A 50,621-nucleotide genomic window follows, 5' to 3' on the forward strand; every position below is an offset into this window, starting at 1 on the left:
ATTCTAGATATCAGGACAGCGATTAATCACCTCGCAAGGGAATAACTTTTTTCTGTAACAAGTCGGACGAGAAGGATTTACTTCAGACAGCCGACAAGGCCCAAATCCCTGTGATTCGCATGAGAAAGAAATGGAGATATCGGGGACGTAGGTCAGGGTGCCTTGTAAGGATCCGACAGCGAGTGGGTAATCTTCCTCTACCATCAGTCATATTAGCCTATGTACAATCATTGGATAACAAAATAGAAGAACTACGATCACGAATATCCTACCAACGGGACATTAAACTGTAATATCTTATGTTTCACCGAGTCGTGGCTGAAAGAAAACATGAATAACAAACAGCTGGCGGGTTTTACGCTGCATCGGCAAATAGAACAGCCACCTCCGGTAAGACAAGGGGTGGCGGTCTGTGTATATTTGTAAACAATAGCTGGTGCACAAAATCTAATAGTAAGGAAGTCCAAGGTTTTGCTTGCCTGAGGTAGAGTATCTCATGATAAGCTGTAGAACACACTATTCACCAGGAGAGTTTTCATCTATATTCTTCATAGCTGTCTATTTATCACCACAAACCGATGCTGGCACTAAGTGAGCTGTATACGTATTCAATGAGCTGTACACAGTCATAAGCAAACAGGAAAACGCTCATCCAGAGGCGGCGCTCCTAGTGGCTGGGGACTTTAATACAGGGAACCTTAAATCAATTTAACCTCATTTCTACCAGCATATTAAATGTGCAACCAGAGGGAAAAAACTCTAGACTAGCTTTACTCCACACACGGAGTCGCATACAAAGCTCTCCCTCGTCCTCCATTTGGCAAATCTGACCATAATTATATCCTCCTGATTCCTGCTTACAAGCTAAAACTAAAGTGGGAAGCACCAGTGACTCGGTCAATAAAGAAGTGGTCAGATGATGCAGATGCTAAGCTACAGGACTGTTTTGCTAGCACAGACTGGAATATGTTCCAGGATTCTTTCGAGGAGTACACCACATCAGTCACTGGCTTCATCAATAAGTGCATAGATGATTTTGTCCCCACAGTGACTGTACGTACATACCCCAAACAGAAGCCATGGATTACAGGCAATATCCGCACCTTAGCTAAAGGGTGGAGCTGCTGCTTTCAAGGAGAGGGACTCTAACCCAGAAGCTAATGAGAAATCCCACCATGCCCACAATGCCCTCCGACAAACCATCAAACAGACAAAGCATCAATACAGGACCAAGATTGAATCGTACTACACCGGCTCCGATGCTCGTCGGACGTGACAGGGCTTGCAAACTATTTCAAACAACAAAGGGAAGCACAGCTGCGAGCTTCCCAGTGACACGAGCCTACCAGACGAGCTAAATTACTTCTATGCTCACTTCGAGGCAAGTAACAATGAAGCATGCATGAGGTCATCAGCGGTTCCGGACTGTGTGATCACGCTCTCCGTAGCCGATGTGAGTAAGACCTTTAAATAGGTCAGCATCTACAAGTTCGCAGGGCCAGACAGATTACAAGTACGTGTACTCCGAGCATGCTCTGACCAACTGGCAAGTGTCTTCACTGACATTTTCAACCTGTCCCTGACTGAGTCTGTAATACCAACATGTTTCAAGCAGACCACCATAGTCCCTATGCCCAAGAACACTAAGGTAACCTGCCTAAATGACTACCGACCCGTAGCACTCACGTCTGTAGCCATGAAGTGCTTTGAAAGGCTGGTCATGGCTCACATCAACACCATTATCCCAGATCCACAGATGATGCAATCTCTATTGCACTCTACACTGCCCTTTCCCACCTGGACAAAAGGAACAACTGTGAGAATGCTGTTTATTGACTACAGCTCAGCGTTCAACACCATAGTGCCCTCAAAGCTTATCACAAAGCTAAGAACCCTGGGACTAAACACCTCCCTCTGCAACTGGATCCTGGACTTCCTGGCGGACCGCCCCCACATGGTAAGGGTAGGTAACAACACATCTGCCACGCTGATCCTCAACGCGGGGGCCTCAGGGGTGAGTGCTCAGTCCCCTCCTGTACTCCCTGTTCACTCATGACTGCATAGCCAGGCATGACTCCAACACCATCATTAAGTTTTCCGACAACGATGAGACAGCCTATAGTGAGGAGGTCAGAGACCTGTCCATGTGGTGCCAGGATAACAATGTCTCCCTCAATGTGATCAAGACAAAGGAGATGATTGTGGACTACAGGAAAAGGAGGATCGAGCACACCCCCATTCTCATCGATGGAGCAGGTTGAGAGCTTCAAGTTCCTTGGTGTCCACATCACCAACAAACTATCATAGTCCAAACACATCAAGACAGTTAGTGAATAGGACAAAGCTTGAGAGGATCTGCAGAGAAGAATGGGAGAAACTCCCCAAATACGGTGTGCCAAGCTTGTAGCGTCATACCCAAGAAGTCTCGAGGCTAAAATGTCTGCCAAAGGTGCTTCAACATGTAAAGCTGTCTAAATGTGATATTTCAGTATTTTATGTCTAATAAATTTGCTTACATTTCTAAACCTGTTTTTGCCTTTTCATTATGGGGTATTATGTGTAGATTGATTAGGATAAAGCAGTGGTGGAAAAATAACCAAATTGTCATACTTGAGTTAAAATATAGATACCTTAATGGAAAGTTACTCAAGTAAAAGTGAAAGTCACCCAGTAAAATATTACTTGAGTAAAAGTCTAATAGTATTTGGTTTAAAATATACTTCAGTATCAAAAGTAAATATTATTGCTAAAATATACTTAAGTATAAAAAGTAAAAGTATAAATCATTTTAAATTCCTTATATTAAGCAAAGCAGATGGCACCATTTTCTTGCTTTTCAAATTTATGGATAGCCCAGAGCATCCAACAGTCAGACATTATTTACAAAAGATGCATTTGTGTTTAGTGAGTCTGCCAGACCATATGCAGTAGGGATGACCATGTGTTATCTTGAGTGCGTTCATTTTGTAATTTTCCTGTTCTGCTAAGTATTCAAAATGTAATGAGTACTTTAATTACCTTGATCAAGGACACAACTGCAGGAAGTGGTAGGTCTACATGGGATCAGACACAGTAGCCTCCCAATATCAATAAAATGCTTACTTTTTCATGTAGGCTATAATAATAGCAAATAAAAATGTGTTAAAAGTCATGAAGAAGTCATGGAAAATGTGCGTTAACAGTGATTAATCAACATATAGTACTCTAATGGACCGACTTCGACAAAGACTGCTCCAGCACTTCTTCCATCCCAAGTCAAGCACTGATGGTATGTAATTCATTTCTGGATGTCCATCACAGGGTAGCAGGGTTTCCGGACATTTGACCGGCAACATTTTAATTTACTGGACATTTGCGAAATTTAACGGACCAATAAGCATTGGGTGCCTAACCTGATTAGTGCGTCCACCCACGCTGCTCGGAATTAAATAAATCACATTTAGAATATGGTCATTAATATTAACAGAACATGCAAGTCGTCTTGTTGGCTGAGCAAAAGTAAATGTGGACAGTTAATCTTAATGTTCAACGTGCACATCAGAATTCACTTTGAACATGAAAGATTAACTGTCTACATTTACTTTTGCTCAGCCAACAAGACGACTTGCATGTTCTGTTAATATTAATTACATACAACAAGACGACTAATGAACAGCTAAAATCACTATCCTATGTCAATCTACTATAGTAGAAACGTTTAGGTTAGCTATTATATTGGTCAGCTTGTCGAGCAAGAAATAGCCTATTCCAAACAGACGTGGGACAGATAGATCCCAAATTCATACAACCAATAGGCTACATACAAATTAAAACAACTCTAAAACCAATGAGACCGATGCAACAGATCCAAACGTTTTCCTTAAAATGTTGATAATCTATTATTTATTCTCATTATAAACGCAGAAATACGCATACGGTAGTAGGCTATGCATGAATGTTCGTTCAATAATGCAATTAGCCGGAAAACGCAGTTGTCAAAAGGGCACTGAGTGTGGGAGCGGTTTTATATCTGTTAGAAATGTTGAACGAGAGAAGATCTAATAGGCTACTTGAAGGCAAGGTAAGACACGCCACATAATATGTATCCTGAACAAAAATATAAATGCAACATGTAAAGTGTTGGTCCCATGATGATTCATGAGCTTTAAATAAAAGATCCCAGAAATGTTCCATATGCACAAAAAGCATATTTCTCTCAAATTTGTTTACAACCCTGTTTGTGCGAATTCCTCCATTGGCAAGATAATCCATCCCCCTGACAGGTGTGGCATTTCAATAAGATGATTAAACAGCATGATCATTAAACACGTGCACCTTGTGCTGGGGATAATAAAAGGCAACTCTAAAATGTGCAGTTTTGTCACACAACAAAATGCCACAGATATCTCAAGTTTTGAGGGAGCAAGAAATTGGCATGCTGACTGCAGGAATGTCCACCAGAGCTGTTTCCAGATCATTTAATGTCCATTGCTCTACCATAAGCCGCCTCCAACATCGTTTTAGAGAATTTGTCAGTAAGTCCAACCGGCCTCACAACCGCAGACCACGTGTAACCACGCCAGCACAGGACCTCCACATCTGGCTTCTTCACCTGCAGGATCGTCTGAGACCAGTCACCTGGACGGCTGATGAAACTGAGAAGTATTTATGTCTGTAATAAAGCCATTTTGTAGGGAAAAACTCATTTTGATTGGCTGGGCCCGGCATCCAGTCATGTGGAATCCATAGATTAGGGCCTAATGAATTTATTTAAATTGACTGATTTCCTTATATGAACTGTAACTCAGTAAAATTGTAGAAATTGTTGCATGTCGCATTAATATTTTTGTTCAGTATATTAAAACTTTCAGGTTTCAAACAATTAAGTATATGTTTTCAAAATGCATACTGCTCATTGCAAAGTGGTGTGTGACCCAGTGATGAAGCCTGCCTTCTGTTGCTGTTAGATGCCACGGATATCTCATACTTCCGACCTCAGTGCATTCAAGACAACTGGGAAAATAACGAACTCCGACTGCGAACAATCTTTTGAACGGTCATCTAACTTGGAATTCCAACTCGGGAAGCTCCGACTTTCCGACCTGAAGATCCCTGACATCAGGATTTGACCTCGTATTTTTCAGGGTTCCCAGTTGTCTTGGTAGCATCACAAGATGCTGCAGGAGCAGCTATTGCACTGTCTGACAGATTTTTCCCTCAAAGGCTCTGTATCTGTATGCTGTACACATGTGATAAATAAGAATATACATAACAAATATACTGTATACATGCAGCAATTTAATTCTGATAAATTATGCAAATTACCCTATAGACCAATAAGCATGATGAGTCAAATGTATTTACATTTACTGGTAATTCCATTAATGAATAGGCTAAAAATAATTATTTCATAATGGGATTTTTTCTTCTTCTTCCGGAGAACTGGCCGATGCCAATATGATTTATCGTCTTTTCTGTTATTTTTGGCGGGACAAAGCCGGCTATTACCGGCTAATGGAAACCCTGGTCCATCATCCATTTCTTATGTTATGAATTGCAATGTGTACATTATGTTAGGAATTGCAATTTGTACAATATGTTAGGAAGTTTGAAAACATACTATGTGTTACAAATTTGCTAAACGTATCATACGTTACAAATTCCAATTTGTTGGTGCTAATCTTAGCAAGGTGGCTAGTTGGATAATGCTAGCATTAGCTAGCTGGGTAACATTAGCTAGGTTAGGGTCAGGGGAAGGCTTAGCTAAATTGGGTTAGGGGAAGGGTTAGCTAACATGCTAAGTAGTTGCAAAGTACTTCAAAACATGTAAATATTTGAAAAGTTGCTAATTAGCTAAAATTGCCTGTGATGTGATTCAAACACACAACCATCTACCCATCCATCCTGACCAACTACCCTCCATTTGTTTTTTCCTTAAGTAACCTTCTGTCTTATGTACAGTTGAAGTCGTAAGTTTACATACACTTAGGTTGGAGTCATTAAACCTTGTTTTTCAACCACTCCACAAATGTCTTGATAACAAATTATAGTTTTGGCAAGTCAGTTAGGACATCTACTTTGTGCATGACACAAGTAATCTTTCCAACAATTATTTACAGATGGATTATTTCACTTATAATTCACTGTATCACCATTCCAGTGTGTCAGAAGTTTACATATACTAAGTTGACTGTGCCTTTAAACAGCTTGGAAAATTCCAGAAAATGATGTCATGGCTTTAGAAGCTTCTGATAGGCTAATTGACATCAGTTGAGTCAATTGGAGGTGTACCTGTGGATGTATTTCAAGGCCTACCTTCAAACTCAGTGCCTCTTTGCTTGACGTCATGGGAAAATCAAAACAAATCAGCCAAGACCTCTGAAAAAAATTGTAGACCTCTACAAGTCTGGTTCATCCTTGGGAGCAATTTCCAAATGCCTGAAGGTACCACGTTCATCTGTACAAGCGATAGTACGCAAGTATAAACACCATGGGACCACGCAGCCGTCATACCGCTCAGGAAGGGAACTCACTCTGTCTCCAAGAGATGAATGTTCTTTGGTGCGAAAAGTGCAAATCAATCCCAGAACAACAGCAAATGACCTTGTGAAGATGCTGGAGGAAACCGGTACAAAGTTTCTATATTCACAGTAAAATTAGTCCTATATCAACATAACCTGAAATGTCGCTCAGCAAGGAAGAAGCCACTGCTCCAAAACCACCATTAAAAAGCCAGACTACGGTTTGCAACTGCACATGGGGACAAAGATTGTACTTTTTGGAGAAATGTCCTCTGGTCTGATGAAACAAAAATAGAACTGTTTGGCCATAATGACCATTGTTATGTTTGGAGGGAAAAGGGGGAGGCTTGCAAGCCGAAGAACACCACCCCAACCGTGAAGCACTGGGGTGGCAGCATCATGTTGTGGGGGTGCTTTGCTGCAGTAGGGACTGGTGCACTTCACAAAATAGATGGCATCATGAGGTAAGAAAATTATGTGGATATATATTGAAGCAACATGTCAGGAAGTTAAAGCTTGGTCGCAAATGGGTCTTCCAAATGGACAATGACCCCAAGCATACTTCCAAAGTTGTGGCAAAATGGCTTAAGGACACCAAAGTCAAGGTATTGGAGTGGCCATCACAAAGCCCTGACCTCAATCCTATAGAAAGTTTGTGGGCAGAACTGAAAAGGTGTGTCTGAGCAAGGAGGCCTACAAAACTGACTCCGTTACACCAGCTCTGTCAGGAGGAATGGGCCATAATACTTATTGTGGGAAGCTTTTGGAAGGCGACCCGAAACGTTTGGCCCAAGTTAAACAATTTAAAGGCAATGCTACCAAGTACTAATTGAGTGTATGTAAACTTCTGACCCACTGGGAGTGTGATGAAAGAAGTAAAAGCTGAAATAAATCATTCTCTCTGCTATTATTCTGACATTTCACATTCTTAAAATAAAGTGGTGATCCTAACTGACCTAAGACAGGGAATTTTTACTAGGATTAAATTTCAGAAATTGTGAAAAACTGAGTTTAAATGTAGTTGGCTAAGGTGTATGTAAACCTCCGACTTCAACTGTACCTCTCAGTCAAATCAAATCAAGTTTAATTTGTTACATGTGCCGAATACAACAAATCTAGACTTTACCGTGAAATGCTTACTTGCTCACAAGCCCTTTCCCAAAAATGCTGAGTTAAACAGTAAAATATATTTCAAATGAATAGGGGTAAAAGTGACTAAGCAATCAGGATAGATAAGAGTAGCAGCAGCATATCTGAAGAGTGTTAAAGTGTGTCATGTGTGAGTGTGTCATCAATATGTGTTTGCAATATGTGTTTTCTGTGTATCCATTAAAACAAAGTTATGCTGTAGTTTAACTTTGGTCAATCGTTTCGGGTATGCAGTGTGTGTGTGTGTGTGTGTGTGTGTGTGTGTGTGTGTGTGTGTTGGATAGTGGAGGCTGGTGGGAGGAGCTATAGCCTCCACTGGTGTTAGAGTGTCAGTGTAGTATGTGTAGAAATGGGGGGTAGAGTCCAGTGAGTGTGCATAGAGCCAGTGCAAGAACTGTGCATTCGGAAAGTATTCAGGCCCCTTGACTTTTTCCACGCTATAGCCTTCTCCTAAAATAATCAAATTACACACAATACTCCATAATGTCAAAGCTAAAACAGGTTTTTAGAAGTGTTTTCAAATGTATATTAAAAAAACTTTAATATCACATTTACGTAAGTATTCCGACCATTTACTCAGGACTTTGAAGCACTTTTGGCACCGTTTACAGCCTCGAGTCTTCTTGGGTATGACGCTACAAGCATGGCACACCTGTATTTAGTGAGTTTCTCCCATTCTTCTCTGCAGATCCTCTCAAGCTCTGTCAGGTTGGATGGGGAGTGGCGCTGCACAGCTATTTTCAGGTCTCTCCAGAGATGTTCGGTCGGGTTCAAGTCTGGGCTCTGGCTGGTCCACTCAAGGACATTCAGAGACTTGTCCCGAAGCCACTCCTGTGTTGTGTTGGCTGTGTGCTTAGAGTCGTTGTCCTGTTGGAAGGTGAACTTTCGCCCCGGTCTGAGGTCCTGAGCACTCTGGAGCACATTTTCATCATGGATATCTCTGTACTTTACTCCGTTCATCTTTGCCTCGATCCTGACTAGTCTCCCAGTTCCTGCCGCTGAAAAACATCCTCACAGCATGATTCTGCACCGTACGGATGGTGCCAGGTTTCCTCCAGATGTGACGCTTGGCATTCAGGCCAAGGAGTTCAATCTTGGTTTCATCAGACCAGAGACTTCTCCCCTTCCTCCCCCATTAACGTGCCACCCACCTCCTGTGACCTACACAGAGTAGCTGGACCAGTCAGTTGGTCAAAGTGGTTTGAGGTTTACTTTTTTTTTAACAACTCGTGGTTTAGGCTACTTTATGGAAATTCCATGTTTCATGGATGGATTTTCTTGGTTTTAAGATTAAACACATTTTGGTACTAATTATGTTTGAATTGTTACAAAAATGTCTTCTACTGTTAGAGCCTACTGTTTTAAAATGATGTGACCCCCAGTTGCATGGTCACGTGGTGATTTATTATTGTCATCTTATTAATAATGCCTTCACGAGTGTGTGTGTGTGTGTGCCTGCAAGCATGCCTGTAGCCTACATGTGTACATGTTTGTGTCTAGGCTACATGTCTGAAAGTTGAAAATGAACCTCAAAATATGTATCACATTACCGAGTGAGGCATGGGCCTCCCTAGCCTAGCTAGACAGCAACATTTCCCATGTGTTGCTCATTCAAATGTCACATACCTATCTTCACCCCACGCACCTCCCACTGGACACAGACATCAATTCAACGTCTATTCCACGTTGGTTCAACGTAATTTCATTGAAATGATGTCGAAACAACGTTGATTCAACCAGTGTGTGCCCAGTGGTCTCCCTCCTCCCTCTACATCTGTATCTGATTCCACTGCTCTTTCTCTCGTACAGTCTCTTTCTCTCTCTCTCTCTCACCCTCACCTTAATACATTCTCTCTCTCTCAAACACGTACAAACTTCCCCTGCTCTCTCTATACCCTCTCTTCTTACACACTTATATACAGTCTATCTCTCGCTATCTCTCTCTCTTTGTCTCACACAGATGTGCCAAAGGCCACAGACCCCCATCTCTCTATACCCTCTATTCTTACACATAGTCTTTTTCTCTCACTCTGGTCTCTCTCTATCTTTGGTCTCTGGTCTCTCTCTTTCTGTTATTTCAAGAATGATGGAGCCTATGGAAAAAAGCATAGAGTCTGCTGTACACTGGGTTCTTATAGATATCATTGTATCCCTTGAATTCCATATGTTCAACCACTCAGACAGTGTTTCAGGCTCTCACTCTGTCTCTATCTCTCTCGCTCTCAATTCAAAGGGCTTTATTGGCATGGGAAAGAAATGGTTACATTGCCAAAGCAAGTAAAATGGATAAAGAAAAGTGAAACAAACAATAAAAAGTGAACAGTAAATATTACTCTCTCTATCTGTGGGGTGAAAAGAGTAATATATAGGCCTAATGATTCACATAAGCCTGCCCTTAAATGTGGGAAATGTAAACCAAGAGTTTAGCAGAACATTTTGTGAATTTGGAAGTGTGGCAATGTCATTGAAGTGAACGCAGAAAAGCCAGGAGAACCCGAAAAAGGCCATTAGTAACGCAACAGTGCGTCCTAGTGGTAATACATTTAGTCTTCCTCGCACATGTTTAATTTGACAGTCACTCTCAACTTTCTCTACCATGGATAGATCTATGCATTACAGCATATCTACTTGGAAATGGTATCTCTCTGTTTGGAGTGGTTTACGCGGCAATAATCACTGTTTATTTACAGATTTAGAGATAACCTTTTTACGTCACTAAAGTTCCGTCAAAATTTTACCTGACAGCGGTGGGATTCGAACCCACGCCCCCGAAGAGACTGGAGCCTTAATCCAGCGCCTTAGACCGCTCGGCCACGCTATCTTACGTCGACAAAACGCACGAGAACGAATGGTATCCTACATAACAACATTATTATATTTATCTTCACATGCACTAGAAATATAATTCAATTTTTATGATTTGATATTCATACAAAATAAATGATATTGTCAATTCAGTTGCATTCATTTATTAAATTCTGAAACCATAAACTCCAACTGTCAACCAACTTCACACTTTATTTTGCCTGCTTGAATATGAGGCAGGTATAAAAAGATTCACATTTAGACTAAGGTTGTTAAACATTTTTTATTTAATTTTGAGACCATACAACACTTCAACTGTCAGCCAATTAACACTTTATTGAGCTGCTTCAATATGAAACAGCCTAGCAACTTCTTGTAATATACAAGGATGAGTTGTTGAGTTTTCATTTCCAAATTTAGCTAGACCTGAATCAATGAATCAATACCAAATCAGTTGTATCAGTTAATGAATCAATCAATTAAAGATGAGTGACAAAATATTCAACAAAAACATTGTGATTCACTTCTGAAACACAAAATATGAACTATTTGAAAAGAGAAGTTTACAACATAGGAAGACAAAAAAAAAAAAAGAACTGTACAAACTTGAAGTAGCTATAATGCTTACTCTTCCCCAAACGCAAACAAATATTTGTATGTCTAAAATGTATAAATGAACAAACATTTAAAAGTGAAAATTAGACCCTATCATTTTGCCATGTGGCTATAGAACTGCTGGCATTGTGTACTATAGCAGAGCACCAGAGCCATGTTCCTAGGGGGCTGGCCCAGTTGCACCACAACACATTGGTTTTAACTTTACACAAGTGAAACTGCAGATACACCTGGATCTGCATTTTCTGAATCCTCAACTAGATCCAGGAAAAACAGAATTGAGCGATCCCATGAGATGGGATTCATAAAACATAAAAGGGCCCTGAGTTTTTCCTTGCCACAGCATTATGACCTGACTGGGAAAACTCCAGGCCCTAGTCGGCCTACTGCCTGGGCATTTTCCTTGTCAGGTCACGGGGTCAGGAAAAAAATCAGGGTACCTAACTTGATGGAAGGTGTGTGTGTGTTTGTCTGTTCCCTGAGGTCTTCACCAAGGCCTCCACATGGAGGGGTCTCCCCCGGGGGGTGAGAAAGGGGACAGGGGGGCGGGGTGAAACACCCCAGGCTGGGGTAGATTGGGGGAGCAAGGAGGGGAGGAGGAGACGGACTTCTGCTGATCCCTCCCATCTCTACCAGTATGTACCTGGCTGCAAAGGGCGTGGAGTGGTGAGCTTCCTATTGGTGGGGGTGATGGCTGCAAGGGGGGCGTGGCATGATGCATCTGTAAACAGCAAGGCTGGAGTGACTGCGCTCCACCTCCAGATGACAGAGAAAGTGGAGACTGGGGAGGGGAGACAGGTCCAGATCCAGACATGGGACTACCACCATTACTACTACCACCACCAACGCAACCACTGTTACTTTTACTCATACCAATAGCCCTAGTCGGAGTCCCATTGGTCCCATTGCCACCAGTGTTCCCAGCCCCAGTCTCAGAGCTGATGTGGGGCAAAGACTTGAGCAGGTGGTTGAGGAGCCGGGCCCCCAGTGGCTTGTCCATGCCTGGGAAGCTCTTGAGCAGGTTGTGGACCTCATGCATACATTGAATGTATCCACTGCTGTAGCGCTGCCGGGACTCAAACCCTATACCGGGACCAGAAGGGGAACCTAGAGAGAGATACGAACACAAGGGGGAAGTGGTGAGGGTTGAACACCAACTCACAGGTTTAGTAGGCCTACAATGTATATTAGTATAATATATAATATATATATATAATATAGTAGGGTATGCAGTATATGGATGGTATTATGGACTAATGAATATGCAGTGAGCTTTGTGAGCAAGTTCATATCGGTCAATAGAATATATTACTTTATATAACTTGAAATAAAACAAATCAGCTGATATCAACTCGTGAAATGTGTGATCAGGGTAGCGAGGAGTTTCTATCCCATTCCCTGGCTTGTTTTTAATCCCAGTTTGTCACTTGTTGTCAATCATTTGACTGATTTGACCCAATAGGAGCTCATTGATATGTAGAGTGAAGGACCCCTATTGGGCGACATTATTCAGTGATTGACAACGCATGATAATCCTGCACATCATGGGAGGTTCCAAGGCTTCCATCACTGTAAGAATTTTAAACAGGTTATGTATGTTCTGTTCGAATTTAGAACAATGTTTTAAGAACGAAAAACAGCCAAGTGGACTACTGTCCCCTGAAGTGACGGTGTGTGTGTGTGTGTGTGTGTGTGTGTGTGTGTGTTAGGCACTTACATGAACCGTGACCCTTCTGCAGACCCTCCATATGTTGCACAGTAACCTCCAGTACATCAGCCTTCTCCAGTTTAGATTGCTGTGTAAGAGGAGTGATTCAGAAGGAGATGGGAGAAAGAATGTAATTTGCAATTGCACCCTCAAAATATTCTCATCGTGTGTGTGTACTCACATCCAGGTTGTATGCATCCACCATGATTCCTTTCAGTTGTTCCAGACTGCAGTTGATGCGCTCCCGCCTCTTTTTCTCAATTAGAGGCTTCCGCAACTATCAATCAAATCAACAGGCCAATTAATGTATCTGTCTACATATTAACCCAATTGACGCCTTGGCGATTGTTTAAACCTTTACAGTGACCATTTATGATATTTCAAAGTAAAGGCATAAAGAAATAGAAAACCACTCATGTTTATCAATGTTGGTCTAAACTAATCAATCAGTTTTGCTGTGGTTTGAAAGGATTTGAATAGATGCAATCAGAAATTGTTGTTACATTTCAGTGGTTTCAATTTAATATTTTGGGAAATGTGATTTTGATACTCAGATCAAGTCTCCAATAGACACTTTGGAATAAGAACACCCTAGCCAAGCCCTCTTTTGCCACCCACCCTCCCACCTGTGAATGCAAAGTCTGCAAACTCAACCAACTCTCTGCACATTGCATCAATACATGCATCTTATTATCTGTGGTAGTACAGTATGCATGCCTTTATTTTCATGATGCATGAATGCAGTTAAAAAACTGCAAAATGGTTTTACTAAGCACAATTCCTGCACAACCCTTTACTTGATGTATTACCCAGCTCCTTAAATGACGCCCAAATGCATCATATCGAAACCTTTTCATATAGGCCAATTTGATAGAAGGAAGCTTACCTTTCGTTCTTCTTTAGCGCTAAAATTCCTCTCGCGCCCATTTCCCCGGTGTCCCATGTTGAAGGCCGTCATCCTCGAGCTGCAAGGCGCACGCACCAAACCACCTGACGAACTGAGAGCTCCACAGTCCACACTATCTGTGTCCTTGTGGGCCCCTCTCTTCTGCAGCTATAGTCCCCCACAAAACTCAGTTTACACTGTTTTAGTATTTTATGAACGAATAGTTCAACAGAGAGGGAGAAAGGAGCACTGGAGAAGGGGTACATACATGTATATATGCATTTTACGCGCCACAGCCTCGCGCCCCCAACACCTCCACCCACCAACATTACCATGACAATGTGTGGGTGCTCTCTCTCCCGAACTTTCCCACAGCCCTGCCGCGGGCACGTTTCATGGCACAGGGTCCGATTCTCCCCGCTGTTGTCAAGCGGGAGAATAGGGAGGGTGGGGGAGGGGCGCGTTCGGGTGAAGGGGGTGGGGACGCGTACGGGTTTCGACACGTAGAGCACGGATGGAAAAGGGAGTTCTGAAAGGTGATGCGCAAATAGTTTCATCGCTACGTAGAATGTTATGATTGATGATATCGTCTCGGAATTAGGAAGCGATTTTGCGGGTAAGTAACCTGGTCCTGTGCTAAAATTGCCGAACTAAAGGTAATTGACATGATGATAATTCCGTTACAGTTGCCAATTACCCTCCATAAAGTGTCACTATAATTTGCTACTTAGTTAATCTATGCCTGTAATCCATATATTAATAAGAAAACGGCAATCCTCTGTTAAGAAAATTTATTGATTTAGACATAAACAACATGTAATCGAAGAAACTGCACAAATAACTTTATATAGCCTTCAGACATTTCAGCACCCAAACACAAAAGAAAGTCTGACGGGATGAAAAAAAGTCGCACAACAATAGCAGCTAAAGAGATCTCCCCACAACACTTCTTTTCAATATCTCTATAGGAGAATCCTCAACCTATTATCCCTGTCCCTTCTCCATGCCACCTTTCTTTTCCCTGCCCCCTTTCCTGAGCTTCTTTACCAACCCCTCCCCTCTTATTATTGTGTCGTCCCCCCCTCTGGACACACTCCAGTGGTTAAGGTCTCCCTCTTTCTTTTCTACCCTATAGTCCTGCAGTAATGACCCCCAATTAACAGAAGAATGGTCTGTGTGCTAAAGCCTTAATGGCTATTTTATTAAGTCCTTCAATCCGAACCCCCCTCCCCCTTCAGCTCATTCCTGCACCAGATCAATGTTTTCGGGTGTGCGGGAGGGAATGGTGTTAAGTTATTAAGGCCTATAGACTATAGCCTGGTCTGCGACAGTCACGGACTTTGTTCTGAAATTGGTCATCTCTACAAATCGACTATAAAGCATGAACAATTCTTAAGTATATTTACAAGGCTTACCTATAGGCCTACTTCCAAGTATAAGTCAGCCTAAGGTAGTTTGTTTGATAACCTACGAGGCTTAGAGGTTGCTGTAATAGATATGGCCTAAATAAACAGTTGTGGGAGTCAATCCCACTGTGTTCGGGGTATCCCCCTTGGGGTGGTTGTTTGGTTGTTTGCACTTTGCAGACTGTGGTAGTGACTTCGTGACCTTTTCTCATCTACAGAGAGATGTGACTTGAGCAACACAGTTCAATAGAGGTCAGATACTTCACACAGATACCTATCTATTGAGGTGCTAATACGAACACACACGCAGGCGCACACACAAGCATGATTTGCACACAAACACACACACGCACACACACACGCAACTTCTTTCAAACTGCACGCAGAGACCAATGGTATCGACAAGTTCATCTGACTCTGAGGGGTTTGTCCCTTTAACCACTCTCCTGTATTCTCACACACACAAACTGTCACACAGACCAAGGAGCAGTTTGTCATCAACATACTGGAGAGGCCTGCAGGCAGACCAGAACACATACTGATAACCTTAGTTATAAAAGGGAAATAATGTAATGTTAATGTAAATAAACACGCACACACACACAGACACACTAAAACATAGCCAAAATAATCAAACAAGGTGTATCTCAGGGGTGTTGGGTATGGCAGGACCAAAAGTGTTAAGTATGTTAAGTATTTAAAAAAATACGATTCCAATCTCAATTAAAATGCAATGTGGAGCACTGTTTGGAGAACAGCTGCCAGCCTGCAGCCTTTTCTCTCACTTTTAGAAAGCAATTAATCCATTTTAATCCCACTTCATAACACAACAAAATTTGGAAAAAGTCAATGGGTGTGAATACTCTCTGAAGGCACTGTATATACACTCCATGGCCATAGGTATGTGGATGCTGCTCGTCGAACATCTCATTCCACAATCATGGGCATTAATATGGAGTTGGTCCCTCCCCCCATTGCTGCCATAACAGCCTCCACTCTTCTGGGAAGGCTTTCCACTAGATGTTGGAACATTGTTGCGGGGACTGGCTTCCATTCAGCTGCAAGAGCATTAGTGAGGTCGGGCACTGATGTTGGGCGATTTGGCCTGGCTCGCAATTGTTCCAATTCATCCCAAAGGTGTTCGATTGGGTTGAGGTCAGGGCTCTGTGCAGGCCAGTCAAGTTCTTCCACACCGATCTCAACAAACCATTTCTGTATAGACTTCACTTTGTGCACAGGGGCATTGTCATGCTGAAAGAGGAAAGGGCCTTCCCCAAACTGTTGCCACAAAGTAAGAAGCACAGAGTCATCTAAAATTGTATTTTATGCTGTAGCGTAAAATATTTCCCTTCACTGGAACTAAGGGGCCTAGACCGAACCATGAAAAACAGCCACAGACCCTTATTCCTCCTCCAACTTTACAGTTGGCATTATGGGCAAGTAGCGTCCTCTTGGCATCCACCAAACCTAGATTAGTCCGTCGGACTGCCAGATCATGATTCAGCACTCCAGAGAACGCGTTTCAACTGCTCCAGAGTCCAATGGCGGCGAGTTTTACACAACTCCAGCCGACGCTTGGCATTGCGCATGGTGATCTCCGGCTTGTGTGTGGCTGTTTGGCCATGGAAACCAGTTATTGCGCTGACGTTGCTTCCATAGGCAGTTTGGAACTCAGTAGTGAGTGTTGCAACCGAGGACAGACCATCTCTACGAGCTAAATGCTTCAGCACTCGGCGGCCCCATTCTGTGAGCTTGTGTGGCCTACCACTTCGCGGCTGAGCTGTTGTTGCCCCTAGACTTTTCCACTTCACAATACCAACACGTACAGTCGACTGGGGCAGCTTTAGCAGGGCAGAATTGTTCAAACTGACTTGTTGGAAAGGTGACATCCTATGACAGTGCCACGTTGAAAGTCACTGAGCTCTTCAGTATGGGCCATTCTACTGCCAATGTTCGTCTATGGATACTGCATGATGGTGTGCTTAATTTAATCACCTGTCAGCAACGGGTGTGACTGAATTAGCCAAATCCACTAATTTGAAGGAGTGTCCACATAATTTTGGCCATGGAGTGTATTTTGTTTCTTTAAAAAAAGAACCATTGAAACAGCCTGATTTTTGGGATGCATGATGCCCCTGGATACAATGCTTCAATATTCTCAGAATGTTCCCCCCCTGGCGAATAATGTAGACGGACAAATGAAATAATTACGCACACATTATGAGGAACATCTCTGAATGCAGCAGCGCAATCAGATAAAAATTGACTACCCGAAATACATAGGTTTGACAAGGTGAAGTGTAGATTAAAAAGGCACATGTATATTTTCCTTTTGTTGGCAAAAACTGGATGAATTAACGTTGTTTCCACGTCATTATTATTTTTTTAAATCTATGTGATGATGTTGAATCAACGTGGAAAATTGATCGGATTTGAAATAAGTCATCAATGTAAGGGAATTTAGTATTTTATTAGCCCATTTAGTTTTTTTTTTGTTTTTTGACCTAAATCCAATGACAGGGTGACATTTTTCATTGAATTCACATTAGTTGACATCTTAACCATATGTAAATCAATACTAGATGTTGATTAATAAATGATTGTCTATTTCACCAATATTTTCTTATTTTTTTGCAAAAAAGGTAGTGTGTAGTTCCAGTAGTTAGCTACACCGCTACGTGGCAAAAACATAATTAACTACTGAAAACACTTCCAAGATTTAAGTTGAGCTCAATTACCACCAAGCTACAGCAAAATGTAGTTAAATTGCTAGTTGAACTACATGTAATTCACTACTCCACAACACTGGTACTGATGTTTTATTCTCATAAATGCAATGGTGCTGGGAGGCAACAATGGCACCTGAGAGGAAGATGTGAGTTGGGGAGATGCAACGCTTCCTTTTAAGTAGCAGTAAAATAATTCAGGCTACTCAAAATCATTCAAGCTTCAGTTACTGTAGATATATTGCTGCATTGCCTTTGCATATGGTCAGTGTTAAATTCTCTTCAGGCAGGGAATGTGAGAAAAACACTTCAAAACCTGATCTAGATTTACAAAACAAACATTCTAAATACATTTCATGACGTTACAATATTTTGCCAATTCAAAATAACCGTTTATAAAAGAGCTTACTCTTTGTATCATCGTTCAAGATCATTAACATATATTATACAACGGGTGGGTCTAATCCTGATTGCTGATTGGTTAAAACTGCATTCCAGTCGGTGTCTATTCCACAAATTACCACTGGCTAAATCAATGGCGTTAAAATGGCGTTTACTCTGTTCCATCTGACTGCGCAATCCACTGTCTCATCAGCCCAGTCAGGCACTTTATTAACTTGATCTCCACTATAAAAAGCATCTAGACATTATCGCATATTTATTTTAGACTAACATTTCATTTTCAACCGTGGAGATTTGTATAAACCTTGCTGTCTTTCTCTCAAACATTTGCAACATTGTTTTAATATTGAATTCCGATCTCCAGCTGTCCCATAGCAATGAATGTGTCGGGAGTCGGGACGAGACAGACAGGCAGGCAGCATTTCTCAGCCAGTCGAAATCCTGAATCAGCTGGCATCATTTGTATGGATATATACAAAGAAATAAATGTCAATTGAAAAAAGGTAAAATGCAATGAAGTGCAGCTAGTTTCCAGTTTTTCCAGCCTCAGTTTGAGAAGATTGTGTTAACTGTGTTGTTGGCTGGCTCCTCTGAACAACAGTGTCCTGACGAGTGAGCACATATTCTATGTCAGGCGAAATCGCGCCTCATTAGCTCATTGTTATGGATGTATCCAAATAAATGTCATTAGAAAACAGCTTGAACAAATGAAAATGCAGCTACTTTGCTGTTATTCTGACTGCACTTTTTGACGTGACTGTAAGTTAGCCGTAGTGGGCCTGCTAGCAAGCAAGGGATACGAGTGTTGCCAGTCAGTATGGCAATGGAACATTTAGAACGAACAACTTGGCTGTGTCCATAGACACAGAACAAAAAGACTAAACGACTGGGTCGCGTCTCTGGCAACCGAACCGATAGAACGAATAAATGAATCCAAATAACTTTTTCAATTAAAATATGTAAATTATTCTTTGAATATGTTGGTAACCCGCTGTATAAAAGTGATAATGCCCTCGAAGCCAGTGTTTGGAGGATATATTGGCACTGTTTGTTCAGTGGCTACATCTCACGCCATCTCCGCCAGTTCATTTGTCACTGTTCGTGTTGCACGTTCGCAACATACGAAAAAACAAAATTCAGGGTAGATCAACTCCAGCTATCCAGTCCATGGAAGCCATAAACTGGTTCTCCACATTACCTTGGGTCTACTCTTCATCTAACTGACTAAACTCCACTTCGTGGTGAAGGAAGTTTCCGACCACCGACCGTTTCCTTGTTGAGATTCAATTGGCACGTGCATTTGGGCTGAGTTGCCATCTTAGAGCAACAGCAATGAGCAAACAGTCGGTGGTTGTATTTGATTGTTTCTTGAAAAAGCATGGATTTCAGCAAACAAAGAAAGGCACGCAACTAAAGAGTACAAACATAGACATAAAAGGTAAGCGTTTCATAATTACAAAATGTTTAAGCATTGACCTTGGGTGAATCAATGTAGTTGGAGCTGAATTACACAAAGCCTGGCCTCTGTCCACTCTGTTGGTGTATTTCATCAGAAAGTTTAGTTAGCTACTCTTCATCAACCAATTAATGTCAGTGAAAGGCTGAAAAGTCAACAAAACAGGATTCCCAAAGCAAAGACCCAGCAGGAATTAGTAGATCCCGACACCATTTGAGCCATGGACACCTGGGCCTGCATCATTTAGCCTCATGTGTAACATCTGCAAATGTCAATAACCGATGCAGCTCTGTAGACGAGGCTTCATTGGATAAAAGTTCAATGAGAATCGTATGCCTGTGGATCCTTTTATGAATTCACAATTGTTATAAAGACTCCACATTTGAACTATATTTAAAGTCTTTCAGGTATTGACAGGTCCCCTGGATCCCCTCGTGTTGATCCCCTCAGAGCTGTGACTGTTTACAGGGAACATCCATAATGCCCAAATGTTAGACTCCGTCCCCCTAATGTTCAAGAAACTGTTACGCCCTTGATGGAACATCTTTAAAGTATCGACTGGTCCTCTGGATTCCCTGTTGTTCCTCTAAGAGCTGTTCTGACAGAATCCTTATCCATCTTCCTCCTGAACGTCTCTGTTGTGAAGTAGTAGGCTAGTGGGTCCAACATGGCATTCAGACAGGCCACCATTAGGCTGTAATAATAATAATAATATTTTTAATAACAAAATAATAGGTAATATTAATTCAAATACAACAGACAAGAAATGTACAACATAAATAGATACAGTAAACCTAAAGCTACCTACCTATAGTGGTATGCTGCCAGAAGGGGGCATGTTATCGCCTCCCTATGGACATAGAGGAGGGCCAGAGTCCCATGATAGGGCAGGAAACAGATGAGGAATATCACCAGGCTGATGGTGATCATCCTCTGAATCTTCCCAGAGTCGATGAAGTCTGTTTGGGCTATGGAGCTCCTTGTGATGGCCTGGATCAATGCCCAGGAACAGACTAACATCACCAATAAGGGGATGCCGAAGCCGACGGTTAAAGTCGAGGCGACCGCCATGGGCTGCATGGCGTAGACTGGGAGGTTCCCGAAACAATTGACCTCGATGTCATTGGACACCTCTCTAAAGAGAGAGGGAGAGAGAGGGTACAGAGAGAGAGGGAGAGAAAGAAAAAGAGAGAAAGAAAGAAAGCGAGAGAGAGAGAAAGAGAAGAGAGAATATCAGTGTCTATAGAAATGAAAATACGTTTAGGACTGACGTGATGTTATAGGGCCATGAGTTCTCTCTGACCAGGGCCTGTATTCATAAAGCGTTTCAGAGCAGGAGTGCTGAACTAGGATCAGGTCCCCCCCTGTCCATGTAGTCTTGTTAATTGTGATCGAAAAGGCTAAACAGATCTTACATCAGCACTCATGTTAACCTGACCAGGAAAAACTCTTGGCCCTAGTTGTATCCTATACCTGCGTTTGGAGATGTAGATGGGGAGGCTGGCGCCTGCGGTGAGCAGCCACACCCCAAGGCAGACCAGCGGGGCTTTCTTACGCCCCTCCTGGACCCAGGACAACATGGGTAGGCACACGGCCATGCAGCGGTCGAAACACATGCAGGTGAGGAGGAATATGCTGCCATACATGTTGACCAGAAGAACCAGGCCCATCCCTGAAATGAATGAATAAATGAATGAAGAAGAAGAAAAATAAGGATTGACTTGACTAAATGTACATGTTATAGACCCCAGCCCTGGTAACAACCCAGAGCCAGCCATTACCTTCACACAAGACCTGAGGTAACCCGGACAAGCCCAGATGGTAGTAGATCCTCAGGGGCAGAGTGAGGACCAGGAGGAGGTCTGCGATGGCCAGGTTTGTCATGTAGACCATGGTGTGGGACCACAACTTGGTATAACAGAAGAAGACTACCAGTGCTGTAAGGTTGAACATTGAAAATGGAAAAAAAAGCTTAAATTGCAACGCAAGTGAGTGCTGCGGTTGTATTTTTACAGGCTTTGGTTTTTCCATTCAGCATATGGGGTGCACCGATTGGTGTCACCTTGCTAGTCACTATGTGTTACACCTGTGCTGGCTTGTCCATCTTGTTAGTCAGAAAGTGTTTCACCTGTGCTGGCCCAGGTGCTGTTTAAGATTGGCTGGCCCAGTGATCCATTTGGTCTGGATAGATGCAAAGAGTTAACGCCTTTAGTTGGCTCTCCCTATTATTATTCTATACAAACAATCCTTTGAAGGAAACTGTTGATGGGGACAGAATAGGGTCGGACCATCAAATAATTTGCATATGCATCACTGTTACAGAATTTCCACATGGGAGAGGATATTGGAAATTTTATCAAAGGATGCTAACTTGTTTTTAACCAGGACAGAATAATTTATAACTGACGTTTTCCGACATAACATAACAGGTGCCGCAGATCCCCTTATTGTATGGGACACTTTTAAATGTGTCTTTAGAGGCCATGCAATCCAATATCACTTGTATAAGAAGACTCATGTGAAGGCCAAATTACAGAGGAGAAACTTCTTGATGCAATTAAAGCCTTTAAGGAAAACGCCAGGGCTGGATGACATACCAGTTAAGGTATGCCAAACCTTTTACGATGTATGCAGAGGACCGTTATTAGCATGTTTTAACCACTCCTATAAAAATGGTAGATTATCAAATACTCAACCAGGTCTGATTTCATTACTAGTGAAAAAGGACCAAGTGGTAAAAATAAAGATCCAGTCCATTTTTTAAAAATGGAGGCCCCTTACAACACTGTTATACAATTGTGGCAAAATGCATCGCGGATAGAATTGAAATGTTATTGTCGGATATTGTTCATCCTAATCAGACAGGTTTTTTACACAGATGATACAATGGAGATAATATAAGACAAGTACTGGAAACAATAGAGCACTATGAAAAATCTGTGAAACCAGGTATGGTATTCACATAGCTGACTTTGAAAAGGCTTTTGATAATGTTGACTCAAATGTATTTATAAATGCCTGGAATATTTCCATTTTGGAGAATCTCTTAAACAATGGGTTACATTTTTATTTTAGATTTTTTTATTGAACCTTTATTTAAGTAGGAAAGTCAGTTAAGAACAAATTCTTATTTACAATGACGGCCTACACCGGCCAAACCCAGACGATGCTGGGCCAATTGTGTGCCGCCCTATGGGACTCCCAATCACGGCCGGTTGTGATACAACCTGTATAGTAACCCTAGGTGTGAAATATTAAATAATGGCTACTTCTCAGAAAGTATTAAACTGTCAAGAGGAGAAAAACAAGGTTGTCCACTATGAGCATATTTATTTATTATGGCCAACAAAATGTTAGCTATTAAAATCAGATCTAACAATAATATCAAGCGGCTAGAAATCCAGGGCTTAAAAACAAAGGTGTCATTGTACGTTTTCTTTTAAATCCACAATTTGGATCCCTCCACAGCCTCATAGAGGATCTAAATACCTTTTCTAACCTTTCTGGATTACAACCAAATGATGATAAGTGTCACGTTCTGACCTTAGTTCCTTTGTTTTGTCTTTGTTTTAGTATGGTCAGGGCGTGAGTTGGGGTGGGCAGTCTATGTTTGTTTTTCTATGTTGTATTTTGCGTTTGGCCTGGTATGGTTCTCAATCAGAGGCAGGTGTCGTTAGTTGTCTCTGATTGAGAATCATACTTAGGTAGCCTTTTCCCACCAGTGTTTCGTGGGTGATTGTTTTCTGTGTCTTTTTATTCCACAAGGAACTGTTTCGGTTTTCGTTTCTGTCTTTCAATTTGTTATTTTGTATTTTCGTGTTCAGTGATTTTGTTCAAAAAAAAAAAGACGAACACGTACCACGCTGCATATTGGTCCGATCTCTCATACTCCTCGTCAGAGGAGGACGAATCCCGTTACAATAAGTGTAATAATATATTGCATATTGGATCACAAAAAAATCTAACTTTAACATTACTGTGTAGTTTACCAATAAAATGGTCTGACGGTGATGTGGACATACTCGTTATTCAGATCCCAAAAGAAAGAAATGATCTTACTACAATACCTTTTAATAGAAAGTTAGCAAAAATAGATAAGATCTTGTTACCATGGAAAGTAAAATACCTGTATTTGTGGAAAAATCACCCTGGTTAACTCTTTTGTCATATCCCAGTGTACCTATTTACTTATGGCCTTGCCTACGCCTAGCAACTTGTTTTTTAAATGATATGTGCAAAACATATTTCATTTGATTTAGAATGGCAACCCAGACAAAACTAAACATGCTATTTATATCATAAAAATGAATTCGGGAGGGTAGAAATTATTAAATATTAAAGCATTAGACCTCTCACTAAAGGCTGCAGTCATACATAAATCCAAAATAGTTCTCCAGTAGATTATTAAGAAAGACTCACCCTTTGTTCAATAATTGTCCTTTTCCCTTTACAATATTTCACTATTTGAAAATGAAATCATCTCCAAAATATTTGTATTTTTAAAACAAGCCATAGAAAGTTGATTGGAATTTCAGTTTTATCCACCAGAAAAGACAGAACAAATAATACAACAAATATTATGGTTAAATATACTAATTGATTAAAAAAACATACTTTTTTGGGAAAAAATATTAATAAGGGTATAATCTTTGTCAGTTATATCATAAAGAGGACTGGTGAAGTCATGTCACACATGCAGCTAACAAAAATTTATAGAAATGTCTCCTCTACCCAAAATTACAACCAACTAATTGCAGCATAACCGCAAAAATGGAAGAGGCAAGTGGAAAGGGGGAAAAAGTAAGGAACTTGTCTGTCAGCCCTGCATTAAAAAACAAAATTGGTGAAATAAAATTGTGTTACATAAAAAAGTATACCAGTGTCATTTTAGGACAAATAATTGACAACTGTGCCATACAGATTGCAAACAAATGGGAAGAGATTTTCGATGTACTGATTCCATGGCACATGGTTTATGTGCTGATACACAAAAAGATGCCGGATTCAAAACTTAGAATTTTCCAATTTAAATGATTATACAAAATTATTGCAACCAATAGAATGTCATATATATGGGGGATACAACCATGCCAGCTCTGTAGATTTTCCTGCGAAGAGACAATCATTAGATAATTTATTTTGGTACTGTCCATATGTAGCTTGTTCAGGAATGGCTGAAGAATTGCAACATTTACCTGGAGCTAACTCTGCAAATAGCACTGCTGGGTGATTTTAAAAGTCATAGTCAATCGATCAATTAAAATATAATATGTTGAGCAAAATGTTTATCTTTAATTTACAATCTGTAGAAACTATGAGAATAAAAAGATTCTGAACTTTTGTGAAACAGCGCAAAACTATATGTCAAATAGAAATCAAAATGAGATGGTCTTCAGATATAGATGGGAGGGGTTGAGGGTAGCTGAAGCTGAAAAAAAGATACTGTAACTATTGTAAAATACCTTAGTTACAGTATTTGAGCCCTTTGACTTTTTCCACATTTTGTTACATTAGAGCCTTATTCTAAAATTGATCAAATAAAATAAAAATCCTCAGAAATCTACACACAATACCCCATAATGACAAAGCGAAAACATGTTTTTGGACATTTTTGCAAATGTATTAAAAATAAAAACAGGCCTCCCGGGTGGCACAGTGGTCTAAGGCAGTGCAGTGCTAGCTGTGCCACCAGAGACTTTGGTGGCACAGGCCCTTTCTCGGCCGGCCGCGACTGGGAGGTCCATAGGGCGACGCACAATTGGCCTAAAATGTTTCATTTTTTGATTTTTAATACATTTGCAAGCATTATTTAAAAAAAATGTTTTTGCTTTCTAATTATGGAGTATTGTGTGTACATTGATGAGGGATTTTTCTTTTAATAAGGCTGTAAAGTAACAAAATATCAAAAGTCAAGGGGTCTGAATATTTTCAGAATGCACTGTATGTGTCTCAGAGAAGGAGGGCTGATTTAGGATCAGTTTTGCATTTCACATCACAATGAATAAGAATACATGGATGGGGAGGGCCTGATCCTACAGTAGATCCATTCTGAGATGCCTGATACATATGACCCGAGGAGGCTTCATTTGTGATGTGATAGATTGTTGGCTCCATGAAAATAAAGGAGAGAGGGCTCTGCTTTATTTTCAAGTTTTCTACTCCGCTAGCCAGCACCTCGCCTAAATAGGTGTGCGTTTCTTTTTGTTCTAGATCGTTGGCTCCAAGCACCCGTTTATTTCTTTATGCAAGAGGGTAAGAGTTGAGTATGTTCTCTCCTTGTACCTGTGAGATTGAGGAAGAGGCCGACGGTGAAGACAATGACGTAGACCCCCACGAAAATAAGGTTAATCTGGGGCTCGGTGCAGTTATGGGTGGTGTTGATGGTCATGGTTACCTCGTCTTTGGTGGTGCTTTTCTGCAGAGGGGGCGAGCGTGAGAGAGAGAGAGAGAACGTGCGGGGGATAGCGAGAGAGAGCGAGAATGTCAGTTACATGTGGACATGGCTGGTTTCCTGCTGCTTATATGTGAATTCTGTTGAGTCAGGAAGACAGGAAAGAGAGGCGAGACAGATAGAAAGAGAGAGATAGAAAGAGAGCCAGATCAAACGGTTTCCTTTGAGGTACCTCTACCACAACCACCACCATTTCCTCTGAAGAATCTGTAGTCCCCTATTAACCAGTTGTGTTTGTGTATGTTTGTGTGTGTGCAAGAGAGGTGGTGGTGGGGGGGGGGTGTCAAAACCAATAAAAGTTGTTTCGTAAGCATGACTCCACAGCAGAGAGGTGTGAAAGTCATCTCTGTCTCTCAATTCAATTCAAGTAATGTATTGACATGGGAAACGTGTGTAAACATTGCCAAAGCAGGTGAAGTAGATAATAAACAAAAAGGAAATAAACAGTAACAAATTAACAGAAAACATTACACTCACAGAAGTTCCAAAACAATAGATTTCAAATGTCATGTGTGTATATACAGTTGATGTCGGAGGTTTACATACAATTAGGTTGGAGTCATTAAAACTCGCTTTTCAACCACTCCACAAATGTCTTGTTAACAACTATAGTTTTGGCAAGTCGGTTAGGACATTCATATTTTTCAAACAATTGTTTACAGACAGATTATTTAATTTATAATTCACTGTATCACAATTCCAGTAGGTCAGAAGTTTACATACACTAAGTTGACTGTGCCTTTAAACAGCTTGGAAAATTCCAGAAAATTATATAATGGCTATAGAAGCTTCTGATAGGCTAATTGACATCATTTGAGTCAATTGGAGGTGTGCCTGTGGATGTATTTCAAGGCCTAACTTCAAACTCAGTGCCTCTTTGCTTGACATCATGGGGAAATCAAGACCTCAGAAAAACAATTGTAGACCTCCACAAGTCTGGTTCATCCTTGGGAGAAATTTCCAAACGCCTGAAGGTACCACGTTCATCTGTACAAACAATGGTACGCAAGTATAAACACCATGGGACCACGCAGCCATCATACCGCTTAGGAAGGAGCGGGTTCTGTCTCCTAGAGATAAACATACTTTTGTGAGAAAAGTGAAAATCAATCCAAGAACAACAGCAAAGGACCTTGTGAAGCATTTCGCTACACTCGCATTAACATCTGCTAACCATGTGTATGTGACAAATAACATTTGATTTGATTTGAGATGCTGGAGGAAACAGGTACAAAAGTATCTGTATCCACAGTAAAATGAGTCCTATATCGACATAACCTGAATGGCCGCTCAGCAAGGAAGAAGCCACTGCTCCAAAACCGCCATTAAAAAGCCAGACTACGGTTTGCAACTGCACATGTGGACAAAGATCGTACTTTTTGGAGAAATGTCCTCTGGTCTGATGAAACAAAAATAGAAATGTTTGGCCATAATATCTATCGTTATGTTTGGAGGACAAAAGGGGAGGCTTGCAAGCCGAAGAACACCATCCCATCCATGAAGCACGGGGGTGGCAGCATCATGTTGTGGGGGTGCTTTGCTGCAGTAGGAACTGGTGCACTTCACAAAATAGATGGCAACTTGAGGGAGGAAAATTACGTGAATATATTGAAGCAACATCTCAAGACATCAGTCAGGAAGTTAAAGCTTGGTCGCAAATGGGTCTTCCAAATGGACAATGACCCCAAACATACTTCCAAAGTTGTGGCAAAATGGCTTAAGGACAACAAAGTCAAGGTATTGGAGTGGCCATCACAAAGCCTGACCTCAATCCTGTAGAAAATTTGTGGGCAGAACTGAAAAAGTGTATGCGAGCAAGGAGGCCTACAAACCTGACTCAGTTACACAAGCTCTGTCAGGAGGAATAGGCCAAAATTCACCCAACTTATTGTAGGAAGCTTGTGGAAGGCTACCCAAAACATTTAACCCAAGTTAAACAATTTAAAAGGCAATGCTAACAAATACTAATTGAGTGTATGTAAACTTCTGACCCACTGGGAATTTGATGATAGAAATAAAAGCTGAAATAAATAATTCTCTCTACTATTATTCGGACATTTCACATTCTTAAAATAGAGTGGTGATCCAACCTGCCTAAGACAGGGAATTTTTACTATGATTGTCAGGAATTGGGAAAAACATAGTTTAAATGTATTTGGCTAAGGTGTATGTAAACTTCCTAAACTTAACCGGCTTCAGTTAGCTTGACATTCCAGCTCAGGCTTCAGCCAAACGTTGACGGTTGTTGTTGCTCGTCCACCTGCCACTAACTCTTGAAGGCTTGGAACTGCTCGTGCATGTCTCACGTGGCTCGTCGAATGCTGAATTCTACAGTAAGACAATGCATCAATCCCGAAAAAGTCAAATAGGGGGTACTTATATTAGTCCAGTTTCACTGCATGTACAAGTGGGTAACCTATATGAGTGTGGAAATGTATTTTTGGTATCCCAACTCCTCCTGAGACACCCTCGGAGAGTGGGGTCACGGCTAGGGATCAAAATGAAATAAAAGTTATCTTGCAAATTCAGCAAGCTATGGTGTGAAATAGGCTTTTAGAAGTGCCATCTTTATTTGGTTACTTATCGTTAACGTCATCTTTGGTGTGGTTTGGTGTGCTTATCAATGAACAAGAACCGTTTTCCCACTCCTTTTTATATTTATTTTCTATTAAGTCATACAAGTGTTACATTGCACGAAGTTCGAAATGCATTCTGTCAATATTACATGTTTAATGTGATTATTTTAACATGACTATTTTTAAACACAAAAAAAAAACGTTTGATCAATTACATATTCATTCAGTCGTCTCCTTCAAAGGAAGGGGATGATGACGCAATCTTTGCTAAAGGGATGGAATCTGATTTGATTGGTCCTCAACTCGCGCCTCAGTCATTTCATTCAGGGTAAGTGGAGTTAGCCGTGAGTAAGCCTGCTTCAGAGCAGGTTCGTTCTGAAGGATTCGTTGCCATAGAAATTGACCTGAGCCACTTTTGTATGACTTGTTATCCCGAGTTGAACTCAAAGGTGACCAAAGTTACCTCGCTAACTCCTCAAACCTGTTTCATTGGGTACCCGTCTGATCGACACTAGACAAAGTCTGCTACCCAAAATGGCATCCTATGCCATTTATAGTGCGCTACCAGGGATCTGGTCTAAATTAGTGCACTATGTTGGGAATATCATTCCATTTGGGATTGAACCCAGATCTGTGGTGACGCCTCAAGCACTGCAGTGCCTTAGACCGCTTCTCCACTCGGGATGCCCGAAGTCATTATTTAACGCTGTAAAGATTTCCCCCTGACAGATACTGTGCCATATATAGTGAGTGTACAAAACATTATGAACACCTGCTCTTCCCATGCCACAGACTGACCAGGTGAATCCAGAGGAAAGCTATGATCCCTTATTGATGTCACGTGTTAAATCCACTTAAACCAGTGTAGATGAAAGGGAGGATTAAAGAAGGATTTTTAAGCCTTGAGATAATTGAATCATGGATTGTGTATGTGTGCCATTCAGAGGGTGAAGGGGCAAGAGTTTATTTGTATTTTTACAGGTAGAGTGCACGTTAATTAACGTTTCGGTAAAAGTGCCGGTTTTAGCCAGCCGGGTAATTTTCAACCACAGTCCCTGGGCAGGTTATTAACAACAATTAAAATAACAATACAGACAAACAATGAGCTGTGATTACATGCAGAGCAACATAAAACAAGCAACACGTAGCACGCAGACAGCGCATTAGCACAAAAAAGCAACAAAACAAAATACATAAACGCAACAAAAGATTTAAGTGCTTTTGTACGGGGTGTGGTAGTAGGTGCCAGGTGCATTGGTTTGTGTCAAGAACTGCAGCCAACTCGATACAACTGTGGGAAGCATTGGAGTCAACATGGGCCAGCATCCCTGTGGAATGCTTTCGACACCTTGTAGAGTCCATGCCCCGACGAATTGAGGCTGTTCTGAGGGCAACTCAATATTAGAAAGGTGTTCTTAATGTTTTGTATACTCAGTGTAATATTTAAATAGGTTAATTGCATTTACCAAAGAGGAACAAAAAGGCGTTCTTACTACAGTGAAAGCGAATGCCTTTATTAATGTCTCATAAAGTCATGGAGACTGTAAAGCATGAGCAGACACTACATGACTGCTATAGCGTTGCAAAACAGTTGAGAAATGTAAACTTGTTGATATGCTATGTCTCCTAAGTATGTATATTTTTTTGATAATCTATTTAATTCCATTGTAGCCCAGATGTAATTGTTTTCTATGGTCTAGATCAGGGTTCCCCAACTGGCAGCCCGCTGGGTGAATTTGGCCCCCGAATTCGTATGTTTTCATTAAAATAACATTTTGGGTGTTTTCATTTTTGACCAAAAAAACACCAGGAAATCAGCTCCAAGTGATTTAATTTAAGAAATCAGTTCCAAGGTATTCCCACGCATAATAGAGAGACACGACATGATTGTATACACATGTAAGCGAAGTTTGAAATGATTATGCTTTAGTCAAACATTATATCTGTTTGGGTATCTTCTGGTCAATTTGCAGTCACAAATCATTTGTAATTATGTTCCAGCCCCCTGACCGTCCGCTCAAGAAAAAATCAGTCCGCGGCTGAATCTAGTTGCTGATCCCTGGTCTAGATTGTGTATTTTACTGTCTGTTTGGCACATTTTACTCGAGTCTACTTTTGCATATTCAGTCACGTCACTCTCCATTGCAACGGTGTCTGTAACTGTGGAGAATAAAGAAAAGATGATACTCTGTGTGAAGCAACAGTTGAGATGTTAATCTGTCAAGTCTTCTCATCTTTTCACTCTGACTTTTTCTATTTCTCTCTCTTTCTCGCATCACCTATACTGTAATGTAAATACACACACACACACATTCAGTAGTATCAACACAAAAACACACACATATGAAGTTATCATTCTACCTCATCTGCAGTTATTGATGCTGCCGTTATTGATGCAGTTACAAAGTATCATTGATGTTTGGAAGCATACAGTACCAGTGTTGATTGAATATGATGTTGGTACGTAGAAATACTATAGTCATACACAGCTAATAGTGATTGCATGGAATGGAACTCACCTGTTGGATGATTCTGTGAGTGGGAGATTCTCTTTCTGAAGTTCTTGAGATCTACAGTAAATCGCGGGTACCTTGGTTCCTCTCTCTTTTCGCTCTGAACTGCAGACAAGGTCTGAATCATCAGTCTGCAAAGAAGGAGTAGTCCCTCTCTCAATCGCTCTTCTCGTTTTCTCTCTTCATCGCTCTCTCTTCTTTCTTTCTCACACCACTCTTTTTCTCTCTCTCTCTCTCTCTGCTCTCTTTTTCCATATCTTCTCTAATTCTTCTCTCACTCTATATCTGTGTTGTAAATGTATGTCTCTCTGTCTGTGACATTATTGACTGTTTCTCTTCTGCGTTTATAAGGGGAAGCTCTCATTGCATTCACACACACACAGCCTCTCTTTTACGTTTCCTGTCAAGGGCCTGTCATGTCAAATAATGTCCCCCGGCCAAATAGTGTCCCTCTCTACTTCACAATGGGATTCGATGAGTTCTAACTTCTGTTGCGCAAAAGACAGTGATTTTGACAGTGACAACCTGCTGCTCCAGAGGACGGAAAAAAACGGAAAGAGAACACTATTTCTTTACTATATATTTGTCTTCATATAAGAAAAAATTGTTAAATAGGAATAAATAATTAATTAGATTAATTTTATATTGGCATTGCTAGCTATTTACTGTATTTTCCTCAGCAAGTTTTATTTAGCTAACTTTAACTAAGTTTGCTAGCTCTGCTTTCTGTTTATCTAGCTAGCTGATAAAGTAATTTATATGTTTAAAGTAATGACTAAAGGATTCCACCCTGAAATCATATAAATGTATGAAATGTGCTAAGAGTCATAATTCCATAACATGTGTGACTAGACCATTGTATTACTATGTGGTAAGGTGGGACAAGTTAAGAGGGAGAAATGTATTGTTGAGAAAACAGAGGCTGGTAGACTACACATGACCTGACAACAGGAGGACCCTTCCAAGGCCTCTCTTATCTTAGGAGGAAAGGAACGGCGAGAAACTGCCAAGTGATCTGTCTGTGTGTGTGTGTGCGTAGAGGGGATTATAAAGACTGTTCAAATTTTAGTTGACTTTAGAACGTTCTCTGAATAAACTACAAACCTTTTGCAGAATCTGATACTTTGCCTAATTATTATTAAACCCAGGGTCTTACAAACCTCAGGGAATTAGTCAAAGCTTAAATGATTGTTAGTTATCATCATTGGGATTGAAAATTCTCGTGACACTAGCTAACTGTTATTATAGCTGCTTTATGTTTGTATGTAGCTTGTGTAGCAATATTGATGTTACTCATATTGCTGTTACACAGGAAACGGAAACCAGTTGTTACTTACTTGATTAATGTGCTGGTTAACAACATGCCTAGTAAAGTTTGCTTAACTATATATCTTTGTCTGTCGTGACTACAACAAAAAGCATATTTAAACATGGTGGCAGCGGTACTCAAAAGATCCTGGATCTCATCAATGTAAATGAAGAATACATCCCAGGCGGCAGTTTGAAAAAAAGTGCCGCGGTTACAGGTGCTCATGGGAAGACGTACAAAAGGCATCTACTTATAATGAGTGAAAATCTTCTGAGACCGGGGATGGCAAACTGTCAGCTGGAGAAGTTCAAAGAAAGACAACAGAAGCAGGCAAAGTACTACGACACCTCTGCTAAGGACCTCACAGAGCTGCAACGAGATGACAGGGTGAGAGTTCAGCCACGCACAAGACAGAAACAGTGGTGGCAGAGGGCCACAGTAGTCGGACCTGTGGAGCAAAGATCCTACGAGGTGAAGACAGAACAGGGACAAGTCTTCAGGAGGAACAGGCGACACCTGAGGAAGAGCCCACACAAGGTCTGGTAGGGCCATCCGAAGACCTATACACCTGAAAGAATTTGTGTGAAGGTAAAAAATAATAATAATTGATGGGCAGTCAGAGACAGTAAACAAACATTTAGTTCACATTCCAGTTTATTGCAGACATGGACTACAAGCCAAAGTTATGTGGAGTCTGCATTTGTTGTAAAATTTAAAATGTAAAAAAGAACATGTAGCAATATTTATTTTACTCATATTGATGTTACACAGGAAACGGAAACCAGTTGTTACTTACTTGATTAATGTGCTGGTTAACAACATGCCTAGTAAAGTTTGCTTCACTATATATCTTTGTCTGTCGTGACTACAACACAAAGCATATTGAAACAGCTTGCACATTAATGGCGTGCCTCGACGACATTTTCTTTTATCTTTCCAAGTGAGAGTGAGAATTATTAGCCTGCCACTGACTTTTACGTGACTGGAAGAGAAGGAACGGACATTTAAATTCACTTGGCAATGCATGCTGTTAATCACGACATAGCAAGATATAACTGTTCATTTGGATTCGGGAGAAAAAAAACGTTTTGAATCCAGAAGTAATTCTATTTTTATGTAATGAAGAATGTACATCCCATTTGAACAGTATCGGTATCAAACCGTTTTTAATTTAAACGTTATTGTATATTTTTATATGATTTAGGCTACATTTCGCAAATCGGAAGAACCATTTTGTACAGTTGTAGTTACCAATATAACAAATAACTGCCACACCGTAACTTTTTTACTACAACTAACAGAGAGAGAAGTATAAACCATACAAAGCTATGTTGCTGTATGGACCTCGTGGCGCAACGGTAGCGCGTCTGACTCCAGATCAGAAGGTTGCGTGTTCAAATCACGTCGGGGTCATGTCATTTTTGCTTAATGGTCATATGCAATATGCTGATATCGATCCGACATTCGTCTTTGCAAAAATTCTAATAGTTCGCCAGATTACAGTTTGTTTATGTGACAAAATAAGCATGTGCAGATAATCATTTTACCAAACCGTTGTGAAATATATTTTCCATAACCAAAAATATTGTGTTTAAAGCTGGTGTACAAAACCGAAAGTAAAAGATGCACAAAATAAACGTTAGAACGGGAAGTATAGAAATAACGGACATAGAACAGAACTACCGCTTCTTAGACTTGCATTCAATGCGAATGACAGATCTATAACTTAAAATTCTATGTGAATTTCGTCGGTTCGCCCAACAAGTGACTGACTATATTGCAGGTTTGAATGTCTTACTTATTTCTTCCTCCATACTGTTTCATCTAGGCTACATTTGTAACGGAATCATTCAATAAATGTAATGCTATGATCATGTAATGAATGATAACGATATATGTATGTTCTGTTGAATAATACCCTTCAACTGTGAGCATATTTACTTACAATTTAATAAAATATTTTCATGAGAAACATTTTGACCAGGAAATGTCAACAAAAAAAATAAACGTCAAAAAGGAGATAAATAATAAACATAATTTGTTTTTTTCACCCAGCATTTAATTGCAAAATATAACATAAAATATGCATAGAATTATATTGAAACATGAGAAACATAAGATTTACAGAATGTCATATCAATGAACATAACTACTGATTATTACAGTCACTGATGTGTGTTGAACAGCCTAATACACTAAGCCATTATAAGTCTATTATAAATACCCTTTGTAGGCCATAGAGAAGAGACAGTGAATACGTCAACCTTTCTTCAATAACCATTCATTCCTCTTGACAAATGGGCACAGATGGGTTGTGGTCAGTTCTTCTTTGTGTTCCTCAAGTGGTCAAGTGGTCGTGGTTGAAAAATGGTCACAGTCGATGGTCATCATGGATCATCACGCTTCCTTACTGACAGGAAATAGAGGTCAACGGTTAGGTGAACACCAATCCTCTTTCTTTCCTCCTTCCTTTATTTGTTTATTTCTTTCATCCCCTCTCTTACCACTCCCCACCCACTATCTCACCTCCCTGCCGCCACAGGTGCCACAGATGCATCCAAACAGTCCGTTGACCATCTGTATTCCACACAGCACCAGCTCCAGACTTGCCACCACCAACAGCGTGGCGAACAACCCAAGGTTAAACTCCACAACACCTTCGGGCTCTATACACTTTGTCCACAGGTCACTGTCGCCCAGGTAACTCCCGTTGCTGCAATGAGGAACAATCAATTATATTAATATTTTGTCAGAAAGTTCTTTACAGTAGCCAGCACTAGTCCCCAAAGACAAAAATAAATATACATACAGTACCAGTCAAAAGTTTGGACAAACCTACTCATTCAGTGGTTTTTCTTTATTTGTACTATTTTCTACATTGTAGAATAATAGCGAGGACATCAAAACTATGAAATAACACATATGGAATCATGTAGTAACCAAAAAAGAGTTAAACAAAGCCAAATCTATTTTATATTTGAGATTCTTCAAAGTAGCCACCCTTTGCCTTGATGACAGCTTTGCACACTCTTGGCATTCGCTCAACCAGCTTCACCTGGAATGCGTTATTGTCCTGTTGAAAAACAAATGATAGTCCCACTAAGTGCAAGGCAGATAGGATGGCGTATTGCTGCAGAAGGCTGTGGAAACCATGCTGGTTAAGTGTGCCTTGAATTCTAAATAAATCACAGACAGTGTCACCAGCAAAGCACCCCCACACCATCACACCTCCTCCTTCATGCTTCACGATGGGAATCACAAATGCGGAGATCATCTGTTCATCTACTCTGTGTCTCACAAAGACACGGCAGTTGGAACCAAAAATCTCAAATTTGGACTCATCAGACCAAAGGACAGATTTCCAGCGATTTCTTGGGCCAAGCAAGTCTCATCTTCTTATTTGTATCCTTTAGTAGTGGTTTTTCTGTAGCAATTCAGGCTGTATCACAACCGACCGTGATTGGGAGTCCCATAGGGCAGTGCACAATTGGTCCAGCATTGTCCGGGTTTGGCAGATGTAGGCCGTCTTTGTAAGTAAGAATTTGTTCTTAACTGACTTGCCTATTTAAATAAAGGTTACATTTATCTGTATTTTTTATTATTCGACCATAAAGGCCTGATTCACACAGTCTGCTCTGAACAGTTGATGTTGAGATGTGTCTGTTACTTAAACTCTCTGTGAAGCATTTAGTTGGGCTGCAATTTCTGAGGCTGGTATCTCTAATGAACTTATCCTCTGCAGCGGAAGTAACTCTGGGTCTTCCGTTCCTGTGGTGGTCCTCATGAGAGCCAGTTTCATCATAGGGGTTGATAGTTTTTGCGATTGCACTTGAAGAAACTTTCAAAGTTCTTGAAATGATCTTGATTGACTGACCTTCAATTCTTAAAGTAATGATGGACCGTAATTTCTCTTTGCTTATTCTTGCCATAATATGAACTTGGTCTTTAAACAAATAGGGCTATATTCTGTATACCACCCCTACCTTGTCACAACACAACTGATTGGCTCAAACACATTAAGAAAGAAAACATTTCACATATTAAGTTTTAACAAGGCACACCTGTTAATTGATATGCATTCCAGGTGAAGGTGGTTGAGAGAATGCCAAGTGTGTGCAAAACTATCATCAAGGCAAATTGTGGCTACTTTGAAAAATCAAAAACCAAAATATTTTGATTTGTTTAACACTTTTTTTGTTATTAAATGATTCCATATGTGTTATTTCATAGTTTTGATGTCTTCATTATCATTCTACAATGTAGAAAATAGTACAAATATATAAAAACCCTGTAATGAGTAGGTGTGTCCAAACATTTAACTGGTACTCTATATTATCTTTGGAAAATCAGTCTTTGACCTCAATGGGACTACCCGGTAAAAAAATTGTATTTTATTTTATTTAACCTTTATTTAACTAGGCAAGTCAGTTAAGAACAAATTCTTATTTACAATGACGGCCTACATAAAATAAACCATAAAAATACAATTTAAAACAAGTAATAAAATACATAAATAAACTTACTTGTTCAAGAAAGGTCTCCCCCACCCTGGAACAGATGTTGGTGTTTCCGTAAAGAGGCAGACAGGTCCATTGGACAGGCCCAGGGCAGATGTAGCCAGACTGTACAGTGCTCCAACAACCCCAGCAGCAGCAAACCCAATGGACAGGAACATCTAAAGTGTAGCAAGGATAATCTAGAGGTCAGGGGTCAGTGTAAGAGAAGGTTGAGTATGTTGTACATTTCATCTTTGTTGTGTATTTACTACTTAGAAAATACAATTTATTTGGGCTTCTACAAACTTTGCTTAACTAAAGGTTGATAAATACCATGCATTTCTCAGCCAGTTTGATTTATCTTGTTTGCCAAATTGCTTTATTGTGGAATTACACTAACCATAATGTGAGAGAGTGTTACTTTGTGGGTAGTCATTGGCCATAGATGCCCAGTGAATTATTTCCTGGTATTACACCTGTTTTACCAGCAGGGGGTGGTAAAGTCAAGCAATTCTTTCTTTAACCATTTTTTTAAACCTTTATTTAACTAGGCAAGTCAGTTAAGATCATATTCTTATTTTCAATGAAGGCCTAGGAACAGTGGGTTAACTGCCTGTTCAGGGGTAGAAAGACAGATTTGTACCTTGTCAGCTCAGGGATTTGAACTCGCAACCTTTCGGTTACTAGTCCAACACTAACCACTAGACTACCCTGCCGCCCCATTATGGCTGTAACTGTCATTGCCCCACCCATAGTCCCAGGCCCCTCACCCTCTTATTGTGTCAGGTGTTATGGGCTTAAAGTAGGTACACGTTCTCTTTAACAACTGATATAGGATCAGATATGAATGGTTAAGGTTGGGATTGGGGGGAGCAGTAGTTAGAGTGTAGTTAGACTTACCCCACAGCGGTTGGCACAGCAACCATTGCTGCTAGTCAGGTGGATATGGATTGCTGGAATAAGGCACTGAAGAGAGAGTGAGAGAGAGAGGGAGAGAGAGAGAGAGAGAGAGAGAGAGAGAGAGAGTGAGAGAGAGAGTGAGATAGAGAGAGAGAGAGAGAGAGTGAGATAGAGAGAGGGAGAGACAGAGAGAGTGAGAGAGAGAGAGAGGGGGAGAGACAGAGAGAGTGAGAGAGAGAGAGAGAGAGAGAGAGAGTGAGATAGAGAGAGGGAGAGACAGAGAGAGTGAGAGAGAGAGATAGAGAGAGAGAGAGAGAGAGAGAGAGAGAGAGTGAGATGAGAGAGAGAGAGAGAGAGATAGAGAGAGAGAGAGAGAGAGAGTGAGAGAGAGAGAGAGACAGAGAGAGTGAGAGAGAGAGAGAGAGAGAGAGAGAGAGAGAGAGAGAGAGAGAGAGGAGAGGGAGAGACAGAGAGAGTGAGAGAGAGAGTGAGAGAGAGAGTGAGATAGAGAGAGAGAGAGAGAGAGAGAGAGAGAAAAGGAAAATAAAACATTTGAGAATACTTTTATCACAACTGTTGGTGTGGAGAGGCATATTTAGAGAGAGCATATTTAAAATGTACATATAGTCAGCAACATCAGTGGAATTAACATTTGGGAACTGTTGGTCACAGTAATGTTACATTATTCCACTTCAATTGTTTTTATCTTGGAAATGACCACACAAACCTGTGATGGTGTGACCAATACTCTATAGAATCAGCATGTCTAAACCAGGGTTGGGGTCAATTGCATTTCAGTTCAGTCAATAAGCTGACATTTCTATTCAAATTTGATCAATTTCAATTGAACATTTTCAAACTGACTGGATTGAAATGGAACTGAACTAAAGCCGAGTCTTTTAAACCAAAATAAGTCACATAATAGTCTAACTAAACTTTAAACTCACCATGATTCCTCCGCCGATGACACCTCCCATGTATTTGACCTCGTCGGTGATCCGGGCTCCATTTTCTTCTCTGTCCAACTTGGCGTACTTCGTCGACCAGTCGGGGAAGAACGCAATGATGTTACAGATGATTGAGACCCCCGCCAGGACGTAGAGTGAGATCGCAATGACCTTAGAGCACTTTCCTGTGCACATGTTGCTAGTTGTACAGTTTCTTCAACGTTGAGGGAGGAAAAAATGTCTTGTTGGTTTCCACGAAAAATTCGATATGGTAGACTTCAGTTATCTCTCTACAGTACCTCCCCCACTGAGAAGAATTCAGAAGATTTTTTAAAAAAATGTCAGAGACAACTCCTCCTGTGCTCTCTTCTCAGCTATCTACAGAATGGCTCTAGAGGTAGATGCGAAGCTGCTTAAATCCTGGTGGTGGTATCTAGGGTGGAGGTTAGCTTGGTAGAGGAGGGGCTAGTTAGGTGATAAAACTAAACTATAGACCACCCCATCATTGACTCCAGTGACCAGGGCCGTGCACCGACCTTTGGAGTGGCAAGTGCTAACATCTGCATTGTAGGCTTACTTAAAAACAGTTGAGTTGAACCCTTCCCTGTCACTGACCATGAGAGACGACATACAACTTAAAAAAGTAGCCTGTGTGCCACTACTCATATTACCGCTAGGTGCCGGTAGCTTCTGCAGCAGCTGGAGGACAAGTGCAGTGCACTCTAGCGTGGGAAAGAAAAAAGGAGAGGAGCGGGGAGGGGAGGGGAATTTTCCAAGATTAGAATATGAGAGATCACCTAGTTTGATGGGCAATTATTTACAGAAAAGGAAATAAAATATACTACTAGTATAATAAAAAGGTATTATTTAAAAAATACTACCAATCTGAAAGGGCACTTTTTTTTAGGGCACTTTTCTAATAGGAAGGCGACAGGTTAGGTGCTCAAGGGCGGCTAGAACCCGATCTGTGAACGCGCCTGCCAGTGACTGCAACACTACATCACCTTTAGTTGGCCTTATTATTGAGTCATAAAACTGGGTTGGGTTTGTCCATCCACATGGAGTCAGGCAGTAGTGGAAAAAGTACTCAATTGTCATGCTTGAGTAAAAGTAAAGATACCTTAAAAGTTGTTAGGGCTATCCGCTGAAAAGGCAGAGCGCGAAATTAAAAAATATTTTTCAGAAAATATTTAACTTTCAAACATTCACAAGTGCAATAGACCAAATTAAAGCTTGACTTCTTGTTAATCTACCCATCGTGTCCGATTTAAAAAATGTTTTACAGCGAAAGCACACCATATGATTATGTTAGGTCAGAGCCTAGTCACAAAAAAACACATACAGCCATTTTCCAGCCAAAGAGAGTAGTCACAAAAAGTAGAATTAGAGATAAAAATGAATCACTAACCTTTGATGATCTTCATCAGATGACACTCATAGGACTTCATGTTACACAATATATGTATGTTTTGTTCGATAAAGTTCATATTTATATCCAAAAATCTCAGTTTACATTGGCGCTTTATGGTCAGTAATGTTGTGCCTCGAAAAACATCTGGCAAATTTTCAGAGCCACATCAATTTACAGAAATACTCATAATAAACTTTGATAAGAGACACAAGTATTATGCACAGAATTGTAGATTTTACTTCTCCTTAATGCAACCGCTATGTCAGATTTCAAAAAACTTTACGGAAAAAGCACACCTTGCAATAATCTGAGTACAGCGCTCAGACAACAAAACAAGCCAAACAGATATCCGCCATGTTGTGGAGTCAACAGAAGTCAGAAATGGCATTATAAATATTCACTTACAAAGGTGATCTGATGATCTTCATCAGAATGCACTCCCAGGAATCCCAGTTCCACAAGAAATGTTTGATTTGTTCGATAAAGTCTATAATTTCTGTCCAAATACCTCCTTTTTGTTTGCGCGTTTAGTACACAAGCCGAGCTCACGACGTGCGGGCAAGTCCTGGCAAAAGTTCAGATGAAAATTAATATTACAGTTCGTAGAAACATGTCAAACGAGGTATAGAATCAATCTTCAGGATGTTTTTATCATAAATCTTCAATAATGTTTCAACCGGAGAATTCCTTGGTCTGTAGAAATGCAATGGATCGCAAGCTACCTCTCACGTGAATGCGCGTGATCAGCTCATGCCACTCTAGCAGACCTCTGACTCATTCAGCTCACATTCCCCCCTCCCTCACAGTAGAAGCATCAAACAAGGTTCTAAAGACTGTTGACATCTAGTGGAAGCCTTGGGAAGTGCAATATGACCCCATAGATACTGTGTATTCGATAGGCAATGAGTTGAAAAACTATAAACCTCAGATTTCCCACTTCCTGGTTGGACTTTTCTCAGGTTTTCGCCTGCCATATGAATTCTGTTATACTCACAGACATCATTCAAACAGTTTTAGAAACTTCAGAGTGTTTTCTATCCAATACTACTAATAATATGCATATATTAGCATCTGGGCCTGAGTAGCAGGCAGTTTACTCTGGGCACACTTTTCCTCCGAATGTGAAAACAGGTTTTAATAGAAAATGACTTAAGTAAAAGTGAAAGTCACAGTAAAATACTACTTGAGTAAAAGTTGTGGTGGAATATTGACTCAGAAATATAACACATTTACTAGAACTTGTGAATTCAAATGAGACTTTAATACAAGGTAGCAAAGCCAAGCCCTTCCATGTAAAGACTCTTTTACAAACGTAACAGAGCCGAGCCCCTCAATGGAAAAGACTAAGTTCTCATATTACAGAATCCTGCCTTTATAGTATTCTAACGTATATAGTCCCCTCCCTCTATATGAAAATAGCTTCCCTTGACCTTTCTTTATCATCATTTTTCCATCTCAGTTCTTGCTTGTTAACGCCCACATCTGACAGCTGTATAGGTTGTAATGGTAGCAGGGCCTTGGTCCTATACGGGTCCTATATGTTCCATTCCTTATGTGTCCATTCTGTCATAGCTCTCCAATGTGGACAGCTAAGATGCTGCTAATAATGGAAATGTAATCATAGTCATGAGTATTGCTCTGACGTAATCCCCCCTTTGGGACTAATTAGTCCCAAACAAAAACACACAAATAAATCAAAGGCAAGGGAGCATCAATAATCAAGCACTGGGCAAACGTCCCCCTATCTGGCCTAACGATTGAGACTCCATAAACTCAAAGAAGACCGGATCAAACACCTCCATACCTATACTTTAGAAAGAAGTAAAGGATCCAATCTGTACAAATACAAAGTAAAATCAAACTGAAAATACAATGTAAAAGCATGAGCATGTAATACATAGCCTTGCCTGAGGTTATCTCAGTTATGAAAAACATAAAGAAAATAAGAAAAACCTTTTAATGTCATTCTAAATATGACACTTAAACAAGATCCTTCCTTGCAGACACCTCTGTAACAACAGTGAAATCACAAATGAAAATACCTGTTAAAGGATTAAGGACATGATCCGTGGACACTTGTCACCGGAATTTCCCTATGTTACCTACAAGTTTAAGTAAACACAATTCAGAAGTTCTACCTTCCTTTATCCATTGTCAACGGTAGAAAGGAAATAGAAAATACATTCCAGAGTAAGTGATTACAAGGTTATACATATCGCAGAGGTCCAGTTTTCAATCAAGCACATTAGAGTCAGGTGTTTTACTAAAAATAGGAAAACCTTGATCACCATAATCATTGCAATCATATCCTCCTCCTGGGGTAACCCCATTTACCTAAAGCTAAATCCAACCAGTCCCAAGCATGGGTTAAATCCTGCATTCTCCTTAACCTCTTGTCGCAATCCCTTCAGTTTGGGCATAGCTAAAGGAAAAGATCCATCTAGTACAGTGTTATTGGGAATAAAAGTACAACAATCATCTCCAAACATCACACAGACACCACCTTTCTCAGCTAAACGCCAATTTAAAGCTTGTCTATTCTGCTATGTCATTTTGCTAGTCGCCTGTACCTGTTCTCCTAAGGCTGTTCATGTAAAGTCAGTATAGTTAATGAATCTCTGTTGATTATAATTTATCCATTCTAAGTTTGGGGACCTCGATCAGACACTATATCCTCAGGCACCCCGTAGTGCCGGAAGACGTGCGTAAACAAGGCCTCTGCAGCCTGTAGGGCCGTAGGGAGACCAGGCAGAGGGAGGAGACGATCGGACTTAGAGAACCGATCCACAACGACCAGGATCGCGGTGTTACCCTGTGAGGGGGAGATTGGTAAGAAAATCCACCGTCAGGTGCGACCAAGGCCGTTGTGGAACGGGTAAGGGGTGTAGCTTCCCTCTGGGCAGGTGCCTAGGAGCCTTACACTGGGCGCACACTGAGCAGGAGGAAACATAAACCCTAACGTCCTTAGCCAAGGTAGGCCACCAGTACCAACCGCTCAAACAGCGCACTGTCCGACCGATCCCAGGATCACCAGAGGAAGGTGATGTGTGGGCCCAATAGATCAACCGGTTACGGACAGCTCCCACACTCCCGGCACCACCAGGCAGGAGGCTGGGAGTATGGGAGTGGGATCCATGGGCCACTCCACTGTGTCATACAGCCGGGACAATGCGTCTGCCTTCACGTTCTGGGAGCCTGGTCTGTAAGAAAGGGTGAACACAAAACGGGTGAAAAACATGGCCCACTTTGCCTGGCGAGGGTTCAGTCTCCTCACTGCCCGGATGTACTCCAGATTGCGGTGGTCAGTCCAGATGAGAAAAGGGTGTTTAGCCCCCTCAAGCCAATGTCTCCACGCCTTTACGACAGCCAGCAGCTCCCGGTCCCCCACGTCATAGTTTCGCTCCGCCGGGCTGAGCTTCTTCAAGAAGAAGGCACAGGGGCGGAGCTTCGATGGCGTACCTGAGCGCTGAGAGAGCACGGCTCCTATCTCAGCCTCGGACGCATCCACCTCCACTATGAATGCCAAAGAGGGATCCGGATGGGCCAGCACAGGAGCCGAGGTAAACAGAGCCTTCAGGTGACCAAAAACCCTGTCCGACTCAGACGACCACTGCAAACTCACCGGGCCCCCCTTCAGCAGTGAGGTAATGGGAGCCGCTACCTGACCAAAACCGCGGATAAACCTCCGGTAGTAATTGGCAAACCCAAGAAACCACTGCACCTCCTTTACCGTGGTGGGAGTCGGCAAATTCAGCGTTCGGGTATGCCATCGAAGCTCCGCCCCTGTGCCTTCTTCACGAAGAAGCTCAGCCCGGAAATGTCTTTGAAATGTCTTTATTATTTTGGAACTTCTGTGAGTGTAATGTTTACCGTAAATGTGTATTGTTTATTTCACTTTTGTTTATTATCTACTTCACTTGCTTTGTGAAAACCTTTCTACTGAAAACCTGAGCTCTTCAGGCTGTGTAACTGTATTAACACAGTTTGGCAGACCCTATGTATACTCTTTAGTTATGAAGAGCTCAGGTTTTCAGTAGAATGGCATTAACGGTATTCAATCACAAATATGAACATCTCATAGAATTAATGGGGGAAGTGATTGTCGGTCAAAACAGTTTGACCCCGACGTGATTTGAACACGCAACCTTCTGATCTGGAGTCAGACGCGCTACCGTTGCGCCACGAGGTCCATACACAAATCACGCATTTGTCACTACGTCTCTCTCGCTCGGTCTCTCGCTCGGTCTCGGTCCCTCCCTCGTCATTAAATTCAAGGGCTTTATTAGCATGGGAAACATAGTTCCAAAATAATAAAGGCATTTCAAATCTCATATTATGTCTATATACAGTGTTGTAACGACATGCAAATAGTTAAAGTACAAAAGGGAAAATAAATCAACATAAATATGGGTTGTATTTACAATGGTGTTTGTTCTTCCCCTGTTGTCCTTTTCTTGTGGCAACAGGTCACAAATCTTGCTGCTGTGATGGCACATTTTGGTATTTCACCCAGTAGATATGGGAGTTTATCTAAATGTTTTTTGTTTTTTTCGAATTCTTTGTGGATCTGTGTAATCTGAGGGAAATATGTGTCTCTAATATGGTCATACATTTGACAGGAGGTAAGGAAGTGCATCTCAGTTTCCATATCATTTTGTGGGCATTGTGCACATATCCTCTTCCCTTGAGAGCCAGGTCTGCCTTCGGCTCAATAGCAAGGCTATGTTCACTGAGTCTATACATAGTCAAAACTTTCCTTAATTTTGGGTCAGTCACAGTGGTCAGGTATTCTGCCACAGTGTACTCTCTGTTTAGGGCCAAACAGCATTCTAGTTTGCTCATTATTTGTATCGAAATGCTTGTGCTTCTAGTCCGACAGTGCAGTAATATCTAACAAGTAATCTAGCAAATTCACAACGGCTACCTTATACACACAATGTAAGGAGATTGAATAAGAATAAGTACATATAAATATATGGATGCGCGATGGCCGTGCGGCATAGGCAAGATGCAATAGATGGTATAAAATACAGTATATATTATTGAGATGAGTAATGTAGGATATGTAACATTATTAAAGTGCCATTATTTAAAGTGACTAGTGATACCATTATTAAATCAATTTATTAAAGTGGCCAATGATTTGAGTCTGTATGTTGGCAGCAGCCTCTCTATGTTAGTAATGGCTGTTTAATAGTCAAATGGCCTTGAGATAGAAGCTGTTTTTCAGTCTCTCGGTACCAGCTTTGATGCACCTGTACTGACCTTGCCTTCTGGATGATAGCGGGGTGAACAGGCAGTGGCTCGGGTGGTTGTTGTCCTTGATGATCTTTTTGCGCTTCCTGTGACATCGGGTGATGTAGGTGTTCTGGAGGGCAGGTAGTTTGCCCCCGGTGATGTATTGTGCAGACCGCACTACCCTCTGGAGAGCCTTGCAGTTGAGGACGGTGATACAGCCCGACAAGATGCACTCAATTGTGCATCTGTAGAAGTTTGTGAGGGTTTTAGGTGACAAGCCAAATGTATTTTGCGCCTTCTCCACCACGCTGTCTATGTGGGTGGACCATTTCAGTTTGTCCGTGATGTGTACGCCAAGGAACTTAAAACTTTCCACCTTCTCCACTACTGTCCCGTCGATGTGGATAGGGGGGTGGTCCCGAAGTCCATGATCATCTCCTTTGTTTTGCCCCAGTGTTGAGGATCAGCGGGGTGGAGATGTTGTTTCCTACCCTCACCGCCTGGGGGTGGCACGTCAGAAAGTCCAGGACCCAGTTTCACAGGGCGGGTCGAGACCCAGGGTCTCAAGCTTAATGATGAGTTTGTAGGGTACTATGGTGTTAAATGCTGAGCTGTAGTCAATGAACAGTATTCTTACATAGGTATTCCTCTTGTCCAGATGGGATAGGGCAGTGTGCTGAGTGATGGCGATTGCGTTGTCTGTGGACCTATTGGGGCAGTAAGCAAATTGGAGTGGGTCTAGGCTATCAGGTAGGGTGGAGGTGAAATGATCCTTGACTAGTCTCTCAAAGCACTTCATGATGACAGAAGTGAGTGCTACTGGGTGATTGTCATTTAGTTCAGTTACCTTAGCTTTCTTGGGAACAGGAACAAGGGGGGCCATCTTGAAGCATGTGGGGACAGCAGACTGGGATAGGGATTGATTGAATATGTCCGTAAATACACCATACATGTAAATACACCTGTTTTAGTTTCTTTCTATAGGAGGGGAGCAACAAGATGGAGTCATGGTCAGATTTACCAAAGGGAGGGCAGGGGGAGCCTTGTATGGATGTTAGAGTAGCAGTGGTCCAATGTTTTGCTCGAGCGGGTGCAAAAATAAATATGCTGGTAGAATTTGCGTAACCTTGTTCTCAAATTAGCTTTGTTAATATCCCCAGCTACAATAAATGCAGCCTCAGGGTATATGGTTTCCAGTTTACATAGAGTCCAGTGGAGTTCTTTCAGGGCCGTTGCAGTATCTGCTTGGGGGGGGGTGTAGTGCGGTCGATTGTAAGGAATTCTAGGTCAGGTGAACAAAAGGACTTGAGTTCCTGTATGTTGTTATGATTACACCATGAGTCGTTAATCATGAGGCATACACCCCCGCCCTTCTTCTTACCAGTGAGATGTTTGTTTCTGTCGGCACAAAGCATGAAGAAACCCGGTGGCTGTACCGACTCTGACACCATAACCCGAGTGAGCCATGTTTCCGTGAAACAGAGAATGTTACAATCTCTGATGTCTCTCTGGAAGGCTACTCATGCCCTAATTTTGTCCACCTTGTTGTCTAGGGACTGGATATTGGTGGGTAGTATGCTCGGAAGCGGTGGATGGTGTGCTCGCCTTCTAAGTCTGACCAGGAGGCCGCTCCGTCTGCCTCTCCTACTGCGACGACGTTGTATTGGGTCGGCCTCTGGGATTAGAACCACGCTAATACTTTGCACATGAACGGCCGCTCATTCTGAAAGAAATTGCAATGTACATATATACGCTTGTATGTCGTTGTTGTCTCTCCGTTGAAAACACTCAATCATCCTTTAGAGATCATCAGAGTCTCTGGTTAACGATCCTAACAGTCACAATGTATTTTGTGGTTGTAGGTGGTTAGAATGGATACTTCAGAGTACCATTCGGAAATGTTCTCATAGAATAAAGGTTTCAGCGGTTGTTGGTTTTCTCGTTCTAGGTTTAAGTCATTTCTAGCTGCAGACTAGTAATTCGTGTCATCTAGTATTTGCTCTTATTCTGTAGTGATCAATAGTCTCAGAGTTGAACCATTTTCAGCTGTGTAGTCAAAACTACAGCTGTATGGTCTCTGTGGCCTATAGAATTGCAGCCATTCCAATGTGGGGACTCTGTCCCGGAATTCTCTGACTTGTAGCCATTCCAACATGGGGACTCTGTCCCGGTGTTCTCTGACTTAATGTATATTTTGTAGGAAGTGGGTTTTATACTCTGTGGAAGAAGGGGTGGTTCTATGACGCTTATGTGATGTCTGGGCTCACGGGGGTGTGGCCACTGACTAGTTAATCTTTATATGAAAATCCACACTCTCATTTAGAAGGTTAGCATCACGTTACATCTTTTCACAAATAGTTTCATGTTTAATCACATACGTTTCACAACATTTAGATGTAAACCTGACAGATGGGAAATGTACACCTTAGATACAGTTATGTGTGTTTCCTGTCCTCCATGAGATCACCAAATGAAACACACTCGTCATGACTGTCCAGTAAGTGTCCACGGACCATCCCCAAATTCTCAAAGTAGAAACATTGTTTAATTATTCAAACTTTTGATGTCCAAGGGCCTCTCGTTCCACAGTTTACATTCCAATCTCAAACACTACAGAGCAGGGTATTTTATGACCGACCATAAAACAGTCGATTTCCCTCTCTCCCACTCTATGAGAGAGAGCATGCTGTAGAGCGGACCCCCCTTGTATCCTGATCCTTCAGATCGTCACAGGAGAGTTATGACAACAGGTAACAGTCCAACCAGGATACCAATGAGCTTTATGGCCCATGTGGCATAAACATCTCACCCTATCTACCAGCCCATAACTGGTACGTCCTACCAAACACACACCATTCTGCTACTTCTCTCACACACACACACTAAGTAATAGGTTTGTCATAGGTGTGATACTCGGTAATAATAATAACCTGGTAATATAATAATATAACCATGACGTGGATGGAAAAAGGTGTTCCTCTGATCTTCTTGATACTACCTCTGCCATATCATTCTCATACTCACACACACACAATAATCTGAGTCATTGACGTAGATGGAAAGAGAATTTTTCCTCCAATGGGATGATTAGGTTAGAGGTGGTCCAATATTTCATCAGTCTTTACTAATGACATGCAGCTGCCCTTGAGTAAAGCCAGTGTGTCCTATGTGTGCGGATGACTCAACACGATACAAGTCAGCTACTACAGCGAGTGAAATCACTGCAACACTTAACAAAGAGCTACAATTAGTTTCAGAATGGGTGGCAAGGAATAAGATAGTCCTAAATATTTCAAAAACTAAAAGCATTGTATTTGGGACAAATCATTCACTAAACCCTACACCTCAACTAAATCTTGTAATAAATCCTGTGGAAATTGAGCAGGTTTACGGTGACTAAACTGCTTGGAGTAACCCTGGATTGTAAAACAGTCACAGTCAAAACATGTTGATACAAGGGCAGCTAAGATGGAGAGAAGTCTGTCCATAATAAAGCGTTACTCTGCCTTTTCAACAGCTCTATCAACAAGGCAGGTCCTACATACAGGCTCTAGTTTTGTCGCACCTAGACTACCGTTCAGTCGTGTGGTCAGGTGCCACAAAAAGGGACCTTGGAAAATAACAATTGGCTCAGAAGAAGGCAGCACGGCTGGCCCTTAAATGTACATAAAGAGCTAACAATAATATGTATATATATTTTTCATGGCAGCTAATGGGGATCCTTAATAAATACAAGTACACTGGCAAGAAAAGGTATGTGAAACCTTTGGAAATACCTGGATTTCTGCATAAATTGGTCATAAAATTGCATCTAAACTTCATCTAGGTCATAACAATAGACAAACACAGTCTGCTTAAACTAATAACACACAAACAATTATACGTTTTCATGTCTTTATTGAACACACTGTGTAAACATTCACAGTGCAGGGTGGGAAAAGTATGTGAACCCTTGGATTTAATAACTGGTTCACCCTCCTTTGGCAGCAATAACCTCAACCAAACGTTTTCTGTAGTTGCCGATCAGACCTGCACAACGGTCAGGAGGAATTTTGGACCATTCCTCTTTACAAAACTGTTTCAGTTCAGCAATTTTCTTGGGATGTCTGGTGTGAACGGCCCTCTTGAGGTCATGCCACAGCATCTCAATCGGGTTGAGGTCAGGACTCTGATTGGGCCACTCCAGAAGGCGTATTTTCTTCTGTTGAAGCCATTCTGTTGTTGATTTATTTCTGTGTTTTGGATCGTTGTCCTGTTGCATCACTCAACTTCTGTTGAGCTTCAATTGGCGGACAGATAGCCTAACATTCTCCTGCAAAATTTCTTGATAAACTTGGGAATTCATTTTTCCGTCGATGATAGCAAGCTGTGCAGGCCCTGAGGCAGAAAAGCAGCCCCAAACCATGATGCTCTCTTCACCGTACTTTACAGTTGGGATGAGGTTTTGATGTTGGTGTGTTCTGCCTTTTTTTCTCCACACATAGTGTTGTGTGTTCCTTCCAAACAACGCAACTTTAGTTTCATCTGTCCACAGAATATTTTGCCAGTAGCGCTGTGGAACATCCAAGTGCTCTTTTACAAACTTCAGACGTGCAGCAATGGTTTTTTTGGGACAGCAGTGGCTTCTTCTGTGGTGTCCTCCCATGAAAACCATTCTTGTTTTGAATGTTTTACGTATCAATCAATCAAATTTTATTTGTCACATACACATGGTTAGCAGATGTTAATGCGAGTGTAGCGAAATGCTTGTGCTTCTAGTTCCGACAATGCAGTAATAACCAATAAGTAATCTAACTAACAATTCCAAAACTACTGTCTTATACACAGTGTAAGGGGATAAAGAATATGTACATAAGGATATATGAATGAGTGATGGTACAGAGCAGCATAGGCAAGATACAGTAGATGGTATCGAGTACAGTATATACATATGAGATGAGTATGTAAACAAAGTGGCATAGTTAAAGTGGCTAGTGATACATGTATTACATAAGGATACAGTCGACGATATAGAGTACAGTATATACGTATGCATATGAGATTAATAATGTAGGGTAAGTAACATTATATAAGGTAGCATTGTTTAAAGTGGCTAGTGATATATTTACATCATTTCCCATCAATTCC

General features: G+C 41.2%; 3 protein-coding genes and 3 non-coding genes across 7 annotated transcripts; 1 reads left to right on the forward strand and 5 right to left on the reverse strand.

Annotated features, from left to right (window-relative positions):
• Positions 1-10,388: 10,388 nt before the first annotated feature.
• trnal-aag lies at positions 10,389-10,470 on the reverse strand. The gene has a single exon. It is a non-coding gene; the product is annotated as a tRNA-Leu (tRNA).
• Positions 10,471-10,708: 238 nt separating this feature from the next.
• her8a (hairy-related 8a) lies at positions 10,709-14,092 on the reverse strand. Its single transcript, XM_024373979.2, has 4 exons — positions 13,664-14,092; positions 12,959-13,054; positions 12,787-12,865; positions 10,709-12,176 (listed from the first exon to the last, which is right to left on the reverse strand). Exons 1-4 carry the CDS (start codon positions 13,733-13,735, stop codon positions 11,557-11,559), a joined length of 867 nt encoding a protein of 288 aa, XP_024229747.1. The 5' UTR covers positions 13,736-14,092; the 3' UTR covers positions 10,709-11,556.
• Positions 14,093-18,627: 4,535 nt separating this feature from the next.
• Positions 18,628-31,413, reverse strand: LOC112214950 (lysophosphatidic acid receptor 6). The gene is made up of 7 exons (XM_024373980.2): positions 31,200-31,413; positions 25,936-26,068; positions 21,435-21,590; positions 21,127-21,325; positions 20,462-20,788; positions 20,250-20,347; positions 18,628-20,130 (listed from the first exon to the last, which is right to left on the reverse strand). Exons 2-7 carry the CDS (start codon positions 26,039-26,041, stop codon positions 20,057-20,059), a joined length of 960 nt encoding a protein of 319 aa, XP_024229748.1. The 5' UTR covers positions 26,042-26,068; positions 31,200-31,413; the 3' UTR covers positions 18,628-20,056.
• Positions 31,414-33,843: 2,430 nt separating this feature from the next.
• Positions 33,844-33,915, forward strand: trnaw-cca. Its single transcript has one exon. It is a non-coding gene; the product is annotated as a tRNA-Trp (tRNA).
• Positions 33,916-34,470: 555 nt separating this feature from the next.
• LOC112214951 (transmembrane 4 L6 family member 4) lies at positions 34,471-39,282 on the reverse strand. Of its 2 annotated transcripts, none has more exons than XM_042298219.1 (5): positions 38,846-39,282; positions 37,899-37,964; positions 37,026-37,177; positions 35,029-35,215; positions 34,471-34,908 (listed from the first exon to the last, which is right to left on the reverse strand). In XM_042298219.1, the coding sequence occupies exons 1-5, from the start codon at positions 39,038-39,040 to the stop codon at positions 34,900-34,902; spliced, it is 609 nt and encodes a 202-aa protein (XP_042154153.1). In that variant the 5' UTR covers positions 39,041-39,282; the 3' UTR covers positions 34,471-34,899. The 2 variants fall into 2 exon arrangements, with proteins under 2 accessions (XP_042154153.1, XP_042154154.1); XM_042298220.1 differs by having other exon boundaries at positions 34,477-34,912; positions 38,846-39,266.
• A 5,091-nt stretch (positions 39,283-44,373) lies between these two features.
• Positions 44,374-44,445, reverse strand: trnaw-cca. Its single transcript has one exon. It is a non-coding gene; the product is annotated as a tRNA-Trp (tRNA).
• Between the last annotated feature and the right edge of the window lie 6,176 nt (positions 44,446-50,621).

This window comes from Oncorhynchus tshawytscha, linkage group LG15 (assembly GCF_018296145.1).
Source record: "Oncorhynchus tshawytscha isolate Ot180627B linkage group LG15, Otsh_v2.0, whole genome shotgun sequence".
Classification (NCBI taxonomy): Eukaryota; Metazoa; Chordata; class Actinopteri; order Salmoniformes; family Salmonidae; genus Oncorhynchus; species Oncorhynchus tshawytscha.

What these genes read in the sequence shown, in the direction of transcription:
- LOC112214951 (XM_042298219.1), bottom strand. Translation starts at nt 39,040, where the DNA reads ATGTGCACAGGAAAGTGCTCTAAGGTCATTGCGATCTCACTCTACGTC. An exon ending in TCATCGGCGGAGGAATCATG is followed by an intron (nt 37,965 to 38,845) that starts GTGAGTTTAAAG and finishes CTCTCTCTTCAG; the next exon opens with TGCCTTATTCCAGCAATCCA. An exon ending in GGGAGACCTTTCTTGAACAA is followed by an intron (nt 35,216 to 37,025) that starts GTAAGTTTATTT and finishes TCCTCATTGCAG; the next exon opens with CAACGGGAGTTACCTGGGCG.
- LOC112214950 (XM_024373980.2), bottom strand. Translation starts at nt 26,041, where the DNA reads ATGACCATCAACACCACCCATAACTGCACCGAGCCCCAGATTAACCTT. An exon ending in ACCTCAGGTCTTGTGTGAAG is followed by an intron (nt 21,326 to 21,434) that starts GTAATGGCTGGC and finishes CATTCATTTCAG; the next exon opens with GGATGGGCCTGGTTCTTCTG. An exon ending in GGATAAGGATTCTGTCAGAA is followed by an intron (nt 20,131 to 20,249) that starts CAGCTCTTAGAG and finishes TTTGGGCATTAT; the next exon opens with GGATGTTCCCTGTAAACAGT.
- her8a (XM_024373979.2), bottom strand. Translation starts at nt 13,735, where the DNA reads ATGACGGCCTTCAACATGGGACACCGGGGAAATGGGCGCGAGAGGAAT. An exon ending in GCGCTAAAGAAGAACGAAAG is followed by an intron (nt 13,055 to 13,663) that starts GTAAGCTTCCTT and finishes TTTGATTGATAG; the next exon opens with TTGCGGAAGCCTCTAATTGA. An exon ending in GCAGAAGGGTCACGGTTCAT is followed by an intron (nt 12,177 to 12,786) that starts GTAAGTGCCTAA and finishes ATCTCTCTCTAG; the next exon opens with GTTCCCCTTCTGGTCCCGGT.